The 72,089-nt window shown below is 37.7% G+C and overlaps 1 protein-coding gene and 1 pseudogene across 1 annotated transcript; both read left to right on the forward strand.

The window, feature by feature from the left end:
- Positions 1–4,196, forward strand: part of LOC119525315 — a 4,416-nt pseudogene extending 220 nt beyond the window's left edge.
- Positions 4,197–23,464: 19,268 nt separating this feature from the next.
- Positions 23,465–33,025, forward strand: LOC119525244 (vomeronasal type-2 receptor 116-like). The gene is given in 5 exon segments (XM_037823874.1): positions 23,465–23,749; positions 24,117–24,923; positions 25,798–26,025; positions 26,391–26,514; positions 32,103–33,025. Coding segments are annotated over 4 exon segments (2,019 nt in total). The 5' UTR covers positions 23,465–23,749; positions 24,117–24,179.
- The last annotated feature ends 39,064 nt before the right edge of the window (positions 33,026–72,089 follow it).

Consider the following 72,089-nt stretch of genomic DNA (forward strand, 5'->3'; position numbering starts at 1 on the left):
ATAAGGAAAAGTGGGTACCACTCCACTTAGATGATGTAAGACCAGATAGTCAAGAAAGACCAGGATCCCAGAACAGCTCAAGATGTCAACTTGAAAAAAATAAATCAGCACGTAACAGTAAGCAAAATGCCACAAGAAGTTGGAGGCAAGATAGAGAAAAGAGAGATGATCAAGATGAAGTTTCCAGTGTGAGAAGTGAGAATGATAATATCAAAGTTTTCTATAGAGGCTAAGGAAGAAGCCAAGGACAGGGAAGAGGACAAGGCAGAAGAAATCCTCTAATAAGGTTTGATTATTCAGAAACCAAGGTGGTGGCTAGGTGAGACGGGGCTAAGGAACACCTCCATGGAAAACACTAGAAAAGGAACAGAGAGTGACCCAGAATACTGGTTACAGCGATGTGCCAGCTGGACGAGATCTGCTAGTTCCCAGGGGCTGTATACTTGGTGAAACTGGGAGTCTGCATTCTGAAATGAGTGTGTAAGCTGGCTGGAAGTCCCACAGCTGTGTGGCGATCTGGGGAAGCCAGGGTTTGGAGTCTGGAGACTGATGGGCTCTTTTAATAAAAAAAAAAACAGGGAAAAACCCAGGAGCAGCTGCAGGTGCAATCATGGGAACCACGCAGTAAAACACAGCAAGAGGGGGCTGGGCCAGCCTCTCGATGTCTGGCCTGGAAGATAGCCTGCTGCAGATATCCCTGGGGCCAGGGGAATGGAGGGAAGAGCCAGAAGCTGAATGAAACCCCGCGGCTAGCAGCTCGCTCCCAGGAGGGCTGGATAAACTCCTGCCTGGGGCTGTGCCCGCAGCCCAGAACCCCGCCAGTTGTCCCGGAAATGGGAAGGAGGAACTGTGTGAGGAATGGGGTGTGGAGATGCCCTGTTCAGCCATTTTTGCATCAGGCTGAAAGCGAGATGGCTTCGTCCGGCAGCCTGGGGCTTCCCTTGAGGGATGGCACACACTGGTGATGTAGCACAGTATTCCCTCAGCAGAGGTCCTGGAGGATTGTGGCTGGGCAGGGGGACCCACTTGGAGATCCCAGAGACACTACACCAAGTCCAGTGGTTTGTGGGACAGTGAGAGAGAGGGGCTGGGGCTGAAATGAAATGAAGGCTTGGACTCTTGCAGCGGCCTTGAATCTCCGGGAACCGGGGGGATTTGAATGATGAGGCTGTCCTTACTCCCTGGCCACACATACAAGCACCCCGCATTCAGGCTGGACAGCTCCAGCAACACACCCAGGCTGAATTCTCTGGCTGGACCCCACAAGAATCATTTCCCCACACACCATGGGGACAAGGTGGAGAACTGAGTTGAGAGGTACAGGTGACTCACAGATGCCATCTTCTGCTTAGTTAGAGAAAGTGTATGTCACCAGTGTTTCTGAAAAATTAGACAGGTTTTTTTTTTATACACAAATTAAAAGAACCCTGTCCAGCAGAGCAAATGGCAAGAGGCCAAAAAACAACAGAAAATCTCAATGCATATGATAAAACCAGACGATATGGAGAATCCAACTCCAAACACACAAATCAAGTTATCAGAAGAAACAAAGTTCCTCACAGATTTAATCAAAGAAATACAATCAAGGAATGAAAACATGGCAAAGGATTTAAAGGACATAAAGAGGACCATGGCCCAGGATATAAGCAACATAAAGAAGACCCTAGAAGAGCATAAAGAAGATATTGCAAGAGTAAATAAAAAAATAGAAAATCTTATGGAAATAAAAGAAACTGTTGGCCAAATTAAAAAGACTCTGGATATTCACAATGCAAGGCTAGAGAAGCTGAATAACATCTCAGTGTCCTAGAAGTCCACAGAACAGAAAATGAAAGAACAAAAGAAGGAATGGAGAAAAAAATTGAAAAAATCAAAATGGATCTCAGGGAAATGATAGATAAAATAAAACATCCAAACTTAAGACTCATTGGTGTCCCAGAAGGGAAGAGAAGGGTAAAGGTCTAGAAAGAGTATTCAAGGAATTTGTTGGGGAAAACTTCCCCAGCCTTCTACACAATATAAATACACAAAGCATAAATGCCCAGTGAACTCCAAATAGAATAAATCCAAATAAACCCACTCTGAGACATATTCTGATCAGACTCTCAAATACTGAAGAGAAGAAGCAAGTTCTGAAAGCAACAAGAGAAAAGCAATTCACCACATACAAAGAAAACAACATAAGACTAAGTTGTGACTACTCAGCGGCCACCATGGAGGCGAGAAGGCAGTGGCATGACATATTTAAAATTCTGAGAGAGAAAAATTTCCAACCAAGAATACTTTATCCAGCAAAACTCTCCTTCAGATTTGAGGGAGAGCTTAAAATTTTCACAAACAAACAAATCCTGAGAGACTTTGCCAATAAAAGACCTGCCCTACTTCAGATTCTAAAGGGAGCCCTACCAACAGAGAAACAACAGAAAGGAGAAAGAGATATAGAGAATTTTAACAGAAATATATAGTACCTTACATCACAAAGCACCAGGACACTCATTTTTCTCTAGTGATCACGGATCTTTCTCCAGAAGGGACCATAAGCTGGGACATAAAACAAGCCTCAAGAAATTAAAAAAAAAAAATTGAATATACTCAAAGCACATTCTCCAACCAAAATGGAATACAAATAGAAGTCAATAATTTTTGAACTGTAAATCCACTATTTAATTCCTACATGATATAAATTACAGGAACTCTAATGACAAATCAGTGGTTTGGACTCAATGTAAAATATGTAATTTTAGACAACTATATAAAGGTAGGGGAATGGAGGAGTATAGGAACATAGTTTATGTGTCCTATTGAAGTGAAGGTGGTATCAAAGAAAAACAAGATTGATATGGATTTAAGACGTTAATTTTAACCCCCACAGCAAACACAAAGAAATTATCAGAGAATATAACCATAGAGATGAAATGTAGAGTTTGGGTTAAGAGAAATGGGGGAAGGGACAATGGGGAGTTAAGAAATGAGTGTGGAGTTGCTGTTTGAAGTGAAGGGAAATTTCTAGTAATGGATGGTGGGAAAGAGCATTACAACATTCTAAAGGTGATTAATCCCACTAATGGAAGGCTAGGGAGGGGGTGGAATGGGAAGATTTAGGCTGTGTATATGTTTCCACAACTGAAAAAAAAAAGACAGTCTAGATGATGATTGAATGTCAAGGATGAACTTGGATGGAATTGGAGGATGGAGGACAGGTGGCTCAAAGGGACACAGTTGAGACATAAGGAAAAGGAAATATAGAATGTAAGCTTCATATCATTGTTGAATCTCTTGTACTTCTTAGCTGCGCTTAATGGGATTGCATAAAAGAATGTTCTTTCTCATGGGAAGTGTATATGTGAATTACAGTGTATGTTCAAGGATGTGTGCAGCTAGCGCTCATATGTTCAGAAGAGAGAGCAATAGATGATGGATGATAGGGAGGGAGGAAGGGAGGAAGGGAGGAAGGGAAAGAAATAGCAACGTGACAGCATGTAAAGGTTGGTGGATTGAGCTATCGGGAGAGGGTGGTCTGGGTATGATGGAATTCTTTGTATGGGGTTAGTATTGTTTTTGCAACTGTTCCTATAACTTTGAATTTATTTCAAAATAAAATTAAAAAAAAGTTTGATAATTCATATTGTTATCAAAAACATGGTGAAAGAACTGACCAACAATTTCAAGCAGAACTTATTACCAGTATGATATATTACTGTGATGATGGTACAGGTGTTCAGGTGTATCCAGGGGAAGAAGGATTGGTAAAAGAATAAATGAAGTGCCAAATTGAATACTACTTCAGTATAGAAAATTTGGAATGGAACTTCTTTGTTAAGAGAAAGATGTATGAAGTTTTCTTGCCTGTTTCACTCATTACTGGTATCCACCAAGTTCAGGCTTTCACTACAAAGCTTAGTCTCATTTTAGAGGAGGCTCCTAAATATAGCACATAAGTGTAAATTGTGGATGAGAAAATGAGAAAAAAAAATAGAACCAGAAATGTGGCCAATTCCTGGACCTCCTGCATGTAGTGTGCCTCAAACAGACTTTTCTCAACTGATTGATTGCCAGAGTTCATACCAGGCTAAGCCTTTGTCTCACATACAGAGTCTGCCCCAATCTCTCCAAGAATTGGAGGTCCACTGAGTCCAAAGAAAAACACTGTAACAAGCAATCTCTTAAACTCAGTAATAAAGAGACAAACCAATTAAAAGATGGGCAAAAAATCTGAATATTTATTTCTCAAACAAATACATAAATAGCAATAAGCACATGAAAAGATGCTCAATATCATTAGTCATCAGGGAAATGTAAATCGAAACCACAATGAGATTCCACTTCATGCCCACTAGGATGACTATAACAACATAAGTGTTGCTGAAGACATGGAAAACCTGGAGCCCTTGTGCAATGCTGATGGGAATTGCAAGTAGTCTCTGGCCATAGTCTCAGAAGGTAGAATAGAAAGTTATCATATGATCCATCAATTCTTCTCCTAGGTGTATACTGAAGAAAAATGAAAACATATATTTTCATAAACACTTGTATATGAATGTTCATAGCAGCATTATGAAAGAAGAAACAAATGAAATGTTCAATTGATGACTGGATAAAAAATATGTGGTGTAACCAAACAATGGAATGTTATTCAGCAATAAAAATAAATGAAGTACTGACATATGCTACAACATGTATGGATATACCTTAAAAATCTTGTTAAATGAAAGAAGGCAGTCATAAAGGACCACATATTGAATGCTTCCATTTATAAGAAATATCCAGAATAAGAATATCTATAGAGAAAGAAAGTAGATTCAAGGTTGCCTGGTGCTGGAGAGGGCATGGGGTGAGAGAAAATGGGGAATAACTGCTAATAAATACTGGATTTCTTTGCTGGGTGATGAGAATGTTCTGAAATTGGTTGAGATAATGGTTGCACAACTCTGAATAAATTAAAAAACATTGAATTTTATACTTCAAATATGTGTGATGTGTAGTATTTGAATTATATTTTAATAAAGATGTAATAACCAAAACAAAAAATGTATGAAATTCAAATTTCACAAATGCACAAATACAATTTCATTGTAACATGGATTATTTGTTATGTATCGTCTATGGCTGCTTTTGCACTATAATGGTTGCCATAGAAACCATAGTGTCCACAAAGCTGAAAATATTTAATTTCTAGTCTTTCCTTAAAAGGTTACTGACCCTTGTTTTAGTCTTTTAGCTGTGCATTGCCAGGTATAGATCAACTGGAGAGATTAGGATCCAAATTGTAGAATGAAATTCAGTTTGTTAAGTACAGTCCATGCGCCAAGTACATTTACTATATTATCTCATTTTAATTGCAACAAGAACCCCAAAGAGGAAACTGAACTCATTTAGCTTCAAAAGTTTTGGAGCATGCATGGACAATAATAGACCTAGTATTCCCCTAATTAAATTGATTTTCATTAAAGTCTGATTATTCCTGGCATGAAGTATCTATTGTGTTCCACTTGGACCTAGTTGCACTTGTAATAGCATGTGGGTTGAGCTATTGCTGCATGGGATTTACTTAAGTGTGAAATGCTTTTATATTTGCTTCATAAAATGTGTTCTTCTAATCTTAATTTCAGAACAAATAGTCAAAAGTCTATAAGTGGGAGGAGGGGAACATCTTGGCATAGAGAGGAGTAGAAGCTAGTTAGCCCCCCTGGAACAACTAATAAACAACCAGGAACAACTAGCAAATAATCTGGAATAACTGCTGGGGGACAAATGTGACTGTCCACATATCACAGATTGGGAGGAGTGTCTGAGATCAGAGCATAAAATCTGTAAGTAAAAACTGTGGACTCAAGCTAAGAGCCCCTCTCCCACAGCAGCCCACACTGCAAAGCATCACTGTGCTAGAGAGCAGAACTCTCTGAACAAGTGAATATACCTCAGCCCAGCTCCAACTGAGGTTTTAATTAACAAATGTTGATTGCTCAATACAAGCTATGAATCCCCAACAAACAGACAGAGGCTTTTGTTGATGACTGACCTTGGATTGCTGAGAGACCTCTCTGGGAGGGAGGGGAGCCCAGTGGACTGGGTGCTATCTCTGTCCAACAGGTGAAACTGAGGATGGCCACAGACTGGCCCTGAAGGGGGGCTTTCTGTCCTTTTTTCAGCTCAGTGGAGAAAGCCTTAGCCATTTTCAGTTCCCAGGGCTCTGACCCAGACAAGGGTGGAGATAGCAGAGGCAGAGAGATTATTCAAATGCAAATGGTATCTCCCTAGGTGATGCATTTTCCTTAAGAGGAAAGAGGTGGTGCCAAGCTCTACTTTCTGCCTTCCATTCCAAACCAGACCCCAGAGCCTGGGGGAAAACAGCCATGGGCTGGAGTGACAGACTGACAGGCACCACCTGCTTGGAAGAAAAGCACAGTGGCTTGAAGCCTCAAAGCGTGTTTCAATCTTCTAAGACACCCTCTCAGGGAGACATGATGCTATTGCCTCCTTCTGAGAACTAAGCCCATTCCAGCCTGGGGAAACCTGATTGTGGAAACCAAGGAAACCAGATGCCTAAAGAATAGAAAACTACAACTTATGCTAAGAAAAATGAGGTTATGGCCCAGCCAAAGAAATAAATGTACACTTCAACTGAGATAAAGGAATTGAAACAACTAATGCTAAATCAATTCAAAAAGCTTAGGGAAGATATGGCAAAAGAAATGAAGCATATAATGAAAACACTTGTCATACACAAGGTAGAAATCAAAAGTTCAGAAAAACAAATGGCAGAATCTATGGAAATGAAAGGTGCAACAGAAGAGATGAAAGACACAATGGAGACATGCAGCAGCAGATCTCAAGAGGCAGAAGAAAACACTCAGGAACTGGAGAGCAAGACACCTGAAAGCCTACACACAAAAGAACAGATAAGAGAAAAGAATGGAAAACTATGAGCAACATCTCTGGGAATTGAATGACAACAAGAAATGCAGGAATGTACCTGTCATGGGTGTCTCAAAAGTAGAAGTGAAGGGAAAAGGGGCAGAAGAAATAATAGAGGAAATAATCAATGAAAATTTCCCATCTCTTATGAAAGATATAAAATTACAGATCCAAGAAGCACAGCATACCCCAAACAGAATAGATCTGAATAGGTTTATGTCAAGACACTTAATAGTCAGATTATCAAACATCAAAAATAGAGAATCCTGAAAGCAGCAAGAGAAAAGCAATCCATCACATACAAAGGAAGCTTGATAAGACTATGTGTGGATTTCTCAGTAGAAACCATGGAGGCAAGAAGGAAGTGGTGTGATATATTTAAGATACTGAAAGAGAAAAACCACCAACCAAGAATCCTATATCCAGCAAAACTGTCCTTCATATATGAGGGAGAGCTTAAAATATTGTCTGACAAGCAGACAATGACAGAGTTTGTGAACCAGATACCTGCTCTACAGGAAACACTAAAGGGAGCACTGCAGACAGAAAGGAAAAGACAGCAGTGAGAGGTTTGGAACACAGTTTTGGGAGACAGTAGCACAGCAATGTAAGTGAAAACAATGTAAATTTTCCTTATTACAAATTTATATCATTTTACTAGAAAAACAGGTAAGCAAAGAGACAATACTAAAACTTTGTCAGCTATAAACCCATAATTCAGAGATATTCACTTAATATTTTAGTGTATGACTTCTTAGATAATTTTCCTATTATATATGTGCATACAAATTACTCACATATTATATAAACAACAGTATATTATTTTTGCAACATTGAAATTATATTAAGACTGCAATTAATTTTGGCCTAATAATAGACAGAACAGTTTTCCATATTATTAAATGATTTTACTGTCTGGAGCCCTTTGAATTTATCCTAATTTTTTCATGGGTTGCCTACTAATATATACATAGGTTTTGGGCAATTTTTAGTATTGTAAATAATATTCAGATGAATGTCTTTGTGCCTGCATCTTTGCTCATTTGTTGGGTTGTGTTCTTTATAGAAGCCAGTAGAAAGGAATTGCTATTTAGAGTGTATGCATATTTTGACTTCTGATGAATATTTCCAAACTATCTTCCAAAATTGCCACTGTGTTTTATATCACCATTAGCAATGAGAGACAGTGACTATTTCCACATCCTTTCTCAATCAGAGGCTTTTGATTGTTTTCACATTTGAAAAGAGTTGGGGAATGCATTTATTTGAGGCTGGGTATAGTCTTATACAGAATAGTGTTAGGGATTTAATCATGCCCTCCACAAAAGGCATGTTCAGGGCCAAACTTCTGGTCCTGTGGGTATTAGCCCAATTATAAATTGAAACTTTAAAATGTTATTAGATTAGGTGTGCCCCATGTGTATGAAGGTAGGCATTAATCCAAATTTGCTGAAGGCCCTGGATGAAAAGGACATAGAGAAGAAGCCATGGGGATTAGCCAGAAGCTGGAAGTCAATAGAACTTGGAGGAAGAAGGATAAGACATCTCTGTGTGCATGGTCAGGTGACAAAAATGCCAGAAAAACCAAAGATGGTCAGAAAGCAAGAAGATAGTGATCCCAGAAGAAAGCAATCTTCCAGCCTCTGAAAACATTAGACAATAAATTCCTTGTTAAGCCAGCCCGTTGTGTGGCATTGATTTTAACAGCTGGGAAGCTAATACAGCCTAGTTATACCCCTTTCATTTTTACTGGACTTTTCAACTTATTCTAACTGATTTTTAAGAGTTCAAAAAACATATTAGGTCTATTAAACTTTTCTTTTCATGTTTTACCTTTTTACCAGGATGTGATTGATCAATATCAATGGGTTTCTGGCACAAGGAATCTTTAATTTTTCTCATATCAAAATTTACCCATATTTACCTATATGGCTTATGGATTTCATGCCATGATTAGAGAAATCTTAAAACACTCATGGTTGTTTAAATAGTTGCACTTTTTTTTTTTAAGAATTTGCAGGTTAATTTCTCAGATTTGAGCTCATAATTTTTCTAGTATACAGATATAATTTCAAGAGTTTGGTACTCTACAGTATTAAATTTCCATGATATAAATTATACTAGGCAAATGATCTACACAGAGGGTGACAAAGAAGTTCACTGGAAACATAAGCAGAAATATAATCAATGAGCACCTTTCAAGTTACAGAAAACTTGTTACCTGAATTAAATAAGAAAAAAAAGGCAGTTGATTAACAACAAAATATAAAGAAATTGAAACATACAAAAGAAGATGCGAAGAAAATTAAAAATCAGTCACCATAATCTCTACTCTTCTTAAGTAAAGAAATGATGACTTTAGAGTTGAGCAATTTCAATTAATTGATGTTCCAGTGTGTGATTTTTTCCTGTCATGCTGCCTTTGTATACTTCTTCAATTTTTGCAAAACATCTTCAAATCTGTAATATCATTTGATATAACAATGAACTTTCTAAGAAAACAAGTCAAGTTCTCAAATACCAGCTTTCCTAATTTTATAAATGATGAAGCTCAACCATAAAACCCACATATCAATTTACATTGGAAATTTAGGAAGATAATATTTTAAAAAATTATTTTATAAACTTTTTTAAAGCAGTTGTAGCTTTACAGAAAAATTATGTAGTAAGTAATTAATTCTCATATATCACTGCCTCCACACATGCACAGTTTTCCCTACTAACATTTTGCATTAGTGCTATACCTGTCATGATCAACCAATATTTCTAGAATTATATTGTTGGCTAAAGACCTTAGTTTGCATTAATGTTCACTCTTTGCCTTGTAGAGTGCTATGTTTTTTTTGCTATTATTTTAAATACTTTAATATTTTTAAATTTTTAAATTTTACTGCGTAATGTATATACAACATAAAAATTTCCATTTTAATTGATTTCAAATGTACAATTCAGTGATGTTAATTATGTTCACAATGTTCTGTAACCATCAACACAAACAACGATCATTTTTTCTGCTTCTAATTTAATTTAATTAAGTAGTTTAATTTAACCATTTAATTTTTTGGTGGTTTTTTTTTGTTTGTTTGTTTGTAATAGAAGTTTAAGCCATAGGGAATAGAGGTAAAAACAATAAAGGCATCTAAATTGAAAAGGAAGAAATTAAACTTTTCCTATTTGCAGAAAATATAATCCTTTATACAGAAAACCCTGGAGAGTTCACAATAAAGCTACTAATAAACAAATAAAAGAATTCAGCAAAGTGGTGGCATACAATGACAATGAGCATAAATCAGTAGTGTTTTTATACACTAATAATGAAGGAACTAAAAGGAAAAAAAGAAAAATATTACATTTCTCACAGCAACTAAAGAATCAGTTACCTAGCAATAAATTTAACCAAAGATGTAAAGGACTTGTATGCCCAAAACAACAAAATATTGCTGAAAGAAATTAAACAAGACCAAAATAAATGGCACAGCATTAATGTTTTGGATTGGAAGACTACTGACATACCAGTTTTACACAAAGCAATTTAAACATTCAACACAATTCCAAGAAAACTTCCAACAATTTTGCAGGTGGATATCCAGTTGTCTTACCCTCAGTTTTTGAAAAGACTATTCTTTCTTAATCATACGTTCTTGCCACCTTTGTCTAAAATTAATTGGTTACAGATGCATGAATTTATTTCTGAACTCTCAATTCTATTCCATTGGTCTGTATGTCTAGCCATCTACCAGTATCATAATGTTTTGATTAATGCAGCTGTGTAATAAGTCTTTTTATTTCAATTTTATTGAGATATATTTGCATCCCACACAATCATCCAAAGTGTACAGTTGTTCACAGTACTGTCATATAATTGTGCATTCATCACCACAGTGAATTTTTCAACATTGTCATTACTCCCAAAAAAAGAATAAAAATTAAAGTAAAAATGAATACTCAAAACCTCTCATCCCACAATTCCCCCTTTATTATTCAATTAATTTTTGTCCCCATTTTTCTACTCATCTGTCCATACACTGGAGAAACAGGCTGTAAGCCACAAGGTTTTCACAATCACACAGTCACACCTTGTAAAAAAATACACCTCATGCAAACTAGAGTATATAGTTAACAGTGACATTGTAATATGCAATAAGTTTTGAAATTAGGACCTGTGATTCATCCAACATTATTTTCTTTATCAAGATTGATTTGGCGATTTGGGACTTTTTGCAATTTCATAAGAATTTAAAGATCACTTATCCATTTCTGAAAAATAAGAGACAAAATATTGATTGGGGTTACATTGATCAGTATATTCCTTTGGACTTTGTTGCTGTCTTAACTCTATGAATCTTCTAAATTCCATAAAATATAATAATTTCCATAAAAGAGAATAACAATAGGTAACTATTCTTTGCATGGGGTCAGATAAAAGCTCTGGTATATTTAAGCTGAGATAGAAAGGATGACCATGAGTTTCCAAGGTTCAAAGGATAAAATATATTTTAAGCTGATGGAAATGATTCTGGTGAGAAATATCTTGGTGTGGATGGAAAACTGATATAAAACCCGTCTGTTTGAATTGCAGTGGTGAAGTGGGAGGGGGATGTAAGACAAGCCTGGAGTCATGGCCTTCACTTGGATCCCATGTAAGTCTTAAAGCAGGATGAACTTAGGCCCTTATTGGTTATGTTAACAATCAAATTTACCCCAAGAGAAATTGGGAGGCACTGAAATGCTTTTAACAGGAGAATCATGTGGTCCAATTTATATTTCAGAAAGAAAATTCAGCTGCTTTGTGAACAATAGATTGGGAAAGGAGCAAGAGGAGATTTAGAGGAACCCAGAAAGAAGCTGTTGGAGATGTTCAGGGAGGAGATGATTGTTTCATAGTGTCACATGGTAATGTTTTACATTTTCCATATCCACCAACATTTCCAACTTCATCAGCAATTATGTACATTCCTGTACATTCTCTCTAAGCAAGTTTAACTTGATGGGAAGTTGTGTGCAGTGGGACAAATAATAAGAAACAGTTAAGTTTGTTAGCCACATTGTGTATAACTCTCTTGGAAACATGCCTTCTTTGTGCATACTATAAAACCCTGCTTTCCCCTCTTATCAGTGTGGATCATCATAGCAAGGAATTGCTGTCTCTCCCCCAGCTGCTGAGGATGAGGACCTCATTTAAGCCCCCAATAGAAATGCTCTATCTTAGTCACCAAGCTGGGTCTGTCAGAGTCATTTTTTGGTCTGTGGGATCCCTTGCAGTTTGGTGGAAGACTGTCTTTTGACACAGCCCCTTGCCTTACGTGGAACAGTTAGTCTATGAAAAGAAATGTATTAATTCATGATGAATAGATAATAAATGGGATGTCTGAGGGTTGAGACCATGGGATGAAGCCCAGGCATAACTCAAGGATAACCTGGCTTATGTAATATGAGTAGTTATGCCATTTTTTAAGAGTTGATATCTGTGATAGGAAAAGTGGTACTAGTCTGGGACTAGATCTTTAAGGCCTTTTAATGGCAGGTTTGGAGGCATGTACTTCATCTGGAAGTCCTTAAGTCATGGCCTTCACCTGGATCCCATGTATGGCTTAAAGCAGAATGAATTCAGGCTCTAGAGGACAAGGTAAAAGGAAAGAAGTGACCTGGGTGGTTGCAATGCTGGTGTAGTGAAAATTCTTGTCTGTAATTGGGCAGCAACTTCAGGGTTCCACCTCTAGTAGAAGGCCAAAATGCATCATACTGAAGCAGGAGCAGGTGGGGATCAGGGCATTATCAAGTACAGCAGGGCAGGAGAGGACAGTAGAAATAAGCAACAGAAAAAAGAACATCTAATTGATCCCACTTTGGGGAGAGAAAGGATGATTGCCTGCAAGTGACAAATTCCTACCCCGTATAACTTCCAGAAATTAAGATGAACAACTTCATATGATTGTGTTCTTCTTTAGTATCTTGGTAATCAAGTGGTCCTGTCAATTTCCTAAATTCTGAATTCAATGCCAACTTTTATCTTATTTATTATTTTGTTATCCTTTGGCACTTTCTAATTAAGCTGATCTTTCTGGTTGCTGTAAAAAAAATAAATCCTTCATAGTCTTTAAATTCACCACATGTATCTAAGGTTGGATTGATTTTATTTACTCCACTTAACACTTATTGGGCATTCTTAAGTGAAAAAAAAATCTAGCTTACATTTTGGAAATTTCTCCCCCACCATTTCTTCAAATTTTGATTTCCTGTTATTCACTCTATTGTATCCCTCTGAAACTTCTTTTAGTGGATAGAATCTCTCAAGATAACACTGTTAACTCTTATTTTCTTTTGTGCATTTCAACTCTTTCTCACTCTCTTCTGTGTTTTTTATAAATTTCACAGAACTATATCCTGAAAGCCAATTCGCTGATGACTATATTCAGCCCAGGTCTAATAATTTGTTCTGTATATTTAAATTGTACAGTTTATTTCAATTAGTCTATGGATTGTTTTCATGTGTTCTAATTTTTCTTGGTCATATCTATCTACTCTTGACTTGTGTATGCCTTATGTATTTAATAATATTTAGTCCTTTTATACATAAAATTATTTACTTCCTTTGGAGCCTAAGTATACTTAATGTAAACTCATTTTGAGATTTACCTATTTATTTCTATGATTTTCTGAAAGCATTCATCCCCCCTTTGTTGACTTCTGGGCTGTGTTATTTAATAATAATTTTCCCCTTGTGCACTGGGACTTTAATATGCTATTTTAAGTTGAGTTTAATATGCTATTTTAAGTTGAGCCCTTCCAGGGCTCACTCCTGTTTCCTTCAACCAGACCCCAGGAACTTCTAGCCCAGAACTACAACTTCCATAAATATTCAATAATAGATTTTAAAATTCTAAGTTCTCACACTTAACACACTAGCTCATAACAGATTCAGAGAACCTCAAGACTTAGGTATTCATCTCAAGTTCTGAGACCCATCACCTGTCAGACCAAATGCATTGCTCCACCTTTGTACAACTGTTTTCACAATCTCATGTCAGTGCATGGAGTCCCAATCCCTCATGCCACCCTCATCCACATATTCTCCCTGAGTATACCTAGAATCTAGCAAATATTCCTTCTTGGGAAAGTAGAATAAGCAAAGTTTCAGCCCCCAAACCAGGAATTATGAAGAGAAAAATTCACTTATATGGAAGGTCCTTAAGTGCTCATCAAGAATTGGATGAGGAGAAATTGTTCCTCAAAATATCACAGGGGAAGGCCGATGTACCTGATTCAGGTTTGCTTTTGTGAGTTTTTTCTCCCAATTTGGAAACCTTTATCACAGACAACCTCTAAGGTTCAGCATATTATTCATCTCCACATAACTTTGTTTCTATAGCCTCTAAATCTTAAATGACCTCACCAGTGCCTATGACCACAATGAGACCACACCTAAGCATGAGTGATGTGATCATAACACCTATCAGGAAGGAAAGAATAAAGCCCCTGTTGTCTGTTTATGTTGTGTATTTGTTTCTGGTGTTACATAAGTTCTACCATCCATAGCCTCAGAGATCAATAATTGCCCCTACTCAGAGGAGGGAAGCTTGAGTGTGGGAGGCCATAAATTCATGTGGTATCTTCCAAACATAGAACCCCCTGCCTTGACCATTGACTGACTTGTGTATGTGTTTGCATGTGTGATGCACATCTTTCAGTTCCATGCCAATTTAGTTGCCACAAGCCCTTTATTTTTCACTCAAGGGTCATAGAATCTTTAGGTGTTGGCTCTGTCTGCTACTGTCATCTTCTTTAAAGTGAGAAAACATAAGGGTCCCCTAAATAACCCCATGCTCCCATAAAAGCATACATATTAGAGGAAACAGTCTGTAGGTGTAAAAATGGATCAGATTAATTTTCTGATCTATGGTTTTAACAAGGTTTGCAAAGGATGACTTGCAGATAAGGGAGACAAATTTTAGGAATTCAAATTGCAACTTTATTTCTTCATTGAACTTAAGCTACTGATTTGCAATTTTTGAATTTAGTATGAGAGTTTCTTCCCCAGTCTGGGACACATTGGCTTGTGGATGTTTCTGGTGTCTCCAGGCTGGGACACATTGGATGTAAGGTTTGCAGACCTATAGCTAACATACAGAGCAGATTGTGTGTCTACCCTGGAATGTAGGTATGTAAGGCTGCCCTTCTTTATGTTGGACTTTAGAGGGCATGATGATAGGATGTTCTTAGCTAAACCCTGACTGGCATGAGGCCTTGACACAGCAATCTTCTGAAGCAATAAACAGCGGTTAATTGAATGGGTCTGGCTTATTGACAAAGATTAGGACTTATCTGTCTGGGGAGGAGGTGGCCCCTGGGGCCTTACTATCCATGAATGGATGAAATCATAGCACACAGGAGTGAGGAGGATGTTCTTCAAACATATTTTTCAATTTTTGTTTTTCACCTGGTCATAGGACCTCAGATGCAGAGCCCCAGGGCAGAAAATTTTCCAGATGCCACAATTGTCTGAGAAAGGGTAGAAAGGCTGACCAAGGAGAGGTCATTATGGCCATTAGAGCTGCCTCTCCAGTTAACAACAATATATACACAGTTACACATGTATATATCTGCTTGAGGTTGCAGATTCCATTTCAGCTCTGCCTTCCCCATACTTTGCACACACTTAAGTCTTTGGCTGCAATTTGTGCAGATACTCCTGAGATGCTCTCATTGATTTTTCTTTTCCTTCTCTTGACGTTTCCCCTCTCTATGTGTAATTTTGATTATCCCAGCTGCGTCTTGAAAATGAAACCCAGTGTATTTAAGGATGGAGATCTGACAATTGCTGGGTTTTTCCACCTTTATGCATATGTACCAGACAGCGAAAACCATAAGCCTAGCAAAGAACTCTATTTCCAGGAGTAAGTGCCTTTTTCACTTATTTTCTGCTTGATTATTATAATGAATGCTGCCTAGGCAATTTGCAGATGGCTCAAACAACATACTCTGCCTCGCTTGCCCTCACAATCCCACTTGCACCACCTGCATACAATAATGTCCATAATTTAATTTCTCTCTTCCTACTAGATTTTTTCTTTCAAAGGGGAATGAAAGTATTCTACTTTCTTCTTTTATTTCCCCCATGACTTCCTCTTTGCCAGTGCTGGAATCTAATTGAGACAACTGTCTCCACCACACTCCACCATTTGGATCAAGTGATAATCCACTAGAAACAAAATCCACTGCTATTAGGATTGCTCTATGAGGTTACAGAAAAGCATCTCTTCACCAAAGTTAAGGGACTGCTAATGCTTCTTTGCTCAAGTGTAGAATTACTAATATTCCTACAAAGATTCCAGTGTCATCTGGGTCACACCTGCATGGACAGGCTTCTTATTAGAGACATCTGATTACTCTTTTTAATATTTATATATAATAGCCTACCAGGCATCCTTCATGCCTGCTTTAGCAGGCAAGATACAGAAGCCAGGCCAGAAGTAGGAGATGCATAATCTGGTGTGGGTATTTTCTACTCCAATTTGATTCTGATCCTCACATGAACATTTAAACTCCCTCTGTTTTTAGATTTCTGCTAATGCCAGTTCTGTATCTGAGAGTCTAATTAGTAAATTGATGAAGCAAAATATCTGGGGATTCCAGAAGATGGTTTCTGCTTATATGAGGGGAGGGGATTTCATGGAAGAAAATTACTCATTGCTTTTCTGCAAGTGCCAGAGGCACATGTTTTGCTACAACAGTGCACATTTGTGACTGGGAGATGGCAGGTTTAAGGATTTGGTTCCTCTTCCTGCTATAGAAGGAATTTGTACCTATCTTTTTTTTTTCATTTTCATTTCCAGGTGTATCTGTGATCTTTTACATTCATTGACACTTCTCCAATGTTTCCCTGCTTATTTCCTTTCCATTATTTCCAAAATGTAATTGCAAAATTGTTATCAATGTCTCTGAGCACACATTCTGCTTAAAGGCTCCTGTTGATTGCCGTCTGTCAGCAGTGTCAGGGTTGCAAGTGTGGATAGTGGTTGATGCAGGGACATTCTGGCCTGAATCTTCTGGAGCAGAAGGCGTGTTTTGTCCCAGCTTGCTTTAAGGACCCTGTAAGGTGGAAGGAAAGAGTTTGTGTACTGTCATAGGAGGAGAAGCTAAATTATTTTCTTCTCATCCTCTGTCCTCCACTCAAACTACTTCAGGGAGATGTGCAATTTGGCAGATCTGCTCTTCTGAGACAGGTAGATAGAAACCCTTTCTGACACTTAATAGCACACACTTGCAATTTTATAAGGCTTTCATATCTTGCCTGACTTATCCACTAGTCTCAGAAGGCAGTGTGCCTAGGGCTTACAAGACATTAGGGGATCAAGAAAATGTTTTCATGTCCTTTAAAATCAGAAGAAAAAATGCATTTTTGGTCAAAGAAAATGTATTAATATATAATATTAATATATTTGTCTTTATATCAACTAAGTCATGCAATATAAGGTTTAATGTTTATTAATGGAAAAAGAGGCTCACAAAAGCAAAGCCCTTTTCATATTCTTTACTTTTTTGTGCATAAATATGAGTATATTACAAGGGTGAGGTCATTCTCCCCCAGTACTCTTTAAACTGTTTCCTTATAAAACAAAATGTCATAACTATCTTTCTATATATGAATTTCTAAAATGACCATCTTTATACCTGCATAATTTTATAGTCTTCGTGCTAACATAATTTTAATCAAACACCAATTTTTGTATTTTCATTGGTTTCTAATAATTTGTTACTGTAATTGAGAACATATATTTTTACAGTCTACACTGAAAAAGCAAATGAAATCTTGGAGTAAAGAGGATTGAATTTAAGTCTATGTATATTTTAGTCTTTTAAAGCATATTGCAAAACAATCCCAAAGTGTACTAATGGACATTTTCAATAATCATGAAACAGAGTATATATTTCCTTCATATTTTCAAAAATACTTGGACAAATTAAGGTATGAAAATGGTAGCTCATTGATATTTTCATCCATTTTATTAATAGAGGAATTGGTCATATTTCCTTCTGTTAATTGATTTTGGGAATATATAGTTTGATGATTTGCCTTTTATGTTTTTTGTCATTTTTCTATTCAACTATACACCTTTTCATTTTTAAAGAATATTTTGCTTATTGAAATACATAATCTTTTCTCTTATTCTCTCTGCCTTTCTTGTCATGTCTCTGCAATCTGCAATTTTATGAATACACAAGGTTAATTATAGTATTTTGCTTTTCTTTATGAAAAATGCAAATTTTTACCTCAAGTATGAAGCAGATTACCTTCATTTTATATTCAAAATTATGTACCCTCACCATTAATTAAATGATTCATTATTCCTCTGCTGGATTTTAATATCATCTTTATAATGCATAAAACATTGACTTAAACTCAGTTTGTTTCCCTAAGTTCTATTCTGCCTAGTGATATGTCCATATTTTCCTGTGCCATTATCACCCTGTTTAAAATATTGTGCAGATTATTAATAGCAAGTATGGTATCTGCTAAGTCAAAATCTCCCTTTATGATTCTCAATTATTTTCAGTAATTTCTGGAAGTTTTCATACTTCCAGAAAACCTCTAAAGGTATACAACCATTCCTTTAAAAAAATCTCCCACAAATTACTTTTAAAACTTTTCATTGTAGAACTTATATGCAACTCAAAATTTTCAACTGTAAGCAGTTTCAAGTGTACAATTCAGTGGTATTAATGGCATTCACAGTATTGTCATTAATTCACAAACTAAACAATAATCCCCCCTTCCCCTCATTCCATCAGTCCTGGTAACCTGTAATCTACAATCTGTGTTAAATTTTGTAGAACAATTTGCAGACTATTTATATCTTTGTAATATTATTTTTCATGCTTACATGTTTCTCATAGAGCTTTATGGTCTCGTCCACAGGAGACAGAGCATTTTCTCAGTCTATTGCTATCAATACATATTTTCCCATAATGTTTTTATAAGTTATTGATGTTACATTGTAAAGCTATTGACAGCTGCATGTTTTGTTGATTACCTCCTTAACAATTACAATTCCTTTTTAGATTTTGTCTCATGTTTCCCATGTGAACAATCTGATCCCCTGCAAAATACTGTGGCTTGCTCCTTCCTTTCTATTCTTTTTTGCCTGTAATTTTATTGTATTATCAGATAGATTAGCAATGCCAGTAAGGTATTAAATAATTCCGGCACTAACAAAATGTATACTTAATCTGAATTTTAATGGGAATACCTCTTGTTAATGGATTCTTTAAGTAATTTTCATCTCACAGTACTCGAGGGAGATGACACTTTGCATCAATAATCTTGGCTATTCGTGTTGGTACATTCAGATCTGGAAGGGGGAGAGGATCTGACTGTGCAGATCAGCCCTTGTGTGGGGATGATTCTGCCAGGCCTGGCCCTGCCTCACATCCAATTGTGATTCACTGTCCTTGCATTAAGTGAAGTCTAGGTTCTGACTTTGAGAGAGTTTTTGTTTTTGTTTTTAATCATAATAAAGAAATACCCTTCTCCTAAACAATTATGTTTGGTTAGAAAAAGATGTTGAATTTTTTCAGATGCTTTACTGCTTCAGTGACCTTATATATTTTTATTCTTGTAGAAATGAGAGGACCAATAATAAACTGTTATCTGATTTGATAACAACTTTACTTAAGATGGTTCTTCATCCATGTTTTCTTTTTGGTTTTGGTCAAGCTTATGGTGTTCCTTCTTTTTCTGTATGTTGGAAGAGTTTCCCACTTGAGCAATTATCTATTTCTTGAGTTTTGGAAACAAGTCATCCAAGAATCTATCCATGTGGTATTTTTGGAATTTTATTTCTTAAAAAATGTCCTGATACCTTCTCTTATCATTGGTATAATTTTCACCCTTTATTTTCTATTTCATTCAGTTTGCTTATATTTTCTTTAGAAAAAAATGAACAGTGCTTACATTGAGATCTTAAAAGATATTTACCTGTAATTATACACAATGTTCTTCTGATGATTATAAAATTGCTTGTTACTTCATTTGTTGTTTCTTTCTCATACATAAAGTTGTTAATGCTTGTTTTCCATATTTTTCTTTATCAGAATTGTCTGGATGATATAATTTTATTGTTCTATCAAAAAACAGATCTCATTATTTTTCTTTAGGACTTAATATACATCTGCTGTGTACTCTTGTACTTTGATAGTATCTAATTTCTTACTCATTTTATTTCTCATTTTCCCCTTGATTTTCTCCTTTTCAGATGAGGTTTACTTCACATGATTTGATTCCTACTTTCCATTTATTATTCAAGAAATAAACCCTCAGTTATTTTATCTCAGGTTAAAAATTGTCTATTCTTTCTAACTCTCTCTCTGTCTCTGTCTCTTTCCTTGATGCCTTGCCCCTAATTTCTTATCATTGGTATGGTTATCTCTTTGACCCAAGAATTATTCATGAGTATTATTATTGGTTAATTTGTTGTCTCATTGTTTACTGCATTTTGGTATTTAACAATAACTTTGTGACAAATGAAGTGCATTCCTAAAATGCTTGCTAATTGGATGAGCCCGTGAATGGCAAATTCTGTGTTTGGTCAAAGAGTCTCTTTTCTGATGGTCTTGGTAATTCAGTAATTGATTCTAATGTAGAAATTTCTTGCTGAACAATGATGTGACTTAGTTTTTACAATAATATGCTTTCTGTGCTTTTCAAGATGAAAGTTTGAAATGTATATGTAGACAGTTGTGTGTGTGTGTATGTGTATGTGTATGTATGTGAAATATACAAATACATAAAAGACTCAAATTTCCAATTATAAACAACACATATATTGATATTTTTGGTAAAACACTAAGAGACAGTATGTTGAATTCTGTCACTGTGGTTTTAGTTCTGTCCACTTTGCCTCATGTTTCTAAAAATTTCTTTTATATATGGTATGTATTATAGATCATATGCTTTTTTATTTCAGTTACTTATTTTTATTGTGGCAGCATATATAACATATATGATTTGCTATTTAACCATTTTTTTTAGTGTACAATTCAGTGGCATTAATTAATTAGTTTTACAATGCTGTGGTGCTGTTTTTAAACCCTAATTACTTTTTTCTCCTTTAATATTTTTCCCTTGTGATAGGTGTGTGTGTGCAAGTGTTAACAGTTTCATATTACATATGACCTTATTTTGTGACTATTTCTATGGAATATTATGGATAATCCCTGGTAATTACTATGTATGTTCAATGTTGAATTCATATGTCTCCTGTGCATAGAGTAGCACAGAATATTAAAAAATGATTTAAATAGTTAAAATATGTATGGATTTATCTCTTTGTAGTTTGTTTTCTTTTCTTATTCCTAGGATTGCTAATTTACAGTCACTGTCCTTGTTAAAACATTCTCCCTAGGTTGGATATATGTATCTTATTTGCCTTCTATTTTAGAGTATTTTTCATTAAAGACAGGAGAAGGATCCAGAATCTGAAGTCTTGCCTCATTGACTAAGATGACAAATTTAATAAGATTTTACATCTTTATCCTCTTTTCAAATCCAGGCTATTTATGCCTAACTTGAGCTTTCAATCCAGATAATTTTGAATTTTCTCTGTCTTCTTTAAGTTATCTTGTATTTTCATGTTTTAAAACCACTTTTTCAGCATTTATACTTATTTCTTTGATAGCATGGCTTTTTCCAAAACCAGTGATTTTCAAACTTTATCATGCATTGGAACCACATGACAGGTTTTAACAAGAGAGATTGCTAACCACCTCTTAGTCTTTCTGATTCAATGGGTCTGGAGTGGGGCTTGAGATTTACATCTCTACATTTTGGTCAGAAGCTCTCCCACCCTAATCCTGCTTCCCCTCCTTTTATTTTTCACAGCTGTTATACCCCAATAAATTTTTCTACTCCTAACTCCATTGTAGCATCTACTTGGTGGGGAACCCAACCAACACACTTGCCTTCTCTTAATTATGTAGAAAGGAATACACTATTTTCAAATACAAGGTACCATTTGCAATAAGTTTAATGTGATTGCCTTTCTGTGTTCTTCAGATAATTCAATTTATTTTCATAAAGCCCATACCATGCTTTTTCCTTGTAAGATGTGTTTACATGACATATTGTTAAATAAAGGAAATCTTAAATCCAACGTATGCAATAAAACATGAAGATATTCTAGGCAGATAATAACCAAAATAAATCAGGGGCAAGTATATTTATATAAGACAAAATGGAAAAGGATAAAATGCATAATTAGGAATTGAGTGGTCATTTCATAATGATAAAAGGCCAAACTAATCACAAAGGTATAGCAACTGTTATGGAATATATGAAGATGTTACAGCCTCAAATAAATAAAGCAAAAAATAGAAACAAGACAATATAAAATCAACCATGATGGGGAGAAATTTCAACATTTCTCAAAAATTGTATCTAATAAATATCAATTATATTTGAAAAGAAGATTAAGAAGTTTGCTTTATTGGACACATTTGGAACCCTCTGTTCAACTGTTGCTGTGTACCCACTCTTCTCATTGTACAGGGAACATTAAAGTTAGTAGAATAGTAATTGAATCTCAACAAAAGGGCATTTGAAGTAAATACAGGAGACTGTTTTATCCTTGTTGGAATAAACGTGAAGGGAAGATTTTTTTGGCCTGGGAGATGACTTCTTAATAATGAAGCTGGAACTGTGCACAGAGCTACAGAAATGATGAAAAGAATAAGGGTCCTTTGGAGGAAGTACTGCTGAAGATGTTGAATAATTGTTAACATTAATGAAATTGTTATAGTTTTAAATTAAGAAATTGATAATAGACTATTTGGATTAGTTTGTACCTTTCCACGTAGATTCCTAAAGTATTTCCAGTTATTTTTAGATACAGATAAGTTCACCTTCCTCTCCATTTTTCGCTTCTCCAAAATGTCCCTGACTTACATTATTCCTCATTCACTGGGGCTGTATGGTTCCCCCAGTTTGTTGATTTTTGATAATGGCAGATCCACAAGTTTGAAGAGGTAGATCTTAGGCTATTTGATTATCAATCTTCTAGTGTGTTCTTTGCAGTCCATGGATGTTATGCCTCTGTCTGCCCATAAAAGTCTGCCTACACTGTGGAAATAATCTGTCAAGGAGACATAACCTTCAGCTGGAATTACTCTATTTTCAACCTCATGTTAATATTACTGCCATTCTACAATCAGTTAATAATATGTTAATATAAAAAATGAATTTGGTTCCTGAATGAAAGAACAAATTACAAATACCACCATGATGGTGGTCTGCTTCTTCAGTCATTACACTTTTCTTTGTAAATAGTGTCATCTTCCCCCAGGTATGTACAATTCACTCAGGGCCTCCCAGAGCCTAACTTATGTTACCCACATATAAGCTAAAATTATAAGGTCCCAGGAGAACCAACTGTTGCAATACATAGAATGAGTTGACTGGATTTTCATCTTTAATTTGGTCACTGTATTGGACTGGAAGATAATCATGGTTTGAGATTTTGCCTAAATATCTCTGTGCCCTCTTCTCAGTTTTCAGACCAAAAACTACCAGTATGTTCTGGCCTTGGTTTTTGCCATTGAAGAGATCAACAGGAACCCTCATCTTTTACTAAACATTTCTCTGGGATATGATCTCTACAATGCCATACACAGTGAACAGAGGACATTGGAGAGTACTGTTAATTGGCAATCAGGGCTTGGCAAGGAGATCCCTAATTATACCTGTAGGAAAGAGAGCAAATCTGTAGCAGTCCTTACAGGAACAACATGGGCAATTTCTGCCCAGATTGGGACACTGCTGGAACTCTACAAAGTCCCACAGGTGAGCCTGGGTGGAGGGGAATGGAGAGGAAATTATGTCTCCTTTTGTGCCATTTTATAAGCCTTTTGAGAAAAGGGGGAAATGAGGGACTTTACTTATCCATCACTCAAATGGTACAACCAATATACAGAGACTTGGGGGGATGTGCCCATGTCCTTTATTTGAAATAGAAAGAAGGGTGAAGGGATAGGATACAAAGGAGTTTCCAGGACTTCTGAGACTCACCAATTAATTTCTATAAAGTTTTCAGGGAGAGGGGATGATTAGAAAGCAGAATGAGCAAAATTTCCTTCTATCACTTCCCACCATGGCTTAATATTCATCAAGACTTACGTTATGTTTCTCACCAAATCTTTTTCCCCATTAGCTTACCTATGGCATTTTTGATACTGACTTGAGTGATGATGTCCAGTTTCCATCTCTCTATCAGATGGCCCCCAAGGACACATCTCTGGCCCTTGGCATGGTCTCATTGATGCTGCATTTCAGCTGGAACTGGGTGGGACTGGTCATCTCAGAAGACAAGAGAGGTGTTCAGTTTCTCTGGGACTTGAGAGGGGAGATGGACAGGAATGGAGTCTGTGCAGCCTTTGTGGAAATGATCCCAGTCACTGAGAGGTCATATTTCTCAAAGTACTGGAAGTATCATTTTAGGATCAAGGAATCATCAGTGAATGTGGTTGTCATTTATGGTGATTCTGACTCACTACTAGGTTTGAGCTTTAGTAAATGGAACTCTTTAGTGATATGGAAAGTCTGGGTCACAACTTCACAATGGGATTTTACCACTGGTGAGGGAGATTTTTTACTTTCTTCATTGCATGGAACTCTCATTTTTTCACACCACCATGAAGAGCTACCTGGTTTCAAAACTTTTATCCAGACAGCTAACCCTTCCAAATACCCAGAAGATTTTTATCTCAGTAAACTGTGGTCCATGTCTTTTGGTTGCTGGATTTCCAAATCTGACTGTAAAACACTGGAGAACTGTCCACCCAATGCCTCCTTGGAGTCTTTGTCTTCTTGGAAGTTTGACAAGGTCATGACTGAAGGAAGTTATAACATCTATAATGCAGCATATGCTGTGGCTCAGTCCCTTCATAAAATGCTTCTTCAGCAAGCAGAAGTGCAGTCAGTGGGAAGTGAAGATGGGCTGCTGGTTCAACCTTGGCAGGTATTGTCTCTTCCATTTGATAGCACATGTATTTCAGAACTTGTCATGTGTGATTTTTGGGGGATTCACATATTCTCAAGCAAAGTTGTATAGAGTTCTCTCTCTGAAAGCACATGAGTTTATGCACTTGTTTCACTTGTTTCACTGTCTAGGAGGTTCATCTAGTCCTAAGCAGAAAAGTCATGAAAAATAAGGGGCTGGAGGCAGGGAGGAAATGATTTATGAATCAAGGTCAATGTATTAGTATTATGTTACTAAGGACCTCAACATCCTGCCCGCCTAATATATTCAATAGGAAATATTTAGACGTCTTCCATGAAGCTCTTAAATGGCAACAGGGAGAGAACTAGTTCTTTAAGTGACTATATATGCTGGGCACTGTAGTGGGTATTTTACATAAATTATCTCCTTTAATTCTGCAACCGCTTCATATATTGACAACCTTTCTTTGCAAGATGATGCTCTGGGAGAACTCAGACCATAAAGTAGTATGTTTGAGTTTGATTCTTCCATTAAGATTCTTCTGCATCCCACATCCATAGATGATTTTGATATTCTTGCACTTGGAGATTTCTCCTGACACTGATTATTATTTTATAAACACTATGATATTTTAGTCCTTCTTATGTTTTAATTTGTATAAATTAAATTAAATTAAGTTAAAATTAAATTAAAATTTGTGTAAATTAAAATTTGTGTAAATTAAAATTTGTGTAAATTTTTGCTTTAATTTGTATGAATTTTTGCTTTAATTTGCGTAAATTAAGTTGCATTATGAAGTAGGTATTACAGAGGATCAGGAATGCTCCCAATTTGGATTTTCTCTCCTCAATACCTGGGCACACTTCCTCACAGAGTGATGAATTTCTTTTAGCTGCACCCATTCCTGAGAAATATCAAATTTAACAATCCTGCTGGTGACCCAGTGAATTTGGATGAGGAAAGGAAATTGGATGCCGGTTATGACATTCTCAACTTTTGGAATTTTCCAGATGGTTTGGGACTTAAAGTGAAAGTAGGACAATTTGCCTTAGATGCAGCACATGATCAACAATTGTCTGTGTCTGAGGATTTGATAGAGTGGGCTGCAGGATTTTCAGAGGTGGGTGGTATCCAATTACCATGCTTTATATTAAAAATAAGTAACCAAAATATTGTCATGGAGATTTTCTACCTCCTTACTGCTCAGTAAATAGCCACATGTGACATTTAACAACTCACCTTTAAATTGAAGAATTTTCCTACTTACTGTTCAATGGATAGAAGGAAAATACATTTATTAATATGTATATATTTAAAAATTAGTATATATTTCACATCACATAATAAACATGACATCCTGTCAATTAAGGTGATCCAAGTATTTATAATTTAAATTCATTGATGGTCTGATAACTCAAACAATCTAATTATTAGAGGGTTAGTTAAATTCATAGCTGTTAACAACATATATCTGATTTTCTTCAGACTCCCCACTCTGTATGCAGTGAAAAATGTATTCCTGGATTCAGGAAAACCTCTCAGGAGGGAAAGCCTACCTGCTGCTTTCTTTGCACACCCTGCCCAGAGAATGAGATTTCCAATGAGACAGGTAAGTGTACCCACAGGGAAAGACCCTACCTCTCTTTATATTCCTCAAACACAAAGAATTGGAGTCATCTGGAGGACAATGGAAGAGTCAAAATTCTTCCTTCCTTCATTTAGTAATTTAATTTTTATAATCAATAATATTTCCCATTGAAATGACATTCTGCCCTGAAATAGCTTCAGTTATTGCTTTAGACCATTGCAGGCAAATTCTTCCATAGGTAACCCTTTCTGTTACCCCACCACAGTTACCTAAGTTTCCTCCCTTTCTTGGAATTTAATAAATGTTATAAGTACCCACTTTCTGTCTTCCTTGAAAGGATATTTAGATTATGTTGAAGACATGGATCTTAACCATCCTCAGTGTTTAAGTGCATAACATTGTTCGTGACACAGAATAGATGCTCAGAAAAGTTGCAATTGATTTAAGAAATGGGTATCTCTGTGGTGTAGAACATGATCATGATACAGCATACCCTCGATGAGTAGGCTTTATTTCTGCTCTCCTCTGGTTCACAGCTGAGTAGAGGGGACAAAACATAGAGACATTTAATGTCCATCATTAAATTGAATTAGTAAAAGAGCATACAGGGACCAAAGACCAGTATCTACATTGAGAGGAGGGGCTCACGGGGCTCTTAAGAGAGGTGGTAGCATCAGTATTGTGTGAAGTGAATGAAGAGTGGAAGAAATTCCTGGCAGAATTATTAGAAGCAGCAAAAAATCAAATCACCACTGCATGTAAGATTCAAAGACCTGGGGAACTGAAAAACAAAGGTTCATATGACAGGATCACAGAAAATATTGGGGATGGGGATTTTGACATGATGTAGAAAATGGGCATAAAACCAATATTCTAGATTGTTTTCATACTATAGTTAGCATCTTGAAATTACTCATCTTCATGATAGTAAGTGATGGTATCATCTCTAGAGGGAGGATATTCTAATCTTCTTTTCATGACTAGTATCTAGTTCAGTTTCACAAAGTACTATTATTTCAGTTTTTTGAAATGTTTGAGACTGATGATATAAATTGGCATTTAGTCAATATGAGAAAATGATTCATGTACACATTAAGCATAAGGTAATTTTGAGCATATGTTCTGTGTACAGCTGTAAAGAAGACTGTACCCATCAACTTAAATTCCCACATGTTTGGAGATTAAGAATTACACTTGTAAACAACCCATAGTATAAAGTATATAATACAACAGGAAATATAAAATATTTTGAAATTAAAAATACTACATATCAAGTCTTATGGGATGGAGTTAAAGCTGTGTTCATAGAATTCCTACATTATATACACACACACACACACACACACACATATGTATATAAAATTTAGTAAGTATATTTAGATATAAAAAACTGAAGTTTTAAGTATTCACCACAACCTAAAAAGGAACAGCAAAGTGATCATAAAGAAAATAGAAGACAGAAAATGATAAACAAAATTTAAACTTAATAAAAGACAGATATGGAGAAGAAAAACAAATTAAAGGTAATTCTAATAGAAGAAAAAATGATAAAGGCCTAAAATGATGTATTAAGAAAAAGTAAAAAAGGCAAAAAAGTAATACCAGGAATTAAAAGTGCATGATTTCTACAAAAATATTTTAGCATAATAAAAAGTATAAATAACTTCAGGCCAATACATAGAAAATTTAAATGAAATTCACAAATTCCCAGAAAGTAAAAGTTACAGAATTGTCCCAAGAATAAATTTTAAAAAAAATGGAAAATTTTAACATTTACTAAGGATATTGCACTCCTAGTTACAAATATTGTCTTAAATTTGTGTTGTAACCAATGAATTCACTGGGGAATTCTACCAAACTTTTGAGGAAAAAATAATGCCTATTTACAAAAACACTTCAAGGTAATAGGAAAAAATGGGAAAACTTCTCATTTCAGTTTATGAGAAGACTTAACATTGCTACCAAAATCTGGTAAGATCATTACAAGAAAGGAAATTTGCAGGCCACATTCTTTTTTGAACATAGACTCCCATATTCAAAAGAATTCAACATTCCCAATCCAGTTTTATTTTATAAAGAGGCTATCACATGATAAAGTTTGGTTTATGCGATGTAATTCAGCCCTCTGGAAACAAGAAATAATAATCTCAATAAATGCAGGAAGACATTAATAAAATTCAACACCCTTTCATGATTATAAACAAGCAACAAAAGCAACCTTTATTAAAGTATGAATAGAAGGGATCCATCTTAATTCCATTAAAGATAGTTACTGAAAACAAGAGCAAACATCAAACCTGTGGTGCAAGATTGAAAGCATTTCTAGACAGAGATCAAGAATGAGACAAAAATGCTCAATATTTAGCACTTCTGTTAGACATTACACTGGAGGCCATGACCAATGGAATATTGGCAGGAAAAGTAGTGAAAGGAATAATTACTGGAAAGAATGAAATAAAACCGACTTTATTTGCAGGTGACATTATTCTTCAAGTATATAATCTGGAAGGTTTTATAAAGTGAATATACTGGTCTTAAAATAAGGTTAATATGCAAACTTCTTAATTTATGCCAATTATAGGGCATTCTAAGATGAAATTTTAAAATTTGATATTTATAACATCTTGAAAATATTAAATGCATGTAAATAAAACTAAGGAAAGTTTGGAAAGAGACAGCTCATAAAGTTATGGAAGAACATTGAGAAAAAATTTAATAAGACTGAAATAAATGGAGGGGTAAACCATGCCCATGGGTGAAAAGGTGCAGTACTGTAAAGATGACAGTACCTCCAAATGGATCTATTAACGCAATACAATTGCTGTCAGAATCACAACATTTTTGGTTATAGCTTATTATAATATTCATATGACTATGAAAGAAAAACAAAGCAAAGACAAATTTGAAGTGAAAGAATGGAATGTGAGTACTTATTCTACCTGTTTCAAGTTTTTTATAGTCCTAGTAAAGTGGTTTCAGCATAAGGATAAAAAAGGAAATAAAAGGAACCAAGTGAAATATCCTAAAACAAACAGGTCACATATGGACTAAAGAGTATCAGACATATTGGAGTTCTGAATGTAAAAAAGTAAAATATTTTAAATGAACTCAAAGAAAAATATCTTCAAGACAATTATAGTATCATCCTTAAATGGAAAATTTAATTTAACTATAGTAAATTATTATTTTCTGTTCATTAGTGAAAGGTCAATCCACTGGTGAAATAAAATAAGAAAAATAGATCTGCCCAATGAGAAATCACGACTAGAATATATAGAGTTCCTACAAAATGACAAGGGAAGCTGAAATCATTTGAAGAAAGGGCATGTCTTGTGAACACGGTCTGTTCTAGTTTGCTAATACTGCTGGAATGCAAAACACCAGAGATGAATTGGCTTTGATAAAAGGGGGTTTATTTGGTTACACAGTTACAGTCTTAAGGCCATAAAGTATCAAAGGTAACACATCAGCAATTGGGATCTTCACTGGAGGATGGCCAATGGTGCCTGGAATACCTCTGTTAGCTGGGAAGGCACATGGCTTGTGTCTGCTTCAAAGTTCTGGTTTCAAAATGGCTTTCTCCCAGGACATTCCTCCCTCAACTGCAGTTCCTGAAAAATGTCACTCTTAGTTGCACTTGGGATATTTGTCCTCTCTCAACTTCTCCAGATCAAGAGTCTGCCTTCAATGGCCATTTTCAAACTGTCTCTCATCTGCAGCTCCTGTGCTTTCTTCAAAGTGTCCCATTTGGCTGTAGCTCCTCTTCAAAACATCACTCATAGCTGCACTGAGTTCCCTCTGCCCATCAGCTCATTTATATGGCTCCACTGATCAAGGCCCACCCAATGGGTGGGTCAACACTCCATGGAAATTATCTCATCAGAGTTATTACCCACAGTTGGGTGGGGCATATTCTATGGAAACACTCAAAGAATTATAATCTAATTAACACTGATAGGTCTGCCCACACAAGATTACATCAAAGATAATGGCATTTGGGGGACATAATACTTTCAAACCGGCACAGGGTCTTATATAAAACATCTCAAATGTGCAATGCACATATGAGACAGGGCTCAGATTAATAAGTCACAAGGAAATTGCAAATAAAAATCTTAGTGAAATAGCACAAAATATGCTCCATTGTAGCTAATATTTAACACTGTATCAAGTGTCAGAATATTCCTTGTTGGGGTGTAAATTGGTATATAACCATTTTGCAAATGGTATGGAATTACCTGGAAAGGTGAATATTTACATATTATTTGACCCAGCAATTTAGTATCATATTTGTACCAGATGTACAAAAATGCACATAGCACAATTATTATTAATGACCAAAACCCATAAATACTCGAAACATCCATAACCAGTGAAATGGACTAATAAAAGATGATGTGTCAATATGCTTGAATTCCCTGCAGCAATATAAGTGAATGGATTATACAACTTCACAGCCACAGAGATCACTAACATTTAAAACATATAAAATAACAAGTGTTGGAGAGGATGCAGAGAAATTGGAAATCTAGTGCATTTTTGGTGGGAATTTAAATAGTGTAGCCTCTGTGGAAACCAGTATGAAAGTTCCTTAAAAAGCTAAATATAGAATCACCATATGACCTAACAATTCCACTTCTAGGCATATGCACAAAGTGAAAACAAGTTCTGAAAGAGATAATTGTGCACAATATTTATAGCAGTATTAGTCCCAATAGACAAGAAGTGGAAGTAACTCAAATGTATGTTAACAAATGAATGGATTAGCAAAATATGGGACACACACACAATGAAATATTATCTGTCTGTGAGTAACAATGAAATTTTGAGTTGTGATGCTAGTTGGAAGAAACTTATAAACATTATTCTCATTGAAATGACCAAGACACAAAAGGAAAATATTGTATAGAGTCACTTATAAGAAATGTCTAGAAATAGAGAATCCCCAGAAACAGAATTAGAAGTTACTAAGGAAGAGGGACAGAGGGTAGGGGAAATGTATGTTTGCTGAACATGGTGTGTTTGTGAAAGGAAATAACAAAAATAAATTAAAACAACTGAATGAACTATAGGGATATCCAGTGGCATGGATGAGTCTCAGAAACATAATATTGGGAAAAGAAACTCAAGCAGGATTAATCTGTAGGGTTAGAAATCAGGGAGGTCATTTCTTTGGAGATGTGGGAGGAACTAATGCTTTGAAGGGGTTAGGAAAGGGGCTTCTGAGGGGCTGGTTGTGTTCAGTTTCTTGGCCCATGTGGTGTTACACATGTGTTCATTTCCTCATAATTCATTGATCAGTATAATTATGATTTGTGCTCTTTTATGAGTACACATTATATGCCAATACACATGTTAAAAAGAAAGGAATAAAAGCTCAGCAGTGGAATGAAAAATGCAACTGTTACACAATTGAATGTCTAAAAGTCCAAAAGAAGGCCAGAGGTCTAAGAGAAAATTTGGGGGAAGAAAATCAAGCATACTGAAAAACAGAGTTTATGCAAGCTGGACAGATTTGGCTAAAATTGTCAGATGCTATTCAGTAGGGGTGCTGTGAATAAGAGAAAATTATGGAAACTGGGCTGATGGCAATTTGCATTTCTCCCCAGATACAGATCAGTGTGTGAAGTGTTCAGCTCATCAGTTTGCAAACAGTGAGAGAACACACTGCCTCCAAAAAACTGTGACTTTCCTGGCTTATGAAGACCCATTGGGGATGGCTCTGGTCTGTACTGCTCTTTCTTTCTCTTTCCTCACTGCTGTTATTCTTGGGGTCTTTGTGAAACACTGAGATACTCCCATAGTAAGGGCCAACAACAGGGCTCTCAGCTACATCCTGCTCATCTCCCTCCTCCTGTGCTTCCTCTGCTCCTTACTCTTCATAGGTCATCCAAACACAGCCACCTGCATCTTCCGACAAATTGCATTTGGAATTGTTTTCACCGTGGCTGTTTCCACTGTCTTGGCCAAAACCATCACTGTGGTTTTGGCATTCAAGGCCACTGCACCAAGGAGAAGGATGAGGCAGGGGTTGGTGTCAGGGGCACCCAAATCTGTTATTCCCATCTGCTCCCTGATCCAGGTGACTCTCTGTGGGATCTGGCTGGAAACCTCTCCTCCATTCATTGAGAAAGACGCACATGCTGAGCATGGCTATATCATCATTGAATGCAACAAGGGCTCGATCATTGCCTTCTACTGTGTCCTGGGGTATCTGGGCTGCTTGGCCTTGGGGAGCTTCACCGTAGCTTTCATGGTCAGGAACCTGCCTGACACCTTTAATGAAGCCAAGTTCTTGACCTTCAGCATGCTGGTGTTCTGCAGTGTCTGGGTCACTTTCCTCCCTGTCTACCACAGCACCAAGGGGAAGGTCATGGTGGCCGTGGAGATCTTCTCCATCTTGGCTTCCAGTGCTGGATTACTAGGCTGCATCTTTGCTCCAAAATGTTATATTATTTTGTTAAGGCCAGAGAGGAACACTCAGCATAGATTACAGTATAAATCACAATCTAGGGGCAATAAGCTTTCTTAAGTTTTAACTCATGAATGTTTCCTAAAATGAATAGAGAGCCTGAAGAATATTCACATCATGCTTGCAGTCAGATCTTAGATAACAACATAATGTAAGTTACCTTCTTCAATTAACAAGTAACTGTCATTTTTTTTCTCTAATGTCAGAAGCAGTACAACCCTCAGCCATCCAATTTTTCAACACTGAATTTCATTTTTGATACTTAAAAAAAAATTCTTCCCATTACATTCACTGATGAATACTGATATTCTAGGTTAACTGTGTATGTAATAACCACCTTTATATAGTCTTCCACTTTGCTTTTTCACTTCTAATTTTCCAATAAATGCCTGATAGTTTCCTCTTTTTCCATTTGGCCATAGCTCTCTTAATGATCCAGGAGAATTTATGGAATATTCCTTATTTTCCCACAAATCTGCGTTGTTATACTTTAAATACAATTGTTTCCTAGCTATAAATGACTGTTTCTGAACCCCCTAATGTATTTCATTCATTTTTTTTTTTTCTGTCTTGAACAAATAAAATGTCATTTAACTGTGCTGAACTGGATGGTATGTTTTGTTTGATAACTGGTGAAACATTTCCCTATTCAATTCTGGCATTTCAGGCCTTGAGAGAGGCATTAACCTCATCATGTCTACACCAATCAAAAGCCTGTCTGATAGAAATGCTATTTACGGAAGATCATCTAAAAGAGAAGAACTTTGACTTCTCCTCTGTAGGTTCCCTAGAGTCCATCTCTGACCATATTAGAAAGCCAAGAAGCTTTATGTGTGGACCATTAGCTTAGCTTCTCCCAGAATCACCTTCTGAAATGTAATTTATTTAATGTTATGCCCTAATTTCAAGAAATAATCATTGAGAAATATTCCTTTTTATTAGTTATATAACTGTTACAATGTGCACTGTATATTAGGCCACTCAGAGACTTAGGTAAAAGGATGTTTCCTATAGAAGAAATTTATTTAGAATGAACTTCTAGGAGTAACTGCAACATTTTTCTCTAAGAAAATAATGTTCTTCTTTATTTATAATGAGAACTATATGACTTACTGATGCCAAGAAACTCAGATTCAAATTTAATCCTCAACCATAGCAACTAGAGTAAAGTTTTTGATCAACATATTTGTATTATGCCCCATTCCTTGGTACTGATTTTCTCTTTTTCTTTTAATAGCCATTTATGTATCTTTCTTGAAAATAAATAAATAAAGACATACTTTATTGTAAATAAAGTCAAATCCTTTTTCAGGAGATGCAACTTTCTGTCCAATGGAAATAAGCGGATGATGTTGATATTTAAGGTCCATTTATTTACTCAAAAATTCATCTTCAGATACACATTTTCAATGTCTGTATCATTGGGATTTCTCATAAATGTCATAGATCTGGTTTATAGCCCTGGATACTCTATGTGGGATAAAACCACTTGATAGTGATGCATAATTATTTTAAAGTGTTGTCTTTTTAAAATGTAATTGGATCCAAAGAATATAATGAATAGCTCACAGTATCACCATATGATTGGGCAATCATCATGATAATCCATTTTAGAACATTTTCATTATTGTAAAATGAAGAAAAAATAAAAATAAAAAAGAACTCCCAAGACATCCTATACCCTTTAACCCCATGCCAGTTTGGAACTGTTATATACCCCAGAACAGACGTGCTCTTTAATCCCCTGTAGTTGCAGACTTATTGTGGGTTGGATCTTTTGATTAGGTTGTTTCCTTGGAGGTGTGGCCCTGCCCATTCAAGGTGGATCTTAATTAGTTTATTGGAGTCCATAAGAGAGCACAGGAAGAGAGATAGACCTCAGAGCCAACACAAACCCATATGCTTGGTGATGCAAAACTAAAAGATGAAGTCCAGAGTTTGTTCCAAAGAAGCTAAGTGAGAAACCATAGATGCCTAAAGAGAAAACAACTGGAATCAGAAGCTGAAAGCAAGGCAACCTGGGAGCAAAGGACAAACAGATGACAGCTGCATGACTTCCCACCTGAAAAAGGAGTTCCAGACAGCATTGGCCTTTCCTCAGTGATGGTATCCTTTTGTTGATGCCTTAGTTTGTATACTTTTATAGACTTAGGACTATAAATATGTAACCTAATAAATCCCCTTTATAAAAGCCAATCCATTTCACATATATTGCATTCCAGTAGCTTTAGCAACCTGGAACACCCCCTTATTTATATATTTTTGTCATTATTTTATTACTCATCTGCCCATACAATGTGTAAAACAAGTGCCAGTCACAAGGATTTCAAAATCATATGGTCACATGATAAAAGCTATATAATTATGCAATTATCACCAATATTACTGGATTACAGTTCACAGATACAGATATTTCCTTCTAGGAATTGTAATGCACTAGAAGCTAAAAAGGGATATCTATATAATGCATAAGAATAACCTTCAGAATAACATCTCAACTTTACTTGAAATCTCTCAGCCAGTGAAACTTTATTTTGATTATTTTCCCTATTTTGATCAAGACGGCATTCTCAATTCCATTATGCTAGGGCTGGGCTGATGCCTGGGGTCATGTTCCAGGTTTCCAGGGAGTCCTGCACTCCTTGAGTCTTGTCTCATTTAAGGGAAAATATAGTGAGTTTATTTGCATAGTTGGCCAAGAGAAGGAGGGCAAATCTGACAAACAAAAGAGTTTCTCTGGGTGTGAATCTTAGGTTTAATTACAAGTAGGCTTAGCTTCTCCTTTGCAGGATCATTTTCATAAGGGCAAGTCCCAAGACTGAGGGCTTAAATTGGGATTCCCAATGCTTAATGTTTCCATATTTTCCCCAGTCCCTTAAGGGCACTTTGCAAATACTTTTTTTTTTTTTTTTTATTTTCTGCCCCAAATACTCTGTGATGCATCAATGTATCACATTGTCCTCTACAGAATAACAAGATCTCATTCCCCATTCTAGGTTACATGCAACAATGTTGTTTAATTAAACTAACCACAAGTTACATTAAAAAGAGTGTTACAAAGAATATAAATTTTGTACCAAATAAACATTTCTTAAATAACAGTGAAAACTTGGGAATAGATGTGACTGCTTGAAGAGCTTACAATGTATGAACCTTTACAAGACTCTTTCAACACTTCACAGTCCTGCATTGTCCTTCCACATTTGATTCCCTGATACCAATGTTCATGAATTCAATTCTCAGCCTTTGCTCGTGTTCTAGTTTGCTAATGCTGCAGAATGCAAAACACCAGAGATGGATTGGCTTTTATAAAAAGGGGGTGTATTTGGCTACACAGTTACAGTCTTAAGGCCATAAAGTGTCCAAGGTAACATATCAGTAATCGGGTACCTTCACTGGAGGATGGCCAATGGCGTCTGGAAAACCTCTGTTAGCTGGGAAGGCACATGGCTCGCATCTGCTCCAAAGTTCTGGTTTCAAAATGGCTTTCTCCCAGGACGTTCCTCTCTAGCAAGCTTGCTCCTCTTCAAAACATCACTCACAGCTGCACTCAGTTCCCTCTCTCTGAGTCAGCTCATTTGTATGGCTCCACTGATTAAGGCCCACCCTGAATGGGTGGGGCCATACCTCCATGGGAACATCTCATCAGAATCATCACCCACTGCTGGGTGGGGCACATTCCAAGCAAATCTAACCAGCACCAAAATGTCTGCCCCACAAGACTACAAAGATAATGGCATTTGGGGGACACAATACATTCAAACCGGCACAGCTCATTATAGTTTATATTATTAAGGACTTATGATACTTGTCCATTTGTTTAGGTCTTATTTCACTCAACATACTGTCCTCAAGGTTCATTCACCTAGTTACATGCCTCACAACTCCATTCCTTCTCATAGTCATTCAGTTTTCCATTGTATACATACACCACAGTTAGACCTTCTGTTGACTCCTCAATACACCCTTAGGCAGCCTTCATTTATTGAAAATCATGAATACTGTTGTCATAAATACCAGTGTGCAAATGTCCATTCATGTCCCCACTTTCAGTTCTTCAAAATATATACCAAATAATGGGGTTGCAAGATCAAATACAATCCTATACCCAGCTTCTTGTGGAACGACCGCATTGTCCTCCAGAGGGGCTGAACCATTCTACTTCCATACCAAGAGTGAATAGGTATATCTCTTTCTTCAAGTCTTCTCCAGCCCTTTTATCTTTCTACTTATTTTTTAAACAATTGTATTCACACATCATGCAACCCACCCTAAGTGAACTATCAATAGCTTCTGGTATAATCACATAGTTATGTTTCACCATCACAATCTATATAAGAACATTTCAATTAATTCTGTGAAAAAAGAAGAGGAAGAAAAAAGAGAAAAGAATAAAGAATAAAAAAACAAAACTAGAATCAAAAAAAACAACAAGAATCATGTATCCTTCACTTATATACCTGTGTTGGTTTGGATATATTATGTCCTCCAGAAAAGCCATATTATTTAATGCAACTTGTTGGAGCAGGGTGATTAGTCTGCTGATTAGGTTGGAACCTCTGATTGAATTATTTACTTGGAGATGTGGACCCAGCCCATTTGAGGCAGGTCTTAATTAAATCACTGGAGTCATATAAGAGAGTTCACCGACAGAAAGATCTCAGAACAACTGAGAGAGGAACTGAAACACAAGCCAGGACCAGCAGATGCCAGCAATGTGACTTCCCAGCTGACAGGGTTATTCTGGATGCCATGGGCCATTTTTCGGTGAAGGTATCCTCTTGTTTGATGCCTTAGTTTGGACCCCTTATGGCCATTGAACTGTAAATTAGTACCCAAATAAACCCCTTTCTAAAAGTTAATCATTTCTGGCATTTTATATAGTGGCAACATTAGCAAACTGGAACAAACCCCTCTGTTGACATTTAGCTTTGGTGTATTGACTTTGTTACAATTAATAGAAGAATATTACAATGTTACTGTTAACCATAGAATATAGTTTGTACTGATTGTATTTTCCCCATATACCATCCCATTTTCAACTTTTCAATGTTGATATTCACTTATTCTACCTCATGTAAAATCTTTCTATATTTTTACATTTAATCATGATCCTTGTGCACTCTTATATTTGCTGAGTTATACAGTCACAGTTTTATCCTCTATGTTTCCTCCTGCTGTCATACATGCCTCTAGCTTTCCTATTTCAACCACACTCCCATTCAGTTCATTCATTATACTTACAATATTGGGCTACCATCACATAGTATTGTTCTATCCATTTCTGGATCTGTACAATCAATCCCATTTAGCATTCTTTATTCCTGCAGTATCAAATGCCCAATCTCTACCCTATTTGTATCTCCTGATAACCTATGTTCTAAGCTTGAAATCTCAGAGGTGCTCATTATAATTAGCTTATATTAGTGAGGCCATACAGTATTTGTCCTTTGATTTCTGCATAATTTCAGTCAGCATAATGTCCTTAAGGTTTTTCCCCCTTGTTGCATGCATTGTGACTTAATTCTGTGTTACAGCTGCAGAATGTTCCATTGTATGTATGTATCAGTTTGTTTATCCAGTCATCTGTTGATGGACATTTGGGCTCTTTCAATGTCTTGGTGATCATGAATAATGCCACTATAAACATTGGGGTACAAATGCACATTTGTGCCCAGGCCTTAAGTTCCTCTGAGTATATACTTACAATTTGATTGCTGGATCATACTAAGCTTCCTGAAGAACTGCCAAACTATCTTCCAGAGTGGTTGCACCATTCTATATTCCACAAAGAGTGAATAAGTGTACCTCTGTCCCAGTTCTATTCCCTGACACCTGTGTTCCCAGATTCAATTCTCAGAGTTTGCACACTATAGTTAGTCCAGATTAATGAGGCATTATAATGTTTGTCTTTTTATTTCTGGCTTATTTCACTCAACATGCTATCCCCAAGTTCCAGTCACATAGCTGCATATCTCATAACTTCATCCCTTCTTTTAGCTGTTCGGTATTGCATTGTATGCAAGCACTACAGTTCACCATTCTGTTCATCAGTCGATGTACCCTTAGGTCACCTCCATCCATTGTAAGTTGTGTAAACAACAGTGTACAAATATCCATTCATGCTCATGCTCTCAGTTCTTCCAAGTGTATACCCATTAATGTTTTTGTAGGACCATATGGCAAACCCATACTAAACTTCCTTGTGAATCACTACACTGCCCTTTTGATGGGCTGCACCATTCAAAAGTGCCTCTGTTTATTTTTTCAACAGTTTTATTGACATACCATACAATCTAACCTAATGAAACAATCAATGGTTCCCAGTATAATCATAGAGTTAAGTATTAAACACCATAATCTATAAGAGGATATTTCCATTTCTCCCACAAAGAAAGAGGAAGGAGAGAAAAAAACAAATGTAGAATAAAAAATGAAAATAAAATAAAAAATAAAATAAAATAAATATAAAAGAACAGACAACAATGGATAGCACCAGGAATTCCATACTCCTCCCTTGTGTCCCCCAAATTTTGACATTTACCTTTGGCATATGTCTTTGTTACAATTAATGGAACCATATTACAATGTTACTGTTAACTATAGACATGAGGTTGCATTGATTGTATTTTTCCTCAATACCATCCCATTTTCAATGCCTTGCAATATTCACATTCATTTGTTCTCCCTCATGTAAAAACGTTCTTATATTTGTACATTTGATCATCATCATTGACCACTTTAAGTTTCAGTAAATTATACAGCCCCAGTCTTTATTTTCTAACTTTCCTCTGGTGTCATGTATGCCCCTAGCATTCACCCATATTCAAACTCATCTTTGTTCAGTGTACTTACAATATTGTGCTACCATTACACAGTAATGTGCTATTCATTCCTGGATCTATACAATGAATCCTGTTGAATTTTCTGAACACCTTCAACATCAAATGTCCAATCTCTACCATCTTTTCTATACCTGATAACCTGTGTTCTCAATGTTAACTCTCAAAGTTTGCTTATTAATGTTAGTTCATATTAGTGAGACCATAAAGAATTTGTCCCTTAGTTTATTGGTAATTTCACTCAATATAATACCCTCAAGTTTCACCCACATTGTTGCATGTTTCTTGGGTTTATTCTGTCTCACTGCTGCATAATATTCCATGCTATATAAATGCCACAGCTTGTTTATCCACTCACTTGTTGATGTACAGGTGGGCTGTTTCCATCTCTTGGCAATCAAGAATAATGCTACTATAAACTTTGGTGGGCAAATGTACATTTATGTCCCTGTCTTTCCTTCCTCAAAATATATACCTAGTAATGGTGTGTAGCATTGTTCCAGTTTGCTAATGCTGCCAGAATGCAGAATGCCAGAAATGGATTGGCTTTTATAAAGGGGGTTTATTTGGTTACAAAGTTACAGTCTTAAGACCATAACAGTGTCAAAAGTAAGACATCAACAATCAGGTACCTTGACTGGAGAAAGGCTACTGGCATCCAGAAAACCTCTGTTAGCTTGGAAGGCATGTGGCTGTTGTCCACCTGCTCCCAGGTTGTGTTTCAAAATGGCATTCTCAAAAATGTTGTTCTTGGGGTGTATTAGTTAGATTTCTCTAGGGAAGCAGAATCAACAAGAGATATCTATAAATATAAGATTTATAAAAGTGTCTCATGCAGCTGTGGGTATGCATGAATACAAATTCCATAGGGCAGGCAACAGACTGGTAACTCCAATGAAGATGTTCGATGAACTCCTTAGGTGGCAAACTGGCAACGCCAATGAATGTGTTTGATGAACTCTTCAGGCAACGAACTGGCAATTTCAATGAACTCTCCAGGAAATGCATCACTGGTCAGCCAGAGAAGAAATGAAGGTCCTCTGTCTCACTTAAAGGTCTTCAACTGATTGGATTAAATCCAGCTGATTGCATTCTCTCATTGTGGAAGACATGCCCTTCACTGATGCAATCAGTCAGAGCTGTAGCCAATTGACTTATGATTTAATAAACCAGCATTCTGTTTTTTTAACCAGCCACAAATGTCCTTGCAGTAATGGTTAAGCCAGTGCTTGCTTTACCAGACACCTGGGGACCATCACCTGGCCAAGTTGACACATGAACCTAACCATCACAGTCCACTCCTTGTCAACTTGGCAGTTGTACACACCACCTTAAAACGTACTTTATTTCTAAGTAGAGAAAAATAACAGACATATTTCATTTATCAATATTCCACTCCCCTGTGTAAAACTGGAAATGCACTAAATCTCTCCAGAATAGGGTACAAGTCCTTGGGTGACATTAACACTTAAAACTGATTTCCTTTAACTTAAATACTGCAAAATGAACAATACAGCTCATGTCACATGATAAGGGAATAAGACAGAGAATAAAGCAAGGATATTTGCTTTACAGACAAATGCAAACACACTGATAACAAAACAAGGAGGAAATATTCATGCCATCATAATCCTCATTTCTGTAATTGGTCATGTGTTCATAGTTCATATTTATCAGCACCTTCTCCCACAACACATTCCATGATCCCTTTACCCTCAGCAAGCACTTCAGTTCTCTGTGGGTTCTTTGTCTGGTGGGGTGACCCAAAACTTCATTCCTTGTTTCATGGCCATTGGTAGTCCTGCCTGGATTGGGTTGTTGCAGTTTTCCATTGACTTCAATCACGGGGCATGGTAGTACTAAGAGATGCCCTAGGGGATCTCCTGCATACCAGGAAAACTTTTCTTTACCTCCATTGTGTAGTTGCAGTGCTATTTCCCCTTGATACTCAGGATCAATCATCCCACCCAGTACAGTAACCCCCTTCCTTACATGTTGATTCAGAGGCATAAGAAGCTCAAAGTGGCCAGGGGGCAGTCTGAACTTCCAATTCAATGGAAATATTCTTGTGTTTCCTGGTGGAAGCACTCCTCCATTTGGAACCAAGAATTGTACATCAACAGAGCTTAAGTTTGCAGGGACAGGAAGCAAAAATTTTCCTAGTGGATCACTAGGAGTGACAGTGAGTGGTGCCACACCTGTTTCCACCCCTTGATTCCTGGACCACTGAATCCTGGCTATGGGAGAAACAGCACCATAAAGTGGATGTTGATTCAGAGCATACACAGCCTCCTTGAGAACACTGCCCCAGCCCTATAAGGCATTGCCACCTAGTTGGCACTGTAGTTGAGTTTTCAACAGGCTATTCCACCATTCTTTCAACCAAGCTGCTTCTGGATGATGGGGAACATGGGAAGACCAGAGAATTCCATGAGCATGTGCCCATTCCCTCACTTCATTTGCTATGAAGTGTGTTCCTTGGTCAGAAGCAATGCTGTGTGGAATACCATGATGGTGGATAACACATTCTGTAAGTTCACAGATGGTAGTTTTGGCAAAAGCATTTCATGCAGTGAAGGCAAACCCATATCCAGAATATGTGCCTATTCTAGTAAGAACAAATTGCTGCCCCTTCCATGATGGAAGTTGTCCAATGTGATCAACCTGCCACCAAATAGCAGGCTGATCACCTCATAGAATTGTGCAATATTGGTCACTGAGTGTGGGTTTCTGCTGCTGGAAGACTGGGCAATCAGCAGTGGCTGTGGCCAGGTCAGCCTTGGTGAGTGGAAGTCCATGTTGCTGAACCCAGGCATAACATCCATTCCTACCACCATGACCACTTTGTGCATGAGCCCATTGGGCAGTAACAGGAGTGGCTGGGAAAACAGGCTGATTGTTATCCACCAAATGGGCCATTTTATCCACTTGGTTACTAAAATCCTCTTGTGATGAAGTCACCCTCTTGTGAGCATTCACATGGGATGCAAATATCTTCATGTTTTTTACCCATTCACAAAGGTCTATCCGTATACATATTCCCCAGACTTCTTTGTCAACAATCTTCCAATCATGTTCCTTCCATGTTCCTAACAATCCAGCCAAACCATTAGCAACAGCTCATGAATCAGTATACCAATATGCCTTGGGCCAGTTCTCCTTCAAATCAAAGTAAACAACCAGGTACATTGCCCAAAAACCTGTCCACTGGGAGGATTTCCCCTCACCACTCTCCTTCAGGGACATTCCAGAAAGGGGCTGCAGTGCTGCAGCTGTCCACTTTCTGGTGGTGCCTGCATATCATGCAGAACCATCTGTAAACCAGACCCAAGTTTTCTTTTCCTTATTCAATTGATTTTAAGGAACTCCCCAAGATGCCATAACTGTGGACTGGGAAACAGAGGGTAAGGTGGGAGGAGTGGGGGCCATGGGCATTTGGGCCACTTCTTCATGTAACTTGTTTGTGCCTTCAGGGCCCACTCAAGTTCTGTCTTGTGTATACCATTTCTGTTTTATGATGGAGTGCTGCTGTGCATGCCCAACTTTATGGCTTGGCAGGTTGGACAACACCCAGCTCATGATAGGTAACTCAGGTCTCCTGGTAACTCAGTGGCCCATGGTTAAGTGGTCTGTTTCTCCTAAGTACCAGTAGCAGGCCAACAGCTGTTTCTCAAATGGAGAGTAGTTATCTGCAGAGGATGGTAAAGCTTTACTCCAAAATCCTAAGAGCCTGCATTGTGATTCCCTTACAGGAGCCTGCCAAAGTCTCCAAATAGCACCTCTGTTTGCCACTGGCACTTCCAGCACCATTGGACCAGCTGGATCATATGGTCCAAGTGGCAAAGCAGCTTGCACAGCAGCCTGGACCTGTTGCAGAGCCTCATCTTGTTCTGTTCCCCACTCAAAACTAGAAGATTTTTGGGTCACTCAGTAAATGGGCCAAAGTAGCCCACCCAAGTGAGGAATATGTTGCCTCCAAAATTCAAAGAGGCCAACTAAGTATTCTGCCTCTTTTTTGGTCATAGGGGGGATCATATGCAACAGCTTATCCTTCACCTTAGAAGGGATGTCTCAACATGCCCCACACCACTTGACACCTAGAAATTTTACTGAGGTGGAAGTCCCCTGTATTTTTGTTGGGTTTATCTCCCATCCCCTGCCATGCAAATACCTTACCAAACAATCTAGAGTAGTTGCTCCTTCTTGTTCACTAGGTCCAATCAACATGGTAGCATCAATATAATTGACCAGTGTGATGTCTTGTGAGAGGGAGAAGTGATCAAGATCACTGCAGACATAGGGCTATGACATAGGGCTAGAGAGATGATATACCCCTGTGTTAGCACAGTGAATGTAAACTGCTGGCCTTGCCAGTTGAATGCAAACTGTTTCTGGTTGTCCTTACTAACAGCTATTGAAAAAAAAAATTTGCCAAATCAATAGCTGCATACCAGGTACCAGAGGATGTGTTGATTTGCTCAAGCAATGATACCACATCTGGAACAGCAGCTTCAATTGGAATCACCACCTGGTTAAGCTTATGATAATTCACTGTCATCCTCCAAGTCCCATCTGTTTTCTGCATAGACCAAATAGGAGAGTTGAATGGGGATGTGGTAGGAATCACCACCCATGCATCCTTCAAGTCCTTAAGAGTGGCATTAATCTCTGAAATCCCTCCAGGAATTCAGTATTGTTTCTGGTTTACTACTGTGCAAGGTCTAACAGCTTCCACTTGGTCTTTCCCACCATAATAGCCCTCACTCCATGAGTCAGAAAACCAATGTGAGGATTCTGCCATTTGCTTAGTATGACTATTCCAATTATGTATTCCAGAACTGGGGAAATAACCACAGAAAGGATCTGGGGACACAATGGATCCACTGGACCCACTATGAGATGGACCTGAAATAAAACTGCATTGATCACCTGACCACCACAATCCCCAATTCTGACTAGTGGACCAGAGTGATGTTTTGGGTCTCCTGGAAGTAATGACACTTCTGAACCAGTGTCTAATAATCCTCAAGGATCATTTCCTTTTCCCCAATGCACAGTTGCCCTCGTAAAAGGCCAGAGGCCCCCTGGGGAAGGCTGGGGGGAAGATTAACTGTATAAACTTTTGGCAGTGTAACAGGGTCCTTCCCCAATGGTAATGGGCCTTCTACTCACTCAAGGGGCTCTGGATCTATAAACTGTCTCAAGTCTGGGAATTGATTAAGGGGACATGACTCTTTGTTTTAGTAATTCAAGGCAGATTTTTATTCACTTGACCTAGTGTTCTAGTATTCTAATGTGGCCAGAATGCAAAACACCAGAGATGGACTAGCTTTTATAAAAAAAAGGGGGTTTATTTGGTTACACAATTACAGTCTTAAGGCCATAAAGTGTTCAAGGTAACATATTAGCAATCAGGTAACTTCACTGGAGGATGGCCAATGGTGTCTGAAAAACTCTGTTAGCTGGGAAAGCATGTGGCTGACATCTGCTCCAAAGTTCTTGTTTCAAAATGGCTTTCTCCCAGGACATTCCTCTCTAGGCTGCAGTCCTCAAAAATGTCACTCTTAGTTGCATTTGGGGTATTTCTCCTCTCAGCTTCTCCAGAGCAAGAGTCTGCTTCCATTGGCCATCTTCAAAATGTCTCTCATCTGCAGCTTTTGCACTTTCTTCAAAGTGTCCCTCTTGGCTGCAGCAGCTCTTCAAAATGTCACTCACAGCTACACTGAGTTCCTTCTGTTATGTCAGCTCATTTATATGACTCCACTAATCAACAGACACACCCCAAATGGATGCAGCAATACCTCTATGGAAATTATCCAGAGTCATCACCCACAGCTGGGTGGGGCACATTCCAAAGAACCACTCAACGAATTACAATCTAATCAACACTGATAACATCTGCCCACACAAGATTACATCAAAAATAATGGCATTTGGGGGACACAATATATTCAAACTGGCACATTCCACCCCCTGGATGCCAAAATGACATTATCTTTTCATATACAAATTACATTCATCCCACAACAATATCACAGATACTTAAATCATTTCAGTAACAATAGTTAAGTACAAGATCCCATCAAAATCAATTATAGGCATGGCCAGTCCTAAGGCATAAGTTGTCTTTAGCTGTGAATCTGTGAACTTAGAACCAGTTATGTGCTCCTGATATACAAAGGAGGGACATTCATAGGATAAACATTCCCATTGTCATAAGTAGAAACAATAAAGAAAACAGGGTTTAAGGGACCAAAACAGTTCCTAAAACCTGCAGGACAAACTCCATTAGATTTCAAAGTCTGAGAGTCATTTACAGAAAGATGTTGCATCCTTGGGGCTTGAGAGAGCAGGAGTCTAACCCTTCCTAAGGGCCTTTTCAGCAGCCCTTTCCTCTCCAAATGCTTTGGTGAGTGCTCCCACATATCCACACATTGTGGAGACCACCTTCTCAGCCCCACTCTCCTCAAACATTGGGGCAGCTCCCGGATTCCCTTCCAGCCCTGGGGCGCACTCTCAACTCCTTCAGAACAGTGTGGTGGCAGCCAGGCTCTCCCCAAGTCCCTGGGAATGTGCTCTACCCTCTTTGGGGTTTGGGGTGGCAGAACATTTCCTGAGCATTGAGGCAGAAGGCCCACTCTCGACCTCCAGGGCAAACTCACCCTTTCCATGTGTGTGGGCCACTCTGCTCTCTCAGCCCGAGACCTCTTGACTCCAGACTTCAACCTCCATGGTTCCATCTTTGAAGAAATTTTTCCTTCAATTTGTTCCTTATCTGTCTCCTCCAGTCCAGACTGGCAATGGCTCTGTCTATAAAGATCTCACAAAAATTCTGTTGGCTTCTCATGAAGCACACAGGGGTCAAAGACATCAGACAATAGGACTTTCCACAAATCCTTTCTGGTTAACTCCATCTCTGATCTTGGTTCAAACTGAAATGGTGGCTGGGTTCCATGTTTGTTTACATCCTCATGTTGGGCTGTAGCTTCTGGGGATCCAACCCCTGGAAGCCTAGAATTTTCCAAACCATCAGTTTCTGGTTTCTTTGAACCCAAGAGTTCAGTTCTAAGTTTATCTCTGTCCTCTCACATTTTACTATAAGATGCAAGTAGAAGCCAGGCTATTTATTCTATATTTTGGTTGGAGATCTTATCAGCTAAATATTCCAGGTTGTCACTTTCAAATTCTGCTTTCCATCCAACACCAGGACTCAGTTTTGCCAAACTCTCTGCCAAGAACTCAAGTTCTTAAGCGTGGCATTAATCACTGCAATCCCTCCAGTAATCTGGTATTGCTCCTGGTTTACTATTTTGCTAGGCACGGGTAGTTCTAGTGGCTTCCACTTGGCCTTTCCCATCATAATAGCCTTCACTCCATGATTCAGGGAACAAATGTGAGGATTTTGCCAGTTGCTGAGTATGTCTATTCCAATTACACATTCTGTAACTGTGGAAATAACCACAGAATGGGTCCAGAAAACACTGAAACCACTATGAGATGGACCTGAGCTAAGACTGCATCGATCACCTGATCTCCATAAGCCCCAACTCTGACTGGTGGACCAGAGCGATGTTTTTCATTTCCTGGAATTAATGTCACTTCTGAACCAGTGTCTAATAATCCATGAAATATCTGATCATTTCCTTTTCCCCAGTGCACAGCTACCCTTGTAAAAGGCTGTAGGTCCCCCTGGGGAAGGCTGGGATGAAGATTAGCAGTACAAATTTTTGGCAGTGCAACATGGTCCTTCCCCAAGTGTACCCACTGTACACATCATTCAATAGGCACTGGATCTGTAAACTGTCTCAAGTCTGGGAATTGATTAAGGGGTGTGACTCTCTGTTTCGTAATTCAAGGGAGACATTTGTTCACTTTTCCTAGAATTCTTTTATAGTTAAAAAAGAATTTAGTTGATTGCCCATATATTTTACTACTAGGTACTCAATGATCTAGCCAATGCCATAAGTCTCTGTGGGTCAGATTATTTTGATTGCTGCTTTGAGCCTGCTTTCCATCATGGTAACCATGACCACCTTGTATGTGGCAATTAATTGCTGCCACTTTGTTTCTGCCAACTTGGGATCTGATTATCCCCATTGTGTTTAAGGATTCCAGCTCAGTGACAGCATTTCCTACAGTAATATCTAACATACACAGAAGGGTGACTACAGAGCTCTTCAGGGATGATGGAGCTAGTCTCACAAATTTATTCCTCACCATCCTGGTAAAAGTTGTGTGCTCTGGACATTCCAAGGATGTGTGATCAGATCTTCCATGATAAATCCACTGTAACATTGCAATCTCTCTAGTCCTTTGAATCCCCTCCTTTACATTATACCAGGGCAGTTCTCACATTTCAACCTCTGATAATGCCAGCCACATTTTGATACATGTTTCAGCCAGCCACCCAAACAGTTAATGCCTGTTCTAACCCCTAGAGCTACAACATTGAATGCAGAATCTCTGCTTAGTGGTCCCATGTCAGTAATTTTAGCCTGATCCTAACTTATATTCCTCCCACCATTATCCCACACCATTAATATCCATTCCCATACATACTTCCCTGGTTTCTGTTTTTATAATTTGGAAAACTCATACGGTTCTTTTGGAGTATAGCATACTTCCTCATGGGTTACACTTTTTACCTCACCCTTTGGGGTCTGTTGGGACTTTAGTCTAGTTATAGCTCTTGAAGCAACGACTGATGGTGGGGGTGGGCTATGAAAAGACTTAGAAATATCCCTCAAGCCATTTACCTCAGGACATTCTGTTGCATGTTCATCTCTTAAAACAAGATTAATCTCTCCAGACAGAGGAGTGAGGGCTGCTTCCTCAGGGGAGGTGATTACAAGATTAGCAGGCACTGAAATGTTAGTCTCTTTATTTGGAGGTTGTATGCCAGGCTCCTTAGGGCAGACTGGAGGTGGGGGAGCTGTTTCCTCTGGACAACCCTCTACAGGTAAATCTAACAATGACTCAGCAGAATCCAGGGTTCCAATATTCTCACTGCCATTATTATCAATCCATATGTCCCCATCCTAAGTTTTGGGATCCCATTCTTTTCCAATCAATGCCTTTACTTTAACAGCAGACACTCTAAAAGGTTGAGATTTCAGTTTACATTGTAAATCTGCTACTCACACAGTGAGAGACTGTGTCTGGTTTTCAGAAATCTCAAGACTGCACCCAAAGGAAATAAGATTTTCTTTCAGGGCACACATAGAAACCTTTACATCTGTCATACAGCATTTAAGTTTTAAATTTGAAGCCCTTAGCTCATCTCTTTCTCTTATAACTTTATCCAAAGTATCTAACAGCAGCCAGCCAACATCATTATACCTCTTAATTCTGCAAAACTCTGTGGAGGTGTCTAAAACACTGTCTCCCAGAGCCTTAACTTCATGCAAGAGTAAGATTAGGAGAATCAAGTGGTGCTATTTTGCATATCTCCTTTGCCAACTCATGCCATGGACTGTCAGTGCCTTCCAGATTATTGGAAATGGAGTCATTAGTGCATTTGAATCTAATCAGAGTAGGAAAAAGTTGCAAAAGCCAATTTTAAGATTCTGTTTCTCAAGAACCACTCCTGGTATTAGTTAGGGTTCTCTAGGGAAATAGAATCAATGAGTGATATCTATGAATATAAGATGTATAAAAGTGTCTCAGGCAACTGTGGGTATGCATGAGTACAAATTCTGTAGGGCAGGCAGAGAACTGGCAACTCCAATGAAGAAGTTTGCCAGGAAATGAACTGGCAACTTCAATGAACTCCTCAGAAATGTCCTGGCAGTTTTGGCAAATGTGTTCAATGAGCTCCTCAGGAAATGAACTGGAAACTTTGATGAACTCCTCAGGAAATGCTTCGCTGGTCTGCTGAAGAAGAAGTGAAGGTCCTCTATCTGTCTTGCTTAAAAGTCTTCAACTGATTGAATTAAATCCAGTCAAATGCATTCTCTCATTGTGGAAGACACTCCCTTTGTTGATGTCATCAGTCTCAGCTGCAGACAATTGACTGATGATTTAATAAACCAGCCTGTTGGTGTATTAACCAGCCACAAACATGCTCACAGCAATGGTTAGGCTAGTGCTTTGTTGACCAGGCAGCTGGGTACCATCACCTGGCCAAGTAAACAAATGAACCTAACCATCACAATACTTCTATTTAACACCACTGAATTGTACACTTGGAAATGGTTACATTGGAAAATTTTATGTTGTATATATGTGACCAGGGTAAATTTATTTTAAATTAATGAGATAGTTTATGTAAAGTTCTTAGATTGTTACCTGGTGTGTAGTAAGCACCCAAATAAATGATAGCTAGAAATTAAGAAAAACTAGAATGTTAACATATATATGTACTTTACAGTGTAGAAAATCACAATTTGTGCTAAACTATGATGTTTTGAAGTGATATGAGTGGCATGATACTATTTAATTAAATTTTAAAAAAACTTTCTGGGTTCATGAATCAATACTAAAATTATTGAAAAATTGACAGGTACATATCCAACTACATTTATGACAGTGGTGGCTTTAGAGGGACAGATGTGCATGGAAAGGAATCATTCAGGGATAACATGACAACACAAATGTTATTTGTTACATTTCAAATATCTATGTATATACCCATGAGTTCTAAAGTCATTATTTTAAAATGTGGACATTTTTAATATGGATAGTGTGCATTAGTAATAATAATAGGTAAAATTAATGGAATATTTACTAAGTTCTTGGTAATATTACAAGGCAATTGTTTTCAAACCCAGCTGTAAATTAGAACCACCACTCACCTCATTTATAGAGATTCTGATTTAACTGGTTCAAGAATATCACTAGGGCATCAGTGTATTTTAAAACTTCCATGTGTAACTCAGAAAATTGGCAACAAATCTCTTTGTGAATAGTTAAATCATTTCTAACATTATAAAACTTTATCAGGTAAATTAACCAAAAACATTCATGACAGTGGTTGTCTTAGAAGGACAGAATTGTAAGTAAAAGGGACAAGGTAGAGATAGGAGGAAAAATGAAATGTTATTGGCCAATATTTATGACTTTACAACACCTAAAGAAAATGTTTTAAATGTTTGCATTTTGTCTAATATGGTGGCATAGAGAGGAATGGAATCTAGTTCATCCCCCCTGGAGCAACTAGTAAGCAACCAGGAGCAGCTAGTAAATAATCCAGAATAACTGAGGGGGGACAGACATGACCATCCACTCATACACCAACCAGAACTGGGAGGAATGCCTGAGATCACAGCATAAAATCTGTAAGTAAAAACTGCTGATCCAAGTTGGGAGCCCCCTCCCCCCACAGCCTGAGCTGCAAAGCTTCATGGAGCCAGACAACAGCTCTCTCTGAGTGAGTGAATATAGCACAGCTGAGCTCCAACTGGGTTCTTAATTAACAAGTGTGGACTGCTCCATACAAATCAGCAACAAGCAGACAGAGGCTTTGGGTGAAGACTGACATTGGAGAGCTGGACTGGCCCTGAAGGGGGCTTTCTGTTCCAGTTTCAGCTCAGTGGAGAAAGCTTCAGCCATTTTCAGTTCCCAGCTTTCTGACCCAGACAAGGGTGGAAATAGCACAGGCAGAGAGAGGCCACTGAACTGCTAATGACCTCTCCCTAGGGGGTCTATCTTCCCTAAGAGGAAAGGGGTGGGGCCCAGCTCTACTACCTGCCTTCCATTCAGAACCAGACCCCAGAGCCTGGGGGGAAACATTCATGGGCCACACCTCCTTACACCAGTCTGCAGCTACAGGCTGACAGGCACCATCTGCTGGGCAGAAAATCACAGTGACCCAAGGCCTCATAGAGTGTACCAATTTTCTATGACACACCCTCAGGGGAACCAGATACTGAATAGTTCTGCCTTCTGAGTCCAGAGACCATTTTGGTCCGGGAAAACCTGATTGGGGTAACCAAGGAAACCATGCCTAGACAACAGAAAACTACAAACTACACAAACAGAAATGAAGTTATGGCCCAGTCAAAGGAATAAACTTACACTTCAGCTGAGATACAGGAACTTAAACAACTAGTACTAAGTCAATTCAAAAAGTTTATGGAGGATATGGTGAAAGAGATGGACCACATAATGGAAACACTGGGAGTACATAAAGTTGAAATTGAAAGTTCGAGAAACCAACTGGCAGAATCTATGGAAATAAAAGGCACAACACAAGAGATGAAAGACACAATGGAGACATAAAACAGCAGATCTCAAGAGGCAGAAGAAAACACTCAGGAACTGAAGAACAAGGCACCTGAAAGCCTACACACAAAAGTACAGATAGAGAAAAGAATGGAAAAATATGGGCAATGTCTCCAGGAAACTAAAGACAAAACAAAAATCCAGAATGTAGTGTCATTGGTGTTCCTGAAGGAGCAGAGAAGGGAAAAGAGACAGAAGAAATGAGAGGAAATAATCAATGAAAATTTCCATCTCTTATGAAAGACATAAAATTACAGATCCAAGAAGTGCAGCATACCCCAAACAGAATAAATCTGAATAGGCCCACACTAAGACACTTAATAATCAGATTATCAAATGTCAAGACAAAGAGAGAATCCTGAAAGCAGCAAGAGAAAAGTGATCCATCACATACAAAGGAAGCTTGATTAGACTATATGCAGATTTCTCAATAGAAACCATGGAGGCAAGAAGGAAGTGGGGTGATATGTTTAAGATACTGAAAGAGAAAAAAACACCACCCAAGAATCCTATATCCAGCCAAACTCTCCTTCAAATACGAGGGAAAGCTTAAAATATTCTCAGACAAACAGCTAATGACAGAGTTTGTGAAAAAGATACAGGAAACAGTAAAGGAAGAACTGCAGACAGAGGAAAAGACAGGAGTGAGAGGTTTGGAACACAATTTTGGGAGATAGCACAGCAATGTAAGTACACTGAACAAAGATGACTATGATTATGGTTAAAAGAGGAAGATTGGGACTATGTGGGACACCAGAACAAAAGACAAAGGATAAAGACTGGGACTGTGTAACTCAGGGAAACCTAGGGTGCTCAACAATTGTAATAAAAAGTGCAGACGTTTTTACATGAGGTAGAACAAATGAATATCAGCATTGCAAGGTGTTAAAAATAGGGTGGGATTGGGGGGGAAGAGCAATCAATGCAAACTAGAGACAACAATTAAAGGAAACATTGTATTATGGTTCCTTTAATATAACAAAGGCAATATATCAAATGTAAATGCTTATAGGTGGGAGGGATGGGGCATTGGTGATGTTGTCTGACTCTTTATCCTACTTTAGGTTAATGCTATCTTTCCTTTTATTGCTTTCTAGCTGTCATTTTGTTGTTTTATTTCTCTCTCTTTGTTTCTTTTTCTTTTGTCTCTCTGCCTTTTTTGACTCTTCCTTCTCTTTGGGGAAAAGGTGAAGATGTCCTTATATAGATAATGGTGATGGTGCTGAATGCATAAAAACATGACTATACAGAGAACCAATTATTGTTTACTCAGGATGGAATGTATGGTGTGTGAATAAAACCATCTTAAAAGAAAGGGGTTGATGAAGAAATCTTGAGGACACTATATTGAGTGAAATAAGTCAGACACATAAAGGCAAATGTTGCAGGATCTCACTGATATGAATTTATTGTAATATGTAAACTCATATACGTGAAATATAACTTACCACAATATTGAATGAGGCTAAAGAAGGGGGAGTGTTTGCTTATTATGAGCAGAATGTTCAACTAGGGTGAACTTAATTGTTTGGAAATGGGCCGGGGTGATGGTAGCGTGTTGTGAGAATAATTAACAGTGCTGAAAGGTGTGTGAAGGTGGTAGAAAGGGTAAGCTCAGAGTCACATATGTCACCAGAAGGAAAGTTGGAGGTTAAAAGTTGGGAATGTATAAAACAGTGAACCTTGGGGTGGACAATGTCCATGATTAACTATACAAATATTAGAAATCTCTCTAATGAACTAGAACAAATGTATGACACTATAACTAGAAGTTAATAGTAGGCATATAGGAAAAATATATACCTATTGCAAACTATATACTACAGTTAGTAGTATTTTAACATTCTTTCATCAACAGTAACAAATGCACTTTACCAAAACTATGAAACAATAATGGAGGGGGGGTGGTTAGGGGTATGGAGGATTTGAGTCTCCTTTTTTTGTCTTTATTTCTTTTCTGGAGTAAAGAAAATGTTCTAAAAATTGAAAAAAATTAATTGTGCTGATGGATTCACAGCTGTATGATGGTATCATGGGCAACTGATTGTACACTTTGGATCTTTGGATAGTTGTATGGTATGTGAATAATGTCAATAATATATATACACATTTTAATATAGTATGAGTATTAATTATGATAACAGTAGGAAAAAATAGTGGAGCATTTACTAAGTTTGTTGCATTTCCTAGGGAAATGGCTCTTAACTTTGGAGGTACTTAGAATCACCAATGACCTCCATGTAAAGCTTCTGATTTTATTGGTTCTAGATTAAAGCCTGGGATTCAGTATATTTTAATATAACTATGAGTATTTATAAAGATCAACCAGAATAGACAACCACTGCACTGAGTACACTATATGAGTACCCTATGTATATACAATTTTACTTAATTTCTTTCACCGTTCCTCTCTCTCTTATATATATATATATATATATATATATATATATATATATATATATCCAATTGATCAAATACCCTTGCCTTTATTGTACAATCAAATTTTGTGATTGCAGTATTTTCTGACATTTGGAAGAGTCAGGATAGAAAACCACACAATATTTGGTTCAGACATCATGACTAATCATGTACACACACACACACACACACACACACACACAGAAACACACACACACAAGTGTCTGGAAAGGTTATTAGTGGCATGAGGTGGCTGTTTCTGTAGAACAGGCAAGGCTTCCAAACTTGTCTGAAACTGGCTTGAAGAAGCAAAATAAGTGGCAGAGTTTGTGTTTCTATTGTGCAGAAATCTTTCCACTCAAATAAATTATTTGAACTTATAGTATGTTTTAACCTGCATACCTGACAAACCATTATAATTTAATCTTTACATGATTAGAACAAGAACAGTATAAAGGCAGAGGATGAGCACAATTTTTTTCTGTACTTAAAATATAGCGTGGTGAGGGAGGGGATATATCCCTTTTCTACACTCGGAGTTCTCATGTTAGAACTCTGTTTTGCCTGATTTAAATCTCTGGCTAATGCCAAAGGAGAAAACACTGGGGCTGCCTTTCACCATAACCATATATGAGGTGGAAGAAACATTGATAGTGAGCTTGAAATGGTGTCAGACGACAACCATCAAAAATGGAATATGACATTTTATTGCATAGTTCATATGTGATGTTAATAAATTGTCCAAATCAGAAGGGTTTATTTCAATGTACTTAAAAAAAGTAAAGGACATTTAATTGCTTCCTAATGTCCTTCAACTACATCATTATTTGTCTTAAAAGCAAAAGAATATTTCTACCACACTCCCCTTGGTCTAGTTTATGGATGGATGAGCAGAAAAATGGGGGAAGAAAAAAAAGAGACCCAGTGTTCTTTTTTTTACCTTAATTGTTCTTTTTAACTTTAATTTTTATTCTTATTATTTGTGTGTGTGTGGTAATGAAAATGTCAAAAATTAATTTTGGTGATGAATGCACAACTATGTAATTGTACTGTAAACAATTTAATGTACACTTTCTTTTGTATGACTGCATGGTATGTGAATATATCTCAATCAAATGAGTAAAAGAAATGGAAGCAAGACAAAGAGAGAAAGCCACAGGAGCAAGAAGCTGAAAGCAACAAAACCCAGAAGAGGAGGGAGAGTCCAGCAGATGCTGCCATGTGCCTTGCCATGTGGCAGAAGAGCCAAGGATTCCTGGCAGCTGGTCTTTGAGAAGAAAGAATCACCTTGATGATGCCTTGATTTGGACATTTTCTCAGCCTCAAATTTTAAACTAATAAATTCCTATTGTTTAAGCCAAAAAAAAAAAAAAGAATATTTCTTATTCCTTATGTTTCTTCAATTCAGGAACCAGATACTTAACTGCATTCATGTGTTTTTTCAAATATATGTCTTTGCTCTGTGTCTCTAGAGTATGTGTATAGAGAAACAGGTGAAAAGAAAATATATTAATGAAAAGACATTCTAAGAAAATAGATTTGTGACAACTGAGAAGTATTGTGAAGGTGCTAGGGTATATGTTCCTCAAGGGTGAATACTTTATACATGAATTACTTGAATCTGAAATAAAGATACAGTGATGGGTGTATGTATACCTATAACTAAACACTCTTTTCTATTCCAAATATTTCTACTTCAGGGAACCATAGAATCTAATCAGTTTCTAGAATTACTCTTCTAAATTTTTCAACTGACCCAGAACTCAAACCCCTCCTTTTTGGTCTGTATTTGTCCATGTACCTGGGCACTGTGCTGGGGGACATACTCATCATGCTGACCGTCAGCTCTGACTCCCACCTCCACACCCCCATGTACTTCTTCCTCTTCAGCCTGTCCTTGGCTGACATCAGTTTCACCTCTACCAGATTCTCAAAGATGCTTATGGATATCCACACTCACAGAAGAGTCATCTGTTAAACAGCCTGCTTGATTCATTGTCCTTTATTTTACATTTGTTTTTACATTTTTTAATCATACTTAACTGGCTTCACTTTAGGATGATAGAAATAATTTTTGTGCACAGTGAGAACCCATTAAATTCAGATACCTTCATTGTGATCATTGACTGCAATGACACTTCCACTCAAATAAATTATTTGAACTTATAGTATGTTTTAACCTGCATGCTTGACAAACCATTATAATTTAAACATTACAACTTTAGAATAAGAACAGTATAAAGGCAGAGCATGAACACAATTTGTTTCTGTACTTAAAATCTAGCCTGGTAAGGAAAAAGATGTATCCCTTAAAATGATGACTCTCAAAATGATGACTAAGTTGTCCATTATCTCAAAAGAAAATGTGAAGATACTTTCATGTACTTACATCCAGCATTTCCCTTCATCCTTATACCATTAAATCTTCTATACAAAAATATAAAAATTCCTGTGAGTAGAAAAATATGGTTTGTTTTTATTAGATTCATTCAAAAGTATGTATTGTACACCACCAAATATGTGCAAGAATGACAGATTTATTATAATGGGTGTGATTTTCTAAATTCTATGAACAGCATAGGGATAAAGCTGTTCATTTGAATTCCTCAGTTGGACTTCTAAATAGGTAATGAAATCCTGAAGTAGTTTTTCTGTTTCCTTTAGTGTATGCAGTATATGAGAGAGAAATGTGAAAATCAAAAACAAATCTCTATTTTTACTGTATGTGGTGGGTTGAAATGTGTACTCCAGTTTGGATATGTTTTTGTTGTAGGTCCACATTCTGGTAATATAAACTATTTTAAATAATATATCTTCAATATATAACTTAAGGTAACACATGTCTCACCGGAATCAAGTTGGACTTTAATCTGGGTCACTAGAGTCCTATATAAGTAGAGCGACAGTCAGATGGAGATAAAAGCCATGGGGAGAAGCCAGAAGTTGGAAATCAAAAGAAAAGACATTGCCATGTTTATTGCATTTAATGGAAAAGCCATGGAAATAAAAATTTTATTAGCCAGCAAGAAAAATGATGCAGGAAGAAGCCAGACTTCTAGCCTTCTGAGCCAATAAATTACTGGTGGAAAACCAATCGATCATATGGTATTTATTTTAGCAGCTATTAATAAACATGAAAAACTGAATAAACACAGTTATCTTTGATTTCCTTAAGCCATTCTCTACATAAGTTTTGGCAGGAACTCTCATTGTGATGCCTTCTACTCACTACAGTAGCAGCATTCTAAAACTCAGTGCATAGTCTCATCACTTTAATCCATATATACACACCTACCATTAGGCCTTGGCTCTCTAAAAAGTTACTCTACAACTCTTATCTACATATTGTAAATGTCATATTTTTCTAAATACCAATTCCAATTTAATATAAATTTTTAGGTTTTCTTTTAATCAGTAATTGACAAACCCAATCTCAGAGTTCCTCACTAAGGAGATCTAAAACAACTACTAACACCAAATAAGTAAAAAACAACAACCATGTTTCTTGAAGACTTCAAGATTTTTGAATATGAAATTCTAAAGAAAATACATTCTGAATAAAGGTGAGCCTTTTCAGTTAAGCACAAAACAGAGCCTCTAAAAATATTTGTTGAATTTGTGCATGGGATGGCTGCAGTTTTGTCTGATGTCAATGGAGTCACTCTGCTGGTTTAGGAGTCACCAGTGTGGTCCTTTGGCCATGTAGAGAAAGCATCATGTTGATGTCTGCAGTGAAAAAACACGGATGGAATTCTACATGCACTACTTACTTCCCAGGGGATCTTTCCCCTGTGCATGAAGAAGATATAGGTTGGGGGTTATGCTGTAAAACAGAAGGTGATCTGCAAAGTCTTGTGTTGTTTTAGAATCTATTGTCATGCTTCTGTAGTTGGCAACATCTATCACTCTCCCCGTATTACTCACCTCTGGTGTTCATGCCGTTTCTTAAATCCCTCCCCTTGAGTGTGTGCAGGACACTGTGGTTCACCTCCAATGATTAAAATATAGGAAAAGAAATGGTTTGTTACTGCTGAAACAAGTGTTCTAAAAGAATTCAAAAAAATCTGAATTTTATGTTCCGGCACACCATTGTTTTCTTGCGTGTGTGCTTGCATGGAAGCCAGCTGCCATGTTGTGGGTTCCCCCATGAATGAACTATGTAGTGAAGAACCCAGGACATTCTCTGCCCAATAACCAACAAAGAACTGAACCATGATATCAGTCATGTGAGACTGTGAGAATGTCATCCACTGCTTCAATCTTGATAGGACTGTAACTCTTGCTGACATCTTGTGTGCAGCCTTGGAGTGCCCTGCAACATTGAGGTAATCCAACTAATCAAATAAGCATGTAGAAAGTAATTGTTTTCTTTATTTTAGTTTACATTATGTGTATTTTTCGTATACCACCCTATTAATAATACTTTGTATGGTGTTGTATATTTTAATTCATGGTAGAACATTCTTATATTTCTACTATTAACCTCAGTCCACCATCTACAACATGTGTGTTACCAATTCACATGTTTTATCTTCAAACTTTCATTTCAGTAGAATACATGACACAATACTTTCCCCTTCAAATATATTCACATACATAATTAACAAGACATTTTTTGCTATTCAGGAACTCTTACCTATCCAAATGTATTTGATGATTAGCTTTCCATTTCTGCAATGTGGGCTGTTGGAATTTTGTGGATGACATTGAATATGTAAATAATTTTGGAGAGAATGATACATTAATGATATCTAGCCTTTCAATCCATAAACACAGAATGTCCTTACATTTACTTAGGGCTTCATTGATTTCTTTTACCCATGTTCTGTAGTTTTTTGTGTACAAGTACTTTATTTCTTTGGTTAAATTTATTCCAAGATATTTTATTCCTTTACTTGCTATTGTAAATGGAATTTTTTCTTGAGTTCCTCCTCAGCTTCCTCATTGCTAGTGCATAAAAACAATACTGATACTTGCTTGTTGATCTCATACCCCACCACTTGCTAAATTCATTTTTAGCTCTAGCAGCTTCGTTGCAGATTTTTCAGGGCTTCTAAATATAGGATCAGGTCTTCTGAAATATTGAAAGTTTTACTTCTTCCTTTCAATTTGGAGATTTTAATTTCCTTTCCTTGCTTAACTTATCTAGGTAGAACTTGAATGCTATTGAAGCTAAGTTGGTATCTTTTCAAATTAATAGGTTATACATGTAGGTTGTATAATATAAATCCCAGGACAACTACACAAAAGAATTGATAACATATACAGAAACAGAAATGAGAAAGTGATCAGTCAGATACATATAAATAGATCAACTATATGGAAAAGGATCTTTCAAGAAAGTAAATGAGAGTTTAAGAGAAGATACAGCATATAAAATCCAAAGGACAAAATGGCTGAAGTAAATACTGCCATTCCAGTAATAACACTGAAGATTAATGGGTAAAATTCTCAATCAAAAATAGAAAATAGAATGGATAAAAGAGCATGATACAGCTATATGTTGTTCACAATACACTAACATTAGACACAAAGACATAAACTGAAAGCTAAAGATTGGAAAAATATATTTCATGCATTAAGTAACCAAAGAAGAGCTGGGGTAGCTATACAATATTGGACCAATAAGACTTTAAGTCACAAGCTCTTATAAGAGAAAAATGACACTGTATATTAACAAAAGAAGAAATTTACCAAGAATAATTAACAATCATAAATATTTATGCACCCTACCATGATACAGAAAAACAAGATCTCATTTCATATGCTAGGTCCCATGTAATTATGTTGCTTAAATAAACTGATAAGACAGGTTAAATTAGTGTGCTAGAGAAAATTTAAATTTTGTGCAAAATAAACAGCTCTTCCTCTGTTCTCACACAGAAGTTGAGATTTCAAAATATAGACAATATCATCTTTTACACTGTATGCTGATTTACCTTAGTCCTAAATAGGTTCCTTCCATTCATATCACTAATTGAAGTCTGATCTCTTTTTCAGCTTCTTTACCAGATGCTCTATGGAGTAACACTGACTTTCATAGCTGCAGAAATATAACTCCGAGTCTCATATGTCACACAGGTTCCCTGAGTTACAGGGAACTACTATGTTTACCCAAAGAGCACAGCATGTTATAATTTAGAACTAACAGTTAAAACTCAGGAATAGATGTGACTGTTGGAAGAGCTTACAATCTAGGCATCTTTATTATGGGCCTTATTGAACATCCTATGCTCCTTAACCATCAATTGGCCAATCTTTGCCCACTTTCCATCACCTGATACCCAATGCTCTAAATTTTAACTCTCAGATTTTGCTCATTATAGTTAAATTATATTAGTGAGATCCCACAATATTTGTCCTTTCATTTATGGCTTATTTCATTCAAAATAATTTCCTCACATAATTACTGACCCCAAAGAGATAAAGGGGATAATGAAAAGACACTATCATCAACTATATGCTAAAAAACTAGGCAACTTAGATGAAGTGGAGAACTTCCTATAAGAGCATGAACAACAAACATTGACTAGAGAAGAAACAGAAGACTTCAACAAACCAATCACATGTAAAGAGATTGAAACAGTGGCCCAAACAGCACAGAACTGCATAAGGACAGGGATACTGACTGTTCCAGTTTCCTAATGCTGCCAGAATTCAAAACACCAGAGATGAATTGGCTTTTATAAAAAGGGGGTTTATTTAGTTACACAGTTACAGTCTTAAGGCCATAATGCATCCAAGGTAGCACATCAATTGGGTACCTTCACTGAAGGATGGCCAATGGTGTCCAGAAAACCTCTGGGAAGGCACAGGGCTGCCATCTGCTCTGGAGTTTTGATTTCAAAATGGCTTTCTCCTAGGACATTCCCCTCTAGGCTACAGTTCTTCAAAATGTCATTCTTAGTTGCTCTTGGGGCATTTTTCCTCTCTTAGCTTCTCCAGAGCAAAAGTCTGCTTTCAACAGCCATCTTCAAACTGTCTCTCATCTCCAGCTCCTCTCTTCTCAGCTCCTGTGCATTCTTCAAGGTGACCCTCTTGGCTGTAGCAAGGTTGCACCTTCTGTCTGAGCTTATACAGTCTCTAGTAAACTAATCAAGGCCCACACCAAATGGGTGGGGCCACACCTCCATGGAAATCATCCAGAGTTATCACCTACAGTTGGGTGGGTCACATCTCCATGGAAACACTCAAAAAATTACAATCTAATCAACTATATTACATCTACATCAAAAGATCATGCATCAAAGATCATGGCATTTTGGGGGACATAATACATTCAAAACAGCATGCTGACTAATGAAGTTGAATTTAGTGCTCAGAAATAGACCCTCTCATCCACAGACAATTGATCTTTGATAAGGTAGTCAAGTCTACTCAACTGGGACAGAGCAGCCATTTCAACAAATGGTGCTTGGAGAACTGGATATACATATTCAAAAGAATGGAAAATGGATGTTGTCCTAGTTTTCTAATGCTGCAGAATGCAAAACACCAGAGATGGATAGGCTTTTATAAAACGGGGGTTTATTTCACTACACAGTTACAGTCTTAAGGCCACAAAACATCCAAGGTAACACCTCAGCAATCAGGTACCTTCACCGGAGGATGGCCAATGGCATCCGGAAAACCTCTGCCAGCTAGGAAGGCAGCTGGCGTCTGCTCCAAAGCTCTGGCCTCAAAATGGCTTTCTCCCAGGATGTTCCTTTCCAGCAAGCTTGCTTCTCTTCAAAACATCACTCCCAGCTGCACTCAGTTAGTTCCCTCTCTCTGAGTCAGCTCATTTATATGGCTCCACTGATCAAGGCCCACCCTGAATGGGTGGGACCACGCCTCCATGGGAACATCTAATCAGCATCATCTCCCACAGCTGGGTGGGGCACATTCCAAGCAAATCCAACCAGCACCAAAAACATCTGTCCCACAAGACCACAAAGATAATGGCATTTGGGGAACACAATACATTCAAACCGGCACAGATGTGTTTCTCACACCTTATAAAAATTAACTCAAATTTGACCAAAGACCTAAATATTAGAGCTAAGACTGTAAAACTTTTAGAAGATAATATAGGAAAATACCTTAAAGATCTTGTGATAAGAGGTGGTTTCCTACACCTTGCAACCAAAGTGTGAGCAATGAAAGAAAAAATAGATAAATAGGGTCTCCTCAAATTAAATATTTGTGGGCATCAAAAGCCAATATCAGGAAAGAAAAAATAGGTATCCTATGCAATGGGAGACATTATTTGGAAACCACATATCATATAAGGGATTAATATCCAGAATATACAAAGAGATCTTACAACTCAACAGCACAAAACAAACAACCCAATTAAAAATGGGAAAAAGACATGAGCAGATGCTTTTCTGAAGACAAAATACAAATGCCTCAAAAATATATGAAAAGATCCTCAACTTCATTACTTATTAGGGAAATGCAAATCAAAACTACAATGAGGTATCATCTTACACCTACTAGAATGGCCACTGTAAAAAAAACACAAAAAATTATAAATGCTGGAGAGGATGTAGAAAGAGATACTCTTATTCACTGTTGGTGATGTAGAATGGTGCAGCCACTATGGAAGGCAGTTTGACTCTTCCTCAGGAAGCTAAGTATAGAATTGCCATATGGTGCTTGTGCCAGTTTGAATATATTATGTCCCCCCAAATGCCATGTTCTGTGATGTAATCTTGTGAGGACAGATGTATTTAGTGTTGATTAGGTTGGAATCTATTGGTTGAGTGTCTCCATGGACATGTGACACAATCAACTGTGGGCAAGACATTTGATTGGATAATTTCCATGGAGTTGTTACCCCACCCATTAATGTGGATCTTAATAAAATCACTGGAGCCATATAAAAGTGCTGACACACAGAAGAAAATGAGAACTGCTGTGAGTGACATCTTGGAGAGCTTGGAGAGTAACCGAGACTGCCATTTTGAAGAGGAACTGCAGCTAAGAGAGGACAAAACCCCCTATGAGCAACATTTTGGAGAATGCCATTTTGAAATGCAACCTGGGAACAGGCAGAAGCCAGCCATGTGCCTTCCAATCTAACAGAGGTTCTCCAGACACCAGTGGCCTCTCTCCAGTGAAAGTACCCAATTGTTGATGTCTTACTTTGGACACTTTAGGGTCTTAAGACTGTAACTTTGTAACCAAATAAACTCCCTTCATAAAAGCCAATCCATTTCTGGTATTTTGTGTTCTGGCAGCAGTAGCAAACCAGAATAGATTTTGGTATTGAGAGTGGGGTGCTTCTCAGCTTGCAAATACTAAACATGTTGGAGCAGCTTTTTAATGGATAAGGGAAAGATTCTGGAAGAATTGTAAGGAGCTTGATAGAAAAGGCCTAGACTGCTTTGAAGAGGCTGTTGGTAGAAATATGGACTCTAAAGATACTTCTGATGAGGCCATGAACAGCAATGATGAATGTGTTGTTGCAAACTGGAAGGAAGGTGAACTTTGTTTTAAAGTGGCAGAGAATTTGGCAAAATTGTGACCTGCTGTCAGATGGAAGGCAGAATTTGAAAACAATGACCTGTGATATTTAGCTGAAGAGATTTTGACACTAAATATCAAAAGTGTTTCCTGGCTTCTCCTTACAGCTTATAGTAAAATGTGAGAGGACAGAGATAAACTGAGAAATGAACACTTAGGTACAAAGAAACCAGAAATTGATGGTTTGGAAGATTCTGGGCTTCGAGAAAGTGAAACCCAGAGACTACAGCCCCACCTGAGGATTTAACCAAACATGGAATCCAACTGACATTTCAGTAGAAGCCGGGATTGGAGATGGCATTATCCAGAAAAGATTTGTGGAAAGTCCTATTGTCTGAAGGTTTTTACCTCTGTAAACTGCATGTCAAGCCTGCTAAACTTTTGTGACATCTGTATAGAAGGAGTCATGGCCAGTCTGGACTGAAGGGCACAGAGGAACAAATTGAAGGAAAGATGTCTTCAAAGACAGAGCCATGGAGATTGAGGTCTGGAGTCAAGAAGTCTCAGGCAGGAAGAATGAAGCAGCCCACACATGTGGAAAGGGTGAATTTGCCCCAGAGGTCAAGGGCAGACATTCTGCATTGATGCTCAGGGAGAGTTCCGCCACACCAGAGTTCCCAGAGAGGGTGGAGCACATTTCCTGGGGATTGGGGAGAGCCTGGTGGCCAACCCATTGTTCAGAGAGGGGAGAGGATTTGCCCCAGAAAGGCAGAGTCTGGGTGGCAACCCAATGTTTGAGGATGGTGGGACCGAGAAGAAGGTGGTCTCCCAAATGTGTGGATATGTTGGAGCACTCATCCCAGCATTTGGGGAGAAAACAGCTGCCATGTCAGCTCTTAGAAAGTGTAGGACTGCTGCTTTTTCAAGACCTGAGGATAAAGAGTTATTCTGTGAATGACTCTCAGACTTTGAAATCTAGTGGTGTTTGCACTGCAGGGTTTAGGAATTGTTTTGGTTCCTTAAACCCTGTTTTTCCTTATGGCAATGGGAATTCTTATCCTATGAATGCCCCTCCTTTGTATATTGGAAGAAGATAACTTGTTCTAAATTTCGCAGGTCCAGATAGAGGAGAATCTTGTCTTAAGGCAGATCTCACCTATAACTGATTTTATTTTCTGGTTTTTTTTTTTTTTTTTGTATTTTTTGTTTTTGTTTTAGTTTTTTTTTTGGTGACTCTGGTAGGATCTGTAACTGATTTTGATGGGATCTTGTACTTACCTACTATTATTGAAATGATATAAGTTTCTGTGATATTGTGATGAGATGACTGTATTTTTTATATGGAAATATCATGTCATTTTGGGGCCCAGAGGGTGGAATGTGCCAGTTTGGATGTATTATGTCACCCAAAACACGATGTGTTTTGATACAATCTGTGGGGGCAGATGTATTTAGTGTTGACTAGGTTAGAACCTATTGATTGAGTATTTCCATGTAGATGTGACACAATCAACTATGGGCAAGACATTTGATTCGATAATTTCCATGGAGGTGTTACCCCACCAAGGTGGGTCTCAATTAAATCACTGGTGCCATATAAAAGAACTGACAAAAAGAAGGAAATTAGAGCAGCTTGAGTGACATCTTGGAGAGTAACTGAGAGTGACATTTTGAAGAGAAGCTGCAGATAAGAGTGGACAAAATGTCCCATGTGATGGTTAGGTTCATGTGTCAACTTGGACAGGTGATGGTACCCAGGTGTCTGATCAAACAAGCACTGGCCTAACCATTACTGCAAGGACACTTGTGGCTGGTTTATTAAATCATCAGTCAACTGACTGTAGCTTGACTGAATACATCAATGAAGGATGTGTCTTCCACAATGAGAGAAGGCAATCAGCTGGATTTAATCCAATCAGTTGAAGACTTCTATGAGAGAGAGAGAGGACTTTAACTTCTTCTTCAGCCAACCAGCAAAGCACTTCCTGAGGAGTTCACTGAAGTTGCCAATTTGTTGCCCATGGAGTTCATTGAACATGTTCATTGGAGTAACCATCCACTGCCTGCCCTATGGAATTTGGACTCATGCATATCTACAGTTGTGTGAGGCACTTTTATAAACCTTATATTTATAGATATCTCTTGTTGATTCTATTTCCCTAGAGAATGCTAACTAATACAACTTGGTACCAGGAGTGGTTCTTGAGAAAGAGAATCTTAAAATGGGCATTTATTATTTGGTTTCTACTGTGATTAGATTCAAAGTCACTGATGACCCTATTTCCAATAATCAAGATGGCACTGAGTCCATGGCATGAGTTGGCAATGGAGTTACACAAAATATCACCATTTGATTGTCCTAATCATACTCTTCCACAAGGTAAGGCTCTGAGTGACAGTGTTTTTGACACCTTAACAGAGTTTTGCAGAGTTAAGAGGTATAATGATGTTGGTGGGTTGCCCTTAGATACAATAGATAAAGTTTTAAGAGAAGGGATGAGCTAAAGCCTTCAAATTTAAAACTTAAGCATCTATGAAAGATGGTAAATGTTTCTATGTGTTCCTTGAAAGAAAATCTTATTTCCTCTGGTCACGGACTTGAGATTTCTGAAAACCAGACCCAGAGTCTCATTGTGTGAGTAGCAGATTTGCAAAGTAAACTAAAATCTCAACCTCTCAGAGTGTCTGCTGTTAAAGTAAACAGCACAACATGGGTATTTAACTAAACATGGGACCCAGCTGCCATTCAGTACAAGCCAAGACTGGAGATGGAGTTATCTGGAAAGGATTTGTGGAAAGTCCTATTGTCTGATGGCTTTGATCCCTGTGTGCTTCATGTGAAGCCAACAGAATTTCTGTGAGATCTTTATAGACAGAGCCACTGCAGGTATGGACTGGAGGTGACAAACAAGGAACAAATTGAAGGAAAAATTTCTTCAAAGACAGTGCCATGGAGGTTGAGGTCTGGAGTGAAGAGGCCTTGGGCTGGGAGAGTAGAGTGGCTCACATGCATGGAAAGAGTAAGTTTGCCCCAGAGGTTGAGGGTGGGCATTCTGCCTCAATGCTCTGGAAGAGTTTTACCACCCCAGGCCCTAAAGAAGGTGGAGCACATTCCCTGGGAATTGGGGAGAGCCTGGCTGCCACCCCACTGTTCTGAAGGGGTTGAGCGTGTGCCCCAGAGATGGAAGGGAATCTGGGTGCTGCCCAATTTGAGGACGGTGGGGCCAAGAAGGTGGTCTCCCCAATGTGTGGATATGTTGGAGTACTCACCCCAGCATTTGGAGAGGAAAGGGCTACTGAAAAGGCCCTTAGGAATGGTTAGACTCCCGCTCTCTCAAGCCCCAAGGATGCAACATCTTTCTATAAATGACTTTGAAATCTAATGGAGTTTGTCCTGCAGGTTTTAGGAACAGTTTTGGTCCTGTGAACCACGTTTTCCTTTCAGTTTCTCCTTATGGCAATGGGAATGTTTAGCCTATGAATGTCCCTCCTTTGTATATTGGAAGCACATTAACTTGTTCTAAGTTCACAGATCCACAGCTAAAGGAGAACTATGCCTTAGGACTGACCACACCTATAATTGATTTTGATGGGATCTTGTACTTAACTGTTGTTACTGAAATGATTTAAGTATCTGTGATATTGTTGTGGGATGAATGTATTTTGTATATGGAAAGATAATGTCATTTTGGCGTCCAGGGGGTGAAATGTGCCAGTTTGAATATACTGTGTCCTCCAAATGCCATTATCTTTGATGTAATCTTGTGTGGGCAGACATTGTCAGTGTTGATCAGATTGTAATTCTTTGAGTGTTTCTTTGGAATGTCCCCCACCCAGCTGTGGGTGATGACTCTGACTGGATAATTTCCATGGAGGTGTTGCTCCATCCATTCAGGGTGGGTCTAAGTTGAGTCACTGGAGCCATATAAATGAGCTGATGGACAGAGGGAACTCAGTGCACCCTTGAGCAATGTTTTGAAGAGGAACTACAGCCAAGAGGGAAACTTTGAAGAAAGCACAGGAGCTGCAGATGAAAGAAAGTTTGAAGATGGCCATTGAAAACAGACTCTTGCTCTGGAGAAGCTGAGAGAGGACAAATATCTCAAGTGCAACTAAGAGTGACATCTTTGAGGAACTGCAGCCTAGAGAGGAACATCCTGGGAGAAAGCCATTTTGAAACCAGAACTTTGGAGCAGATGCCAGCCACGTGCCTTCCCAGCTAACACAGGTTTTCCAGACACCATTGGCCATCCTCCAGTGAAGGTACCTGATTGCTTATTTGTTACCTTGGACACTTTACAGCCTTAAGACTGTAACTGTGTAACTAAGTAAACCCCCTTTTTATAAAAGCCAATCCATCTCTGGTGTTTTGCATTCCAACAGCATTAGCAAGCTAGAACATCTTGATATGGGATTGCATTTCCTGCATGATGCTTCTGCAAAAACTGTCATCCAGAGACTTACAGAATGCCGTATCCACCATCATGGTATTCCACGCAGCATTGCTTCTGACCAAGGAACCCACTTCACAGCAAATGAATTGAGGGAATGGGCACATGCTCATGGAATTCTCTGGTCTTACTATGTTCCCCATCATCCAGAGGCAGCTGTATTGTTAGAACTGTGGAATGACCTGTTGAAGATTCAATTACAGTTCCAACTAGGTGGCAATACCTTGCAGGGCTGAGGCAGTGTTCTCCAGGAGGCTGTGTATGCTCTGAATCAATGCCCATTCTATGGTGCTGTTTCTCCCATAGCCAGGATTCATGGGTCCGGGAATCAAGGGGTGGAAACAGGAGTGGCACCAATCACTATCACTCTTAGTGATCCACTAGGAAATTTTTTTCTTCCTGTCCCTGCAAGCTTAAGCTCTGATGGTCTACAAGTCTTTGTTCCAAAAGGAGGAGTGTTTCCACCAGGAAATGCAACAATAATCCCTTTGAAGTGGAAGTTAAGACTGCCATCTGACCACTTGGGATTCTTATGCCTCTGAATCAATAGGCAAGGAAAGGGATTACTGTACTGGCTGGGGTGATTGATCCTGGATATCAAGGGGAAATAGCACTGCAGCTACACAATGGAAGTAAAGAAGAGTTTTTCTGGAATATAGGAGATCCCCTAGGGCATCTCTTAGTACAACCATGCCCTGTGATTAAAGTCAATGGAAAACTGCAACAAATCCAGGCAGAACACCAATGGCCAAGAAACTTCAGGAATGAAGGTTTGGGTCACCCCATCAGGCAAAGAACCATGGCCTGCTGAAGTGCTTGCTGAGGGTAAAGAGAACATGGAATGGGTAGTGGAAGAAGGTAGTGATAAATATGAACTACAGACACTTTACCAGTTACAGAAACGAGGACTACGTTGGCATGAATATTTCCTCCCTGTTTTGTTACAATTATGTTTGTATTTGTCTGTAAAGCAAATATCTTTGCTTTCTTCTCTGTCTTATCCCCTTATCATATGGCATAACCTGTATTGTTCATTTTGCTGTATTTAAGCTAAAGGAAATCAATTTTAAGAGTTAATGTCACCCAAGGACTTGCACCCTATTCTGGAGAGATTTAGTGCATTTCCAGTTGTATGCTGCACAGCAGAGTATTGTTAGTTGTAATGTATGCCTGTTATTGCTCTCTACTTAGAGATAAAGTATGTTTTTACATGATGTGTATAACCACCAAGTTGACAAGGGATGGACTGTGATGTTTAGGTTCATGTGTCAACTTGACCAAATGATGGTATGCAGCTGTTTGGTCAAGGAAGACCTGGCCTAACCATTGCTGTGAGGACATTTGTGGGTAGTTAATAAACCAACCGGCTGGTTTATTAAATCATCAGTCAGTTGGCTGCAGCTGTGACTGATGACATCAATGATGGGTGTGTCTTCCACAATGAGAGAATGCAGTTGGCTGGATTTAATCCAATCAGTTGAAAACTTTTAAGCAAGACAGATATAGGACCTTCTCTTCTTCAGCTGACAAGCAAAGTGTTTCCTGCAGAGTTCATGGAAGTTGCCAGTTCATTTCCTGAGGAATTCATCAAACATCTTCATTGGAGTTGCCAGTTTGCTGCCTGCACTATGGAATTTGGACTCTTGCATTCCCACAGTTTAATGAGACACTTTTATAAATCTTATATTCACAGATATCTCTCATTGGTTCCATTTCCCTAGAGAATCCTAACTAATGCAACTATGTTGTGCTAACATCATCACCATCGATTACCAAAACTTTTTCATGATTCCAACAGAAATAAAGTAAGCATTAAATCCCCATTCTTCACCCTCACCCAGGCCTGGGTAACTAGTAATCTAATTTCTGACTCCATGAACTTGCATATTCTCATTATCTCATAAGTGAGAACATTTGATATTTGTTCTTTTTGTATGGCTTATTTCACCCAACTTGATATCTTCAAGGTCCATCTGTGTTGCAGCATGGATCATGTTTCATTCATTTTTATGGCTGAATAATATTCTGTTGTATGTTTTTAGCACATTTTGTTTATCATTCATTGTTTGATGGACAATTTGGTTGTTTCTACTTTTTGGCTATTGTGAACAATGCTCCAATGAACATTATTGTGTGTGTATCTGTTTGTGTCTCTGCTTTCCATTCTGATTGGTATATACCTAGAAGTGGGATTGACAGGTCAATTGGTAATTCTGTACTTGACTCTCTGAGAAATAGACAAACTGTCTTCCACCACAGCTGCACCATTTTACATTCCTACTCACAATGCATGAATGCTCCTATTTCTCTGCATCTTCCCCAAAACTTGTCGTTTTCTGTTTTTTTTTCAAATAGCCATTCTAGTGGTTGTGAAGTTGTATCTCATTGTGGTTTTGTATTGCATTTCTCTGATGGCTAATGGTTTTGAGCATCTTTTCATGTGCTTATTGGCCATTTGTATATCTTTTTAGAAAAATTTCTATTCAATTCTTTTGCCTGTATTTTAAATGGGTAGTTTTCTTTTTATTGATAAATTGTATTTCTTTATATATTATGGATATTAAACCCTTAACAGACGTGGTTCCAAATAGTTTCTCCCATTCTGTAGGTTGTATTTTCACTTTGTTGACAATGTACTTTGATGCACAAAATTTTTTAATTTTGATGAAAATCAATTTATCTATTTTTTTTTTCTTTTCGCTTACACTTTTGGTACTTTCCAAGAATACATTGCCTAATAAGAGATCCAGAAGAGGTTCCTCTATGCTTTCTTGTATGAGTTTTATGGCTTGTGTTCTTATATTTAGTTCTTTGATCCATTTTGAGTTAATTTTTTGCATATGATATGAAGTAGGGTGCGGCTTCTTTACTTTGCATGTGTTTATCCAATTCTCGGCATCTTTGTCATTGAGACTATTCTTTCCCCATTGAGTGGTTTATTAGTCAGCATTCTCTAGGGGAACCAAACCAACAGGAGATATCTGCAAATAGGAAATTCATAAAAATATCTCATACAGCTGTGGAGATGAAGGAGTCCAAATTCTGTAGGCCAGGATGCAGAAATCAAAATTTTGTAGAACAGGTTGCAAGCTGTGATGAAGATCTTTGATAAATTCCCCATGCAAGGCTGGCTAGCTGAAGAGGAAATGAAAGTTGTCTCTTCTCCCTTAATATTCTTCAGCTGATTGGATTAAATCCAACTTATTGTATACTCTCATTTCAGAAGACAATCCCTAGTTGATAGTAGATGTAATCAGAAACAGGTGTAATCAAGTGATGATTTAATAAACCAGTCTTCTCATTTATTAACCATCCATGAAAATGTCCTTGAGGTAATGGTTAGGCCAGTGTTGTTTGACCAGAAAACTTGGCACTATCACCTAGCTAAACTGACACCTAAACTAACCATCACAAGTGGATAAATAGTACCCTTGCAAAAAATCAATTGGCCATAGATACATATGTCTGTTCTTGTGCCAGTACCACACTATTTTTATTGCTGTAGTTCTGTAATAAGTTTCCAAGTCAGGATTCATGAGTACTCCAACTTTGTTCTTTTGCAAGGTAGTTTTGGCTATCTGGCATCCCTTACCCTTCCATATGAATTAATGATTGGATTTTCCATTTCTGCAAACTTTGATTGGGATTGGGATTGCAGTGAATTTGTAAATTGCTTTGGCTAGAATTGACACCTTAAAAACATTTAGTCTTCCAATCAATGAACTCAGAAGGTTCTATTTA

Source organism: Choloepus didactylus (genome assembly GCF_015220235.1).
Source record: "Choloepus didactylus isolate mChoDid1 chromosome 25 unlocalized genomic scaffold, mChoDid1.pri SUPER_25_unloc1, whole genome shotgun sequence".
NCBI classification, from domain to species: domain Eukaryota; kingdom Metazoa; phylum Chordata; class Mammalia; order Pilosa; family Megalonychidae; genus Choloepus; species Choloepus didactylus.